This window comes from Syngnathus acus, chromosome 8 (genome assembly GCF_901709675.1).
Source record: "Syngnathus acus chromosome 8, fSynAcu1.2, whole genome shotgun sequence".
NCBI lineage: Eukaryota > Metazoa > Chordata > Actinopteri > Syngnathiformes > Syngnathidae > Syngnathus > Syngnathus acus.
This window is the reverse complement of record NC_051093.1, coordinates 4,941,582-4,998,793: the sequence shown is the minus strand read 5'-3', so window position 1 is coordinate 4,998,793 and position 57,212 is coordinate 4,941,582. Positions and strand designations below refer to the sequence as shown.

The 57,212-nt window shown below is 43.9% G+C and overlaps 5 protein-coding genes and 1 long non-coding RNA gene across 11 annotated transcripts; 4 read left to right on the top strand and 2 right to left on the bottom strand.

The window, feature by feature from the left end:
• Positions 1–647: 647 nt before the first annotated feature.
• Positions 648–5,196, bottom strand: shisa9b (shisa family member 9b). 2 transcript variants are annotated; one of them, XM_037256857.1, is made up of 4 exons: positions 4,415–5,196; positions 4,064–4,170; positions 2,024–2,167; positions 648–1,385 (listed from the first exon to the last, which is right to left on the bottom strand). In XM_037256857.1, the coding sequence occupies exons 1-4, from the start codon at positions 4,918–4,920 to the stop codon at positions 1,006–1,008; spliced, it is 1,137 nt and encodes a 378-aa protein (XP_037112752.1). In that variant the 5' UTR covers positions 4,921–5,196; the 3' UTR covers positions 648–1,005. The 2 variants fall into 2 exon arrangements, with proteins under 2 accessions (XP_037112752.1, XP_037112751.1); XM_037256856.1 differs by having other exon boundaries at positions 648–1,388; positions 4,415–5,194.
• A 3,060-nt stretch (positions 5,197–8,256) lies between these two features.
• On the top strand, positions 8,257–22,474 carry mrtfbb (myocardin related transcription factor Bb). The gene is made up of 11 exons (XM_037256766.1): positions 8,257–8,382; positions 15,570–15,765; positions 18,864–18,919; positions 19,008–19,083; positions 19,153–19,284; positions 19,760–19,980; positions 20,398–20,642; positions 20,917–21,010; positions 21,148–21,741; positions 21,818–21,878; positions 21,956–22,474. Exons 2-11 carry the CDS (start codon positions 15,669–15,671, stop codon positions 22,249–22,251), a joined length of 1,872 nt encoding a protein of 623 aa, XP_037112661.1. The 5' UTR covers positions 8,257–8,382; positions 15,570–15,668; the 3' UTR covers positions 22,252–22,474.
• A 2,995-nt stretch (positions 22,475–25,469) lies between these two features.
• LOC119125917 (metalloproteinase inhibitor 2-like) lies at positions 25,470–28,440 on the top strand. The gene is made up of 5 exons (XM_037256893.1): positions 25,470–25,723; positions 27,147–27,226; positions 27,301–27,394; positions 27,567–27,691; positions 27,843–28,440. The coding sequence occupies exons 1-5, from the start codon at positions 25,606–25,608 to the stop codon at positions 28,038–28,040; spliced, it is 615 nt and encodes a 204-aa protein (XP_037112788.1). The 5' UTR covers positions 25,470–25,605; the 3' UTR covers positions 28,041–28,440.
• A 737-nt stretch (positions 28,441–29,177) lies between these two features.
• Positions 29,178–38,585, top strand: usp36 (ubiquitin specific peptidase 36). 2 transcript variants are annotated; one of them, XM_037256716.1, is made up of 20 exons: positions 29,178–29,280; positions 31,161–31,426; positions 31,500–31,721; positions 31,957–32,067; positions 32,898–33,000; positions 33,080–33,147; positions 33,226–33,296; positions 33,379–33,461; positions 33,542–33,653; positions 33,744–33,884; positions 34,135–34,235; positions 34,305–34,443; positions 34,531–34,899; positions 35,006–35,233; positions 35,669–35,775; positions 35,862–36,449; positions 36,679–36,854; positions 36,933–37,121; positions 37,200–37,315; positions 37,444–38,585. In XM_037256716.1, exons 2-20 carry the CDS (start codon positions 31,174–31,176, stop codon positions 37,579–37,581), a joined length of 3,315 nt encoding a protein of 1,104 aa, XP_037112611.1. In that variant the 5' UTR covers positions 29,178–29,280; positions 31,161–31,173; the 3' UTR covers positions 37,582–38,585. The 2 variants fall into 2 exon arrangements, with proteins under 2 accessions (XP_037112611.1, XP_037112612.1); XM_037256717.1 differs by lacking the exon at positions 29,178–29,280 and having other exon boundaries at positions 31,174–31,426; positions 36,679–36,827.
• On the bottom strand, positions 37,967–42,547 carry LOC119125950. The gene is made up of 2 exons (XR_005098558.1): positions 42,379–42,547; positions 37,967–39,064 (listed from the first exon to the last, which is right to left on the bottom strand). It is a non-coding gene; the product is annotated as an uncharacterized LOC119125950 (long non-coding RNA).
• On the top strand, positions 38,755–56,909 carry cyth1a (cytohesin 1a). 4 transcript variants are annotated; one of them, XM_037256830.1, is made up of 13 exons: positions 38,755–39,017; positions 48,804–48,886; positions 49,874–49,938; positions 50,856–50,922; positions 51,009–51,127; positions 51,722–51,802; positions 51,876–51,988; positions 52,326–52,474; positions 52,552–52,664; positions 55,443–55,521; positions 55,600–55,668; positions 55,764–55,918; positions 56,000–56,896. In XM_037256830.1, exons 1-13 carry the CDS (start codon positions 38,999–39,001, stop codon positions 56,076–56,078), a joined length of 1,191 nt encoding a protein of 396 aa, XP_037112725.1. In that variant the 5' UTR covers positions 38,755–38,998; the 3' UTR covers positions 56,079–56,896. The 4 variants fall into 4 exon arrangements, with proteins under 4 accessions (XP_037112725.1, XP_037112723.1, XP_037112724.1 ...); XM_037256828.1 differs by lacking the exon at positions 38,755–39,017 and adding an exon at positions 41,077–41,285 and having other exon boundaries at positions 52,552–52,663; positions 55,445–55,521; XM_037256829.1 differs by lacking the exon at positions 38,755–39,017 and adding an exon at positions 43,576–43,603 and having other exon boundaries at positions 52,552–52,663; positions 55,445–55,521; positions 56,000–56,909.
• Positions 56,910–57,212: the final 303 nt, after the last annotated feature.

Sequence of the window (57,212 nt, the reverse complement as noted above, 5' to 3'; positions counted from 1 at the left end):
AAGTGAGCGCCAATACATCATTAATCAAGTATTAATTCAATTATGTTTTGCAGAAAACAGATGTTTGGCCGTCTTGAACGTAGACTAACAAATGTGAAATCCGAGTCATGAAACGGCACAGTCTGTTATTAAAAATATTTTAATAGCCACATAAAACAAAATCATGCCATTTCTTGTACTGCTGCAACACAATTAAAAATATTTTCTTTTTATTTGGACAATCCACCAAAAATTCAAATAATTTGGACTGTGTTCCCATTTTTTGTTGTTATTGCAAATTAGTCAACTGCCCTATTACCCAAAAATCATTTTTAAATATTTCAAATAGTCCTCTAATATAATGTTTTGCTCAACTACCAACCTAAAAAGCTTGTTTTGATAAATTTTCCAGTTTGTACCATTAAAGGTCGAGTAGCTAAAATCTCGAATAGTCTCGTAACCATAATAATTTTCTTTATTCTTGTAAAATATCAATCTTGCCTTGATAAAGGCATTCATTAGAACAAGCGAGTACAAATAGTGTATCAAACGTGTAATGTACATTCCTGATATGAAAACAACAATTAACCACAGAATGTAACCATAATATGTACTCACTACATTTAATAACATTGTGACTGGTTGAAATGGAAAATATGACCTCAGTCTTGAAAGAGGCAAACACATTTAATTAAGTGTTAATTTCACAAGTTGAGTACAAAAAAAAACCAAGTGTGCCTTTTAGATACTGTATATGTGCTTATGATGTAATAAACATAACAGTCTGAGCCATTTTTATTTATTTTTGGGAATTTATGAAACGTTACATTTTAGTGGTGGCTTGAGGGTGACCCAGTTTATTTTGGCAGGAATAAGATAAATAAGTAAAATGGTGCGCAGAGTTTCAGTGTGTATGATTTAATTAGGATTTGTGATTTTGGTATTATTGTTCGTTAACACTCATTTGTGTCAAATGATTTTATGTCGAACAGTCCAGTCATATTTTACACAAGCACTCGCTGTTCTTCATACTGTCACCTCCGTCTTGCTGTTGGTGACCAAATAGGGCTGCGGCGGCAAGAAGCGAACGTTCTGAAGTTCCCTCCCGGTGATGCAAAGTTTAGTCGGGCCGTAGCACCGCTTCAGCCCCAGCGTGTCGTTGCTCTCCCAAGGTCTCGGCGTGGCCGGGCTGGAGAAAGAACCGAAGGACAACGACTGGGAGCTGCTGTAGCTTCTCGGGTATTTGTGTTTGCGTCCGCTATGGTTGCTCGACATCTGTCTGGGCGGGCTGTAGGGGTTTCTGGGTTCCGGCTCAGTTTCCACGTGTTCCATTGGAAGGCCGCCCTTCGCTGTTATTCCGCTCAGCACTTGGCGGCGGTTGATGTAGAAGCTGTCGTTCGCTTTTTCTGCTGACATGTCGACAAAAGCAAGAAGCATTAACCAAGGGGTCCTCAAATATTTGGACAAGATGTTTTTCCAGTAGCCTAATCCGGTCCGGGTTTTCTTGATTTCCTCCTGTCCTCAATCTCATTAGCTAAGATCTGCTCTATTTTTGATCGTCCCTAATTATCTGTTTGCTTGAGACGCACTTCCGTGGAGTCGGAGGAGCTTCAGCTGCATGGTCCAAAGCGGTCCCCGAGAGAGATTGTTCAAAAAGGCACGCTGCCGGATGCTTATCGATATTGACGTCTAGTGTCCGACATGTTTTTGAACATCCTTTTTTTAGCGCCACCTGGGAAAGTGCGTCTATTTTTGGGCTCGCTTTAAGGTTTTGGCAATTGTGTCTTGTTTCAACTGCCGGCGTACGTCGGAGCAGTTCCAAAATGATCACTTGAGACGATCGACAAACACATCCTATAAATACATTTTGCTTACTCTCTCTTCGGGCCTTGTTTGCCTTTTGATTCAATGTTAAAGAAGGGAGAGTTCTAGAATCCTAAAAAAAACAACCAAGTGTCAAGAAACTTTGATTGACAATTTTTTTTTGCGATAGTTGTCTGGAACTATTTTAATTAGCGTGAAAAAATGTTGTTTCTATTCTTACCAACAGCCTTGAGGGTGGCATACTTGTTGAGGTCCTTGATTGACGTCTGCGGTACATAAGGGCTGCTGATCTGCTCCAGCAGTGCGTAGGGCTCAGTTAGCAGAGGCGACGCAGGCGTCGTCGTGTTGTTCATCTGGGGGCTGTCTGAAATATAAAAACAAAGATGCAATACTTGTGGTTTAGCGCTCCGTGTACTCGAGGTAACCATTTAATTATATCCCCACCAACAACTGCCAATCTTCTCAGCTAAAACAATCTGTTGTAGTACCAATATTGACCAGTGAGGGGCAGCATGGTGCATGCATATTACCAGAAATACAAAGTAGGTAAGAAAGAAGTTGTAAAGGACGCCAAAAAAGTTAGCTTATCTAGCAACGATGGTTAACTTTTTTTAATAACTTATATTGCAGTGAAGGACTTGTAAGACGTCAGCTCAGCGGAATGACTTTTTCGATATAGTTTGTGGAATACACTTGTGAGCCTTTCTGTCCATGCAGCTGGAGAATCGTGGCTGCTCTCCCAATCCTACACGAGACATCTGCGTAATTAATGGCTGTGCAGCAAATAAACCCTCCGTCGTGGCCTGGCACGACAGCGCTAACAGATGTTCGGAAAGTCGCCATTAGATTAGAGCGGGAAACTTAGAGCAATTATAGGGGCTATTGCGTTTGAATTATCTGGAGAAAAAAATAAATCAAGTCGACATCACTAGTTTCTTAATTCATATAAGGTTCTTTCCCTCATTGTCATCGCCATTTTTAGAGGTTTACCAACTTGAGTCGGCCTTTCCCTTGCTCTTGGATTTCTGTGGAAAAACAGATCATTAATCCAGAATGAGGTTAATGAGGCTCTTATTCCCCACTGGTCAGCAAGAGACTTTATTACTGTGCTAATTAATGCGCAAGAAGTCTCAAATTGCCAACTCCGTCTCGCCTTATGATGCACAAGACGGCAATTCCTCGGTAAAATCAGTTAAGTGTTAACCAATCCAAAAAGGGAGTCCAAGGAAAAACTATTAAATTCCATGTCCTTTTGCTCTTGAGTTTTTATTTCACTAAACTCATTTGTGATCAGCTCAAGGCCTCGAGACTTAGTTCTTTTCTGATCTGTGTGAAGTCAATTCCCTCCAAGCTTTCGAGCTCCAGTACATCTATCTGACCTACAATCCGACATGCCAGAGGCGATGGTGATCAAAGCGCCGACCTGAGGGCAATCCCCGGCCAGGTCGTTGCGGTTTGACACAACACAACATTGCTTTGTCAGGCAAATGTCTCCACTTGTTGACCTGCTTTACTTTCATACAATTAAAGTAAAAGTGGGCCAAAGTCATTTTGTGTCATCTACTGCCATGCACATGATTTGACTCAGGCCTTATTACCCGTTTGAACGGAATCTTTGAAATGTGAGAGACACCGCACCGTTCGATTGTGTGGCATACTCGAGGCTGCCAACGCTACATGGCTGTGGTGGAACCGAAACTGACAGAACCATGAGACAAAAATATCGATTCACCCTTAAGAAACTCGCTAAGACTGTCGTCATGGGAACAACAGCTGTTGTCTGTATAATTAGGCTGCGCTGCTCACCTTAAACGGCTTTTTGGCGACAAACAATCGAAATTGTGGGAAATTTTAGATCGGCTCGTCTAATCTTTATAAATTGTCTCTACAGATTATCCTGAGCAATTGTCCTAAGGTTTAGGTTTAACTAATTTTTACTCTTTGATCTACTCGGAAAAATAGTCAAGAGTTCGAGATAAATTCTCGTGAATGTCAAGAGAAATTCGACTCGTGATGTGAAATGGAATGGCAGTGATTATAAAGCGATCCGAAGTTTGTGCTGTTGCTGTTACTACTCCTTCTTGTTCTATGTCTTTTCCGCAAATCAGATTCCTTGTGGCACCATGCTGCCTCTCACAGGTCAGTATTGGTACTACAACAGACATCTGGGTGCTAAAGATAGGGCAATCAGATTTTTTTAGTAATGAAACATTTATCCAATGTCAAAACTATTTTGAAATTTGTTGACAGTAACACTTACGGAGACTGTTTATTGCAACTCTTGTCTGCATGTTCTCATAGTGCAGCCCCAGGGTCATCTCGTCTGTATGTTCAGAGGCGGGATGACGGGTCACATGTGCCAAAGTTCTGCAAAGACGATATAAATACCCAAATACAAAAAATGCAGGAGTTGTTGAATTTTTAGGCGCAATCATGATTTCAAGATGACTGGAAATTACTTTGCTCTCGACTGTTGTGGCTATAGCGCCACCTGTTGCTTTGGCATGCACTTCCCAGCCTACTACGCTGCAAAATTATTTTTTGGCCATTATGGTAATACTGGAAAAGCAAAGTATAATTTTAAAAGTTGTATAAAAAGTCCTACTGTGACCTGTTTTCTTGGTTCGGTCGCTGTGTCTTCTCCAGCCCGAGCTTGGTGAAGATGCCAATCAGCGCCACGATGGCCACCAGCCCGCAGACGACATACACGATCATGTTGGTCTTGTCCTTGGTTGAGTCCTGCGCCACGTCCACTTTGGACGGCGGCCTGCCTGTCATCATCCACGGCGGCGTGTCGTAGTTCTTACAGGTGGTCTGGTCCAGTCGGGAGCTGCGGAAGGCGCAGCAGAACCTGAAGCCGCACGTGCCGCAACAGTACAGGTAGTTGCCCGTCTGACACACAAACGGCGGGTCCCATTGGCCCATCACGTCGTAGTAGCCGCGACATTTGTCCTCCGTGGGCGGGCTCTCCGTCACGCCGTTCGTCGTGGACTCCGCCGACTCGTTGTATCCGCTCACCAGCACCAACTCGTCCGCCGCGCGCTCCACCTGGCCTTCCACGTGCCGCACGCTCACTTCGGCCAGGACGTAAGCGAGCAGCAGCTCAGCGCCGCGCATCTTGCCTCACTTTGTTTTTCTTTCCCCTCCACGCTCACATCCTCCGCGCTGAGAGCCGTGCGTAAAAGTGCTTTGGGTGCAACTTGCCATGCGCCAAAGCACTACTACCCCTCTATGCGATGCAATCTGGTAGTCCCAGCTCTCGAGTGACAAGACGGGATGAAAAAATGCGCCGTGCTGGAGGTCGTCAGCCTCTTTCAGGCTGCCTCTCTCCAGCACTGAGTGGCAGCAGACAAAACAAGTTGGGTGAGGGAAGACGCAGAAGAGAGAGGTGGTCTCTGTGTGTGCGTGAGAGAGAGAGCGCGAGAGAAACGGAGAGAGAGAGAGCGTGCTTTCAAAATGCTTATTTTAAGGGGCTGGAACAAATTAACAGCATTTCCATTTACAAGATGATTTAAGATATTTTGTTGTGGAATAAATGAAAGTTGTATCTCAAGATATTAGCATTTTTTATACAAACAGCATTCTGTAATGTACATTTCAGACTTCTCGCAAGGGAAAAAGGTGCAATGGAAGGTCACTTCAAATTAGTTAACAAACTAGTAACCATATTGACACCATGTGACATCCTTCAACGGTGATTGTGCTCACGCGCCTTCTGAAAAAGAACCGCAACTAGTCAGCGGTTTATTTTTGGATAACATTTTTTTTTTTCTGATTGGAGAAATTATGCCTGCCATCTGCCACTTGAGAAATGGCTTTTTTGTTTTTTTTGCGTTTTTTGATGTTGAATCATCTTGGCGGTGGGAGGTTACTTTTATTTACAATTGGCCACCGGGGGACTTTTGGCTTGTTTCATCTCGCTACGTCTTCTATAAATAGTTTGACTTCCCGAAGGAGGAAACTTTTTGAGTTGCTTTCAAGTACGAACAGCTCGCTCCCGACTGCAAAATGCCCACCTGGTCAAATAACAGACATCTTAGCCTTGAACTAGCTAGGCCGTGTCAGCGTCGCTCACGCCGGGACGGCTTTGTTACATGAATCAGAAACGTCCTTGCCATATTTACGCCTCAATTACATCCATCAAGATATTTTAATAGTTGATAATGAGGGTGGCATCATGAAGACAACTTTCCAAAACAAATTAGCTGAATTTTGCAAAGCTTCCATCTACAGTCGCTAGCTAACATGCTAACTTAGCTAACAAATCAATAAAAAGGCGGGAACTTAATTCAACTTTTTTTTTTTTAAATATACAATATGATGTCTTAGCTCCTTGTGAATCACTTAGAGATTACAATGTGGTCCAACTAATATCTTAATTTGGGTTACATCACACCCTTTAAAGTGCTTTTTTTTGGGTACAATTTTCTACTAAAATGCAGTGAGAGCATGACAGCTGCGGGAAATGTGCGACAGGCGTTGGCGCGGGATCAGGTGGGTCGACCAGAGTGCTGCAACACGGAGAGAGAGAGCGTAATTAAATGTGTGGGAATTTTCATGTAATGACTTACCATTGAATAAATAACATCTACAGTCCACAACGGTGGAGTAAATGAAGGCCGTATAGACAACGATGAACGTTCAACCTCTGCGTGACACGCTCCGAAAGACTTTGATGCCGTCGACGTGCGGAATATTCATAACTTTCTGTGATCTGAGATGAAGTCTGTTTTCGTTCAAAGCTAATCTAACTCTGCTCATTTGGACCGCTATATTTATCTATTCTTTGAAAGCTTTTAATATCAGCGCAGGGAAAAAGGTTGACAGGAAGCAGGTCTTCAAAAGCGTTAATTTACAGAATAGGGTCATAATGGGCACATCCGCTCTCTAAATAACTGCACGTGTTTTCAGACAGATATATAAAATATCTATTAAACGATGGATGGACTTCCTGTCTGGTTACACCGTTAGCATGCTGACACTTCCCCATTTTAAATGTCACTGTCCATTGCGCCGCATCATCTTCCATTATTTTATCTTCAATGGGTTTCCGGGGCGCTTGTTGGAGAGCTGTTGAGTTAAACAAGCTACTTACTTACATAACATGCTACTTCTTGTTTTTGTTTGCTGTTGATGACTAAAAGAGCTTTTTTTTTTTGCGGGTGTATCAATAATGTCTGGCATTCCTAAATCAACGTATTTGATGCAAGGATAAAGCATACTTTTTTTTGCCACACTGTGCAATACTGAATTCAGTTTTTGTTACCATGACAACTCGGGACAGAGTTAGGGTGTTGTGACAAAGTAAGGTCTACTGAGTGTTCTATTCATCGTTTCTCAACCCTCAGCCCTTCGTCACTAAGCTGCAGTTTCCAGGGCAGGGCGCGACAGATCCAACATACATAGATGCCATTGGTGTTCCTAGAGGAGTACCGGATGCTGGTGAATCAGATAGCAGCTGGTTTTGAATCCGCCCTGTGTTGGTGGTGTACTCTTAACAAAAATGTCGACAGGATCAATTACATCCATTACAACGTGCAGAGGCTTGGAAATTGGACCGAGGCGGGTTTCAAGGCGGTCCACTCCCAACTGGCCGCTACTTCCCTCATGGCTTTCCAGAACCGAATGGCCCTTGACATGCTACTCTCAAAAGAGGGCGGTGTCTGCGCCATGTTTGGTGAGCAATGCTGCACATTTATTCCAAATAATACTGCCGCTGATGGAAGCCTGTCCCAGGCTCTTGAGGGCCTGAGGACCTTGAATGGGAAGATGAAGGAACACAGTGGGGTGAACACGGAGGTTTGGAACAACTGGCTAAATGCGTCCTGTCTGACCCAGCTGACAACTCGGCAAAAAGAAGACATCTACCGAGACAGTTCCTTTTTAACAAAGACCATTTTGAGAAACAACATGCCTCATCGCTGTCTCGCACCCCCGATGAACCTACAAGTGACCATCATGTTTCCTGTTTTTATCACAGACACAAAGAATTGTTGCTGATCACTCAAACTACTCTTCCCACATTTCCATATCAGTATGTAACACCTTGTGATTTTTGTTGGCAATTCCTGAAGCAGATCCATGTGCCAAACGTACGCCTCGTGTCCACATCACAAATATTCAAATATGTGCCAGATGAGCTAATGCTAATTTGGAGAAAAAAAAAAAAGCCTTGATATGAAACTTAAGAAATCACAAAAGTTTTCCTTAGTTGTTCATCTCACATTTTCGAGTCCTAACTGTTTGTATTCAAGTCATTAAAAAGTCAATTTTCCATTATATGGCCCCCTTGGATGACGTCCAAAGATGAGCACAGATAGAAGAAAAGTGCCAGTGGCATAATTTGCGGACAAATGATTGCAAAGCGTTCGCCGGCAACGCTACACGCGCTGACATTTTTCCCTTTTGTCTTCCTCTTCAGCGGGCACGCAATCAAAGAGGCGGTAGAGTGCAGGGGAAACGTCGTCATGGTAACAGAAGAATCAGCCGCGATGACCGCGAGAAGCGAGGCGGGCTTGATCCTCCGTGATCTGCTATCGCAGCTGAGCATCATTACGATGAGACGGACGTCTCGCACAGGTAGGGCCCCGGTGGGCTTTGAAAGGTCACGTGGATTTGCTGGCCAGACATCTTCATAACATCTTTTATTTCACTTCTTAAATTATATAATAATTTTGGACATATTTGTTGGTCGATATTTCAAAACAATAGGCTGCATCCCTAATTAAAAACAAAAAGACAATTTCCTAAAATACCTTTAAATATGTTGAGAGCTTTTCGTCTGGAGGTCACAATGTGAAAAATAAAATTAGCAGTTTTTGTGCCCAAAACATGGCACGTGAGAAATAATGTTAACGTGCCAAAAAAAAAAATCGAAAAAATCTACAGCTTTTTTTAGATACAGAATTTCCAATCAAAAAATCCACAATGTTTATTCTCAAATCCCGAAGTGTAATTATTTTCTTTCTAGTGGCGAGTACAGTGGAAAAGTTCAATGTCACTAGCACCCTACAGAACCCCCCCCCGTGTCAGAGAGCCTCTGCTTATTTCCCGCGGCCGCTTTCATGCCTTCACGAGTCTCCGGTGTCTTGTCAGGCTCATTATGGCGAGAGGAGAGTTCTTTCCCCCTCTCAAGACGTGAGCTTCACAGGCCATAACGAGTCTCCATGTCTGCACTCTGCACTCACACGACTTGTTTTAACCGTGAGTGGGGCCAGCCCAATTTTGTTTCAAAATCGCTGCACAATATAGCAAATCAAGACTAAAATAGCACAACAAAAGGAAGCAGGTAAAGTCATGTCAATGTAGGGTGACTTTGAATGACTTTTTTTGACTTTTTATTTTTCCGATGGGGTCAAAGCTGAAGTTGTGGAGTACCTGACCCCCAACAACCCACCCCCCCCCACACACACACATTTCGGGCAGCTAAATGAGAGCTCGTGGGAAGTCGCAGGTGTTCTCATCATCAGCTCCAAATGGAATCGGAAAACATGCAGATTCATGGGCAGCCTTATAAATACATTTTGAATAAATTAATGATATTTCCAATAGGGAGCTTATGATGACTACACACGCACACACACATATGCAATGGAAATGAAAAACACATTCCATTTCATGAGAGAGCAAAAAAAAATACATCTCACAGTGGCAATGTAACATCAGATAGAACCAAGTTTAAAAAAAAAAAACTACATTTGAACACGGAATTTTTAAAAATGTGTAATAATGACACCTGAGCAACCTTGTACATTAAATATTTTATAAAAGACTCATTTAATCTACAATATGTATTTTGGGGGGTATCAAAATTGAGCATTACTGCCTGTATGGAGGCAGACGTTAGATGAATGCAAATGTTTCTTTATAATTCAATCTAGTATCAACTTTCATGTCCAGGCCTTTTGCACAAGTATAGCATAAATGAATTTCAATGGAGGCGCCCCTTATTCTGGCCTATTGTAATAACGCGCTTAGAGATTTAAGAACATCTTGATAATTTCACATTTGACAATTGCCTGGTAAAATCAAATGATCTCGCTCTGATGGCTTCATGAAAAGATTTTTATTATACGTGGGATGGAGAAAAGGTAATCTAAAAAGACATGGACTCAGATATAATTTTATGACACATATTCCCATAACAAAGGAATAGATAGGCTCGGGTTCTCAAAGTTGTCAATGCAGCCTTCTGTCTTTGGCGCGCCAATGCTGACTAGCAGTTTTACAAATTTTGCTGACTCCTTCCACATGTGTCAAGCATTTCAAACTAAGTGGTCAGCCCTTTTTTTTTTTTTATCACGAGAACTATTTTTTTGGAACCATTTGAATTTGGGAAAGTTAGTGCAGTGGCCCGAAGATGCAAAAACAGTATTTCACAGTAGAGGGCAGCACTAGTCTGTACATTCTCGCATTCTGTTATATTAGGTGAGAGTTTTGAAAAGCAAACTTTGAGCAACTATTTTCTCAGACAACTATTTTATCGCTCCCGGTGGGATGTGTTATATTTTAGCTTGACCACGTCTTTTATTGCCGCCCACAGCTCCCAAAATAAATATTCAGGGTTAGAACTATGTATCCTTTTTTGTTTACATATTGCAAACCACATTAGAAGTTCTTCAGATTCTTCTGTTTGTCTCATATTGGTCATGTTTTTCGTTATTTTGCGGCACAGTGATATATTAGTGTTGTAAACATCATATTGAGCCTTTTTAAAACAATTGGATCCAAAGTAAGCCATCATGTTTTCAGACCTTCAGTGTTTCCAATGGAATAATCGGTTCTGGAGTCAATCTGTATTTTATCGTTATTGAATGAAAGATAGAAACAATGTCTAAGGTCATTAAAACTTTTTTGCTCAGGGAGATACAAACTTTAGGGAGTTTATATTCTCAGCTCCACGATGGATATATTTTCTTAATTGAAGAGAAATATATGGATCGTAGGGGTCCCACGGTCTCCCTAATTCGTATGACATAATCTGTTTGAGTCATCCCAAAGAATCCCGACCAAACTGAAGTCGAATCTTGTTTTGTTTTTTTGTCTATGTGTGGACAGGGAGGGAATGCTCCCATAAGGATAGCTTGTGGCCTTTGCACGCCGTGATGCAAATGCCATGTGGGTGTGGGATCTGGGCTCCACTCACTTTGGGCCTGAGTAAATACTACAGCCATTCCTGGCATGGTTGCGTATGGCGCAGGAAGGAAATGTCTGTAATCGGGGGAACTTTGACGCTTTCCCATAGCTGCTTCAGGGAGTGGGTCGGCAGCAGAGCGATGACAGTCTATTAAAAGTGGCTATGCACGAGCCCTTTCGATATATTTCATTTCTAGTCTGCATCCTCCTGAAAGATGTTCTGTGTCTATGATTCTAAGGAGAAATTTGGAGTGCAACAGATAGTTCCCACATGGGACTTCAAAACATCTCTCCAGGGGTCCTAAATTATATTATTTCCTGCTTTTCAAAGGACCAAATTATCTTTTTCCCCAGCACACAAAACATGCTAAGAATGTGTCAATAGTCAGCAAAGTTTGAATGATTGCATGCTATTTCACAGCTTTTAGTTTAAAATGGAAAAGACATTGGTCTGAGACAAGAACCCTGGGGCTCTCCGTTAAACTTATATCCTATAGTAATTAAAGCTTTTCATTTTTAACATAAAATTTTAAAATGTTTTTTTTTTTTCATCAGCTGTCAGTTTATCTTCAGCGAGACATGATCATTTAGATTTATTTATATTGTGATTATAGCTCACCGGATTAACGTTGTTGAGTTAATGCTGTTTTCCATCGAACGTTAATAACATCTTTTTCCTCTGCCTGAATAGAAATATGGGTTGAGGAAAAAAAAGAGCCCCTAATTATACGCTCCAACAGCTTTTTGCACCATAATTATCTATCCTTTAAGATTTGTGAGCTTGCAAAATATATGTTTCAAATGGACACTTAGGGTGCTGGCCTGGAAACAGTCATTTCTATATATTTTTTTAAACCTCAGAAACTGTAGAACACATTTAATGTCACGTCAGAACCGCTCCTGGCCTTATGTAAACCTTCCCCTTGAGTCAGCAAAAGCACATGCCGGCTATTATAATATCCTTTAACGTCAAGTCTAAAACTGCTTGGTCGTCTAGAAAGTCATCATTGTAGATCCACTACTTGGTTTTTTGCCCGTCGAGTTCTGCCCAGCAACGCGAACAACAGCAGTATTCGTCGCGGCATGCCGGCAAGCACATATGGTTATTTTCATCTGTGTTTGTTTGCGAGCCCACGTTGAGTCAAGGCCACTCGAGGGTTAATTAGGGCTATGGGAAAGCTACAGTCTGTTGAAATCTGGGAATGTTGGGCAAGTGTGAAGTAGTCACCCACTCTTTGGTGTCGCCACAATCGTTTAATTTTTTTTTTTTTAAACCCTGAGCTATCTAATGGCTATTTTTAGCTGTGTGGTTTTTGTTTGCCGATTGCTTGATATTGAATCTAATATATAATAATGTTAAATATTCGTTGTGGCTCATAAAGAAAACTAGCCTCGTGTTGTTGTCATTAGGCAAACTAACAACGAAGAAGTAGAAAAGAAAAAGTTGCCAACCAATCTTGGTTGAATACAACAATTTCCTGTCCTGGCTTTGGTGACACGTGTGTATTTAGTCATGTAACCCCCAAGGGCAACCCTGGCTCTGATTTTTTCCAAAGCTGTGTTTGAACCTGTGGCTCAGGTTATGCTCAAGCTTCTGTCAGTCAAAGCAGCTCTGCGTTGGCACTTGCACATCTGGGAAATGAATTTTTGAAGATGACTTCAAGCACGCTCAATTTGACTTTCATGTCTGGAAGCCTCACTGAAGAAGAGAAAAATGAAGACACTTGGCTTTATGAGAAACTTGTTTTCCTACTCCAAGTTGCTGTTTGTGTTTATACTCCAGAACTGAGCTTTTGGTAAATCTATTTTTTTGACACCCTTCACAACATTTGACAATAGAAAAACAAAGTGTATTTTTTAGTGTGAAGTGATGTTATCTCATTGAAAGTTGTTCGTAGTATTGAGATGAATAGCAGGCAGCTGCGCGGAGTGCCGCTTCAAAAGAACTCTGAAGGGCCCACGGGGATTTTCTTCTGGCTTTCCCACCATTCGCACGGGTTTACATGAGATGCAACGGGAGTTGAGTGCGAAGAAATTGTTACAAATTCTTTCAAACACGTCTCCCCTCGCCTCCTTTGTATACATTTCATATTTTGTCAGTAAGAGTCAATAGAACCTCCAAGGTCCATAATTAAAATAGAAAAAACAAACGACAGACAGAGCTTAACTTTGATCATAATTTATGTGCTCATCCCTGAGAGTTGAAAAAGTTTCTACTCAAGCATTTTTGGTTCCTTATCTCCATCCAGGTGCTTTGTGATGCTTCCAATACCATGATCCAGACTTTTTACTACCTGCATAAAAAAATAAACTGCAAGGAGACATTGTACGTCAGGTTTCATGACCCGTCAATCAGGGAGCCAGAAGTCAAATCTCAGGATCAGCCTCACGAACCTCTTGGACCAGGCCAAAGCTGATGCTCCTGTGAATCTTCCGAACCTTCTCAAGAAGCCACCTTGGAATGAATTCAGTCAAACCGCAGAAGGAATTTGGCAGTCTGGCTTTTATTTTAAATGTGAGCTTAACGTGAGTGCTGCGTAGCCTGACTCTTTGATTACGGTGCACCTGTATGCGATTACCATGTGCCAATCATCGGGCGCCATCGGAAAACCGACAGTAGCGCCGCGAAAGCTTTTTAATGCAGCTTCAAAAAAATATATACAAATACTGCAGTAAATGATTTGCAGACTACACCAGCTGCTTACTGACTAAAAACACGCAGTTGTTGAAAGTTGTTTGGAACAAGGCTGAGGAAAATGGACAGTGAGCCACATGCTGCTTCACCAAAACAATGCTGTTGGTATTGACGACGCCCCACCAAATACATTTTACCGTAAACTAACTCTGACTGTACATCTTAAAAATGAAAGGTCTATTTAAAGACTTTGAGATGATGATGTTAAAGAGTTGAGATGCGTCACGTTAAACTACTTCCTTGACACCGATTACTTCTTCCCTATCAGCCTGGGATTTGGCGCCATCTTGTGGCATCTTAGAGCATATAGCACAGATATTTTGAAGATTTCAGCCAAGAAATACAAATAAAATGTGTGTGGGGAGTGGTTAACTTTACTTTGGTTAGTTTTCTTCCCCCCTATGCACATATTAATATTTCAAGAATATTCATCTTCACAACACTTGGCCGTGCGAGTGGAGCTCAACTTCCCAAATCTGATGTCATGTTTGGAATGGATGAAACAGCAAACTGGTCGAGGCTGTTGTAAATATCTCCGTTTGTTGCGAAACCACAAAATCAGCACCATTGCGCGTCTGTGAGTGTTTTCACTGTATTAAAGTCGCGCTTTAGTCAAAAACATCTGGCTTGGCGTGCTGCAGATGGAGGCAATAATCCGTGTTGTAATCATCAAAAGCTCCACAATGACTTGTCGCAGTTGCAAATTAAAATTCTGTCACGTCACTGATCGCTTTGTTCTCTCCGTTTAGTATTTAGTCAACTGGAAACTTAATTTAAGCCAGTGGTTCAAAGAGAGCAAACGCAAAACAGATTTTTTTTTGGAAGGGGACTTCTACAGGTAAATAATGGCACTCATTGAGTTTTGCTTCCCGTGCTGATTAATAGGACATGTTTTTCCCACATTCCTAATCCCCCCCGCAGAGCTCAGGTTGTTAACCATTATTTCATGTAAAAAGGGACTGCTCATACTTCCGCTAATCCCCGTCGACTTGGACGCATGCCCCCGCTGCGTGACGTGCACGTTTCCTGAAAGCAAACGTCATTTGTTATCAAGTTGGCTCTCAGCGCTGGCCCAGCATGTGGAGGCCTGTTCACACATCGCAGCATCAAATTCAAACTACAATTTAAAAAAAAATAAAAATGTAGCAAGCAGTGAGAAAGTGTCTCTAGAGCCATCACGGTTCCCCTCAAATTAGAGGAACTCACCTCAATTAGTCTTTTTTTTTATTTTTTTATCTCACTTCCTGTTAGCGCTATCATTAGCATACCACCTCCACACTGACCCGTTTGGGTTTACTTCTCTGTTACGACTTGTAATGGCGATAAAAAGCGGAAGGGGGGAAAGAAGTTCATCATAAAACATGCTTAGCGGGCAAATAAATTAATAAAGACAAGTTAGAAGATAAGCTTCCCCGTCCCTGAGGGCTCAGTATGTTTACTCATGTCTTTGTTATTTAGGACTCCATCAAGAGAAAACAAAAGACTTCTCATGAGAAGTGTCCACTATTGCAAAAAGTACAGTGCGAGTGAGTTGAATTCGCTATGTGAATGCAGTCAAAAATGAGCCAAATCAAATAAATAAAATTGAAAAAATATATTTGTAAAGTAAATCTAAAAAAAAGCTCTTTTACGCAATACTTTTGTACTCTTTGTAAATACTCTTAAAAAAATATATATATATATATCCAAAACTAAAAATGCTGCATTTTCAACAACAAAAAATCCAGTAAAACAAAAGTAAAAATGAAATAACTATGATGAAAAATCCAAATGTCTTGCATGCTCCTTGGGAGTGTTTTCATTTTTGTATATTTGACCACGCATCATGTTTATGTCTTAAAGTCTGGCCAAGCAGCCTTGAGAGGGTTAACATGAGCAGCGCCGATCCCTCCTACTGATTTTAACTCACACACACTGTCAACACACACTTTCTCAGCTGAGCCACAGAGGAGGGGGCTCGAAGCCGCCAACCCTAGCTGTCCTTGGCTCGGAGCTGAGTCTGGTCTACCCCGGACAGCTGCCGCCGTGTCGCTCCATGGGACTCCAGAGGTGCCCCCCCAGCACAGCACCCTCCATGATGGCCTGCCTCCATGTGGAGCCCCCCTCCATCTGCACGGGCAAGTTCAAATCAAGTAAGTCCTGCTACTTAGTACTTGTTGATATTTGTGAGGACGATATTGAATGATGGTTCCTTTTGGGGGGGGGGGGCTCAGTAAGACACCAGGAAGTGACAAGGCAACGCTAAAATTCTTGGCATGGTAGACATCACTGTCACTGTTGTGGCAGAAGAAAAGACAAACATCTGAATGTGCGTCAAGAATGTGCGTTTTACCGGATTGTAAGTGTTAGTGGAATTCTGTTTCCACACGGGAGTCGAACCCAGACCTAAAAAAAATTGTATTTCCAAAATGTCGCTGTATTGCTACTCTTTCTATGCATGCTCCCTCTAGTGGTACATGAGAGAATCACTGCCTGAATACAGTTCTGTTGTATTTAACTTGAGTATGATTCTTTTTAAAAAATATATATATATAAATATAATTTATGAGAACTTTACATACAATACAGATTATTTGAATCATTAGGTTAAGGGCTACAGTAGAATTTTATTATTTTCCTCTAAGTGCGGCGTTAACGTTCAAACTGTGAAGAATGTTGTCGTGGCTTACTCGGACAAGAACCTCAGTCTCGTTTTTGACAAACAGTTTGTCTTTCTACGCTTCTGTATTTTTATTTTGGTCATGATGGTGATACTTGGAGGACAAATTATTTTTTGAGGTTGTGCTTGGGAGAGTTGAGTTGTTTTTTTAAGGTGGTACTTGGTGTAAAAGTTTGAGAACCACTGCAGACGTTCAAACCGCTATTGCACCATGCTGGCGGAATTAAATCTAATTGGCCTAAAATGTTCCGCAGTTCAGGCGCCAAAAAAAGCGAAGTCCGACGTCAGATCGATGGATTACTGTTTAAGTGTGCAAAAATGCGTCTGAATTAGCTGCGCACAAACTGACTCGATGATTGAGTAGTCTCCATCTTTGCTTAAAGTGCATCTAAAGCTATCTTTGGATATTTATAACCATTAAAGTCAACATAACTCACCGTCACCCGCCTTCTCAACATCTTTGTCTTGGCATCCACGAAAAACGATTTTTTTTTTTTATTCCTCAAAGAATCAAATCAAATGGGAATCAAAACGGGAGCTTCACCGTGAGATAAGAGATGACGTCGCAAGAGCAACCTCTGCTTTTCCTCTGAAGCGGTTGACATGACGGGGAGGTCAGCCAGGGTTCAACGCAAACTTTCAGGAGCTCCCCAGGGCTCGGATTGTGGTCCCCTTATATTTACGGATAGACACTCATATGTTTTATTGCTTGGAGCATTCTTTCTAGGTCACAGTGACTGTAAACACTTAAAGGACGCATTTCCTTCTGTCTGCACGTCTGGAAGAAAACAGCAACACCTTCAAGTGATCTGCTATGATTCAGAGAGCCTTGTTTGCACCCTTCCCGAGTTGTGTCATTCTACAACCAACGGCGAGTCCCCGCCCCCCCCCTTAAATTGCAGCCGACATGTCACCGTTCCCAGGCCTTGTTCTCACAGCTGCCCGGTTTATTTTTGCTCGCTTGAGTCATAGGGGCCCGTTCAACGCTTTTCCCGGGAGAGCCGTGCAGGTCTGCCTTGTGGGTGTGTGGGGGTGTGTGTGTGTGTGTGGGGGGGAGTATTTACTTCCTGTGAGCCACTCTGCAAATGTCGCGACAATGCAGAGGTGACCATCCACGCATCAACCAGCATCAACAACTCCAACTTCTTTACTTGGGTGCACACTTTACTAAAGTTTTCGTAGTTTTTGATACGACTAAATCCGTTTGTATTTTGGGTTGTCGGCGTCTTAAATCCGGTTCTGTTTTTTTTTTTGTAATTGTAGGCTTTGTTTCTGTCTAATCATTTGACTGTTTCTCCTTTTGAAAAGTAAAAAAAAAAATCTTGCTAATTTTTGCTAGCTTGCGGGCTTCCTTTTTTTCCTGCCGTATCACATGACCAAAATGAGTGGTTTGACATTTAAAACAGATGCAAAGTCAAAGTGTGGGCTCACAAAGGGCGCCATTCAAGCTAGGACCATCACTCGCGCTAACCATGAGACGCACCTCAGTAAATTTGGACAGTCAATCAAGAGCATCCTTATTTTTTCCCTAAAGCAACTTTTATTTGGGCAAAGTCCATAAAGGTTCGCTCGTATGAATTCTGAACATGAAAACTAAAAACCAGGCACGTTGACATCTTGTAATAAGTTTTCCCAGCATCGTGCAAGCTGTTTTTACTGCAAAAATGCCAGACCAAGTTCTTATTTTCATATTTCCTCTTGGCCAGGTGTCCCAATACTTTTGCGTCCACATTTCCTGATGAATCCATTTATCAACTTACGGAGCAGACGTGACTCACGCCGCTCTCCCCGGTGTTCTGTCTGACTGCGGCTTTACTCATTAACGCGCTCATAGTGTAGTTTGGATTCGATTCTATTCACTGTTGACTTTGGCCTTTGAGTCTTGTTCAACGCCATCGCCGTGTGGTTTCTCCCAACTTCCCTTATGGGTGAATACGGGAAGTGAATTTCCCTTCATTAACCTTGGGTGTTTATTACAAAGCATGTACCCGCGTGAAAAACTCTACGGGCGTCTCGTTTCATGAGAAAAAGAATTCAGTTGTCGAAAGTGACGTTTGACTTTGTGAAGTCCGACTCATTTTGCTACGCTGATCACATTTGGTATCGGTGTGAAGTATCGGCACACTTTAATGAAGATGGGTGATGTAATCCCTGGGTTGATCCTTATTTGATCAGACACATTTTAAATTCTGAAAAGAATGCGTAATATGGAATGAGTCTATTTATGTTTTACCACCAATGTCGTCTCTGAGACGAAGAAGTCCAAGTCCCCCCCCCCACATGGAGTGAGCTCCTCCCTGACTCCAACATAGCTTCATGAGTCACAGGCTGGGCCTTTGGGAGGTCACTCACCCCTTTGGACTCAAACAAAACCTCCCCTGGGTCGAGTCTCCATCCAGTAAGCGCCAAAGCATCCTCATGGTGCTGTTGCTATGCGGCCGACTGTTTTGGTTTCCTCCTTTCCTCATGCGTCCATTAAATTGGTCGCAATGAAGGCGACTGTGTGCTCAGCATCTTGAAAAAAAAAAAAATCATTCAACATCACATTTAAAGATTCAATTTTTTTTTCAGCTCTGAAAGCTCCTGCTGCCTTCCACGAGCAGATTCGCAGTCTGAACAGATCGAGGGTAAAAGAATTGGATTCTGTTTAGATGTCACTAATCAGTCTGTTTTGGAATTCATCCAACCTGAATTTTCTTTTTTTTTTCTGAGCAGACGGGGAACTTAGTGAAAGACAAGCTTTGCCGCAGACCTGCTCGCTCCGAGATGGTGCACATGAAAATTCGACAAGGTGCGCAAAGACTCTTCTCTTGGTTCCTTTTCATAAAAGAGACGAACTGACGGCATCTTCCACACGCAGAGAGCGAGGCCGACGCTTCTGTTCAAGCCGCTCGGCTCGAGCTGAAGCGGGCGCTGCTGGCCGACGATATCAAGCAGAAGATCGCCCGCAGGCCGGGACCCATGGAACTGGTGGAGAAGAACGATCATGACGGTAGCTGTTCATATTCATGCATGGGCATCAACAATTTAGGTGGACGTTGGAAAAAAAACAAAAACGTGCTGCTACAAACGTCAACAGGATGTCAGTGTAAAAACAAAAATGATGACTTTTCTTGGCCTGCCGTATAAAATACATTTTTCACACATGATTTTACGGTCTTCCGAGAATACACAATAATCACACAATAAACATTCGTTCTCATTTCTTATCTTTATTGTTATTTTTTTGTTTTACTTTAACCTCAAGGGAGTTTGGACTCTGAGAAAAGCAACCAAAACAAATTCACGTTATTGAAGAGGCAAGCCTGAAGAAATAAGCAGTAAGGCAAAATATGGGTACAACACGAGAAGAAAATCAAATCTGGCATGTTAAAGGAACGCAACACATTTTCACTGAGTCCTGATTGTTATCATTGCAATTACAATGTTTGATTATTATCATAGCAATTACAATGTTTGTCCTCCAGGTGATAGTCCAGACCCGAGCGAGAGAGCAAATGTGTACACTTTGAGTGAGGACAACAGCGAGGCTTTATCGCCGCGCACTCGCGGCCAAACATCTCCGAGCGCCGACTCGGTCTCGCCGACTCGGACCGAGGCCTCGCCATGTAATTCCTCATCTGATTTATCCTCCACCGGCGAGGAACCCGCAGCTACATCTCAGCTAATCGCTGCTGCGCTCACAAAGGTCAGCCTCACCTTTTCACAGACACACACACACACACACACACAACACAAACACACACAATATCAATACAGATCGGGCAGCTTGATGTAAGCGTGGCCAACAGGTTTGCCTCACAGTTTTGAGGTTCTGGCTTCGAGTCCAAAATATCTGCTGCCACAATACAGTAGTAGCTAAAAAAAATAAAAATAAAGCTCAGCAGCACATCAGTGACCTCTGACCTTTAAGTCGTACAGCAGGTCCCGTTTTTCACCGCTCATCTGCCGTTCTCTTCCTGCAGGTGTTAAAACAATGAGGATCTCATTTCCACTTCCTCTTTTTTCATCCAGACATTTTCATCAACTGTTTCCCCAGTGGCGTTCATCCAAATGTCTCATTTCTCATATGCTGTCCTGTGTGTGTGTGTGTTTGACTCCACAGGAGAGCTCGCCAAAACCGCCGGGCGAGAAAAGCCGCGGCAAAAAGAGCCGAGAGGCCAAGCCGAGGATACGCAAGCTCAAGTATCATCAGTACATTCCCCCGGACCACCACAAACACGAGCTTAAGCCATCGCCGGCGGCGCGCGTGGACGCCGCTTATGTGCGCATTCTGCAGCAGCAGCAGCACTTTCTGCAGCTGCAGATCCTTAGCCAGCAGCACTTTGGCCACCAGCAGGTGGTGCTCAAGTATGATCATCATTTTATTAGATTTTGGGTACAGCTACTTCTTAGTTTTTATTTATTTATTTATCTATTTATTTAATTTAATTTTGTGTATATATGTAATCTGGTTTTGTATTTAATTTTATTTATTTATTTATTTTTCTCTGATATGCCGCTTTTCTTTTGTGTTAACAGCTGCCATGTGTCTCAAATAACCGCCCTTGTCTCTCTCCACAGCGGTGAAAATGCAAGAATGAATCTCTCACTCCCTTTTCCCTTTCCGCTCTCGTTCTGACAGTTCTGCAAGCGACTTCCAAACCAGCTGTTCAGCTAAGGTCCCAAACGAAAACTGCAAGCCTTGTCAGTTGCCGAGCAATGTTGATGAAATGAAGGTGCGGTTCTTGTTTTTCTATGAAAATGACGACACACTATGAATTTTATGTATTTGGCGCCATCTACTGGTCTTCCACTGCCATTGCCTCAAGTGCAAAAGTGACCAGTTGTAATGCTGTTCTGTATGCACTTCCAGGTGGCTGAGCTGAAAGTGGAGCTCAAACTTCGCTCGCTTCCCGTCTCTGGCACCAAGATGGATCTGATCGAGCGGCTAAAGTTGTATCACGAACGTGTCGGCGGCGTGGAGACGAAAGCTCCTGAAAGCACCCCGCCGCTCTCCCCCAAAGCATCTGGCGTGGGCCCGGAGGACAACAGTAGGGCGGATGGTCCCGCGGCACTTCCTCCGGGCCAGAGCGGGTCCTTCGAGAAGGACCGGCGTCTCCACGAGAAGGAGCGTCAGATCGAGGAGCTGAAGAGGAGGCTGGAGCGCGAGCAGAAGCTTGTGGAGGAGCTCAAGCTGCAGCTGGAGGTGGAGAAGAGGACTCAGCAGCTGGGAGAGTCCTCGCCGCTTTCCCTCAGTCCTCCGTCTCCCCTCAAGGGGGAACGCGTGCAAGTCAAACAGGAAGTGGACACAGAGACGAAGCTCAAGCATGCAGATCATCTCGGTTGTCTCCAACAGCCTTGTGGCCATCCCGTGGCCTTCCTGCCGCCACTTAAATGTAAGCTCCTCCGAGAGCCTCCTCGCTATGAAGACGCTGTGAAACACACGCGCATGCTGCCGGCTATTCAGGTGACAACCATTCCTCTCACGTTTCCGTCAAATACTGTAAAGCACAATGAAAATGTCATGGCAATGTTTCCTGTAGACTTTGTGTGCAGCAAGCCAGCAGATGGATGACCTGTTTGACATTCTCATTGAAAGCGGAGGTAAGAATGAACATTTTATCATAATAGATCACTTTCCAAAAACGTGTGTGATAGGTCCACACTTTGTGAATGCACAGAGATGTCTCCCTCGCTCAAAACCGACCCTCCGGACGCCAACAAGCGAGTGGCCATCACGCCCAGTGTCACCCTCCTGCCCGTCAACACCGTTCTGTCTCGCCCTCCGCCCCGCGTCCAGGTGGCACACATGCCTGCCAAGGAGGTTCCTTTACCCTTGGTCGCCATGGAGATAGAGCCGGGCGACGGCGTGGACCCGGAGTCCGACCTCCACGGCATGGACTGGTTGGACCTGAGCGTGTCGGCGCCTGAGGGGGTCTTTACTCCAGACTTCCTGGACACTTACCAGTTGCTCTAGGGGACCACAGAAAGTGGATCGCTCGACAGACTAGCAGAGCAATTGTCAAATTTGCCCTTCAGCTATCAGGCGTGACGTTGTCGCCATCTCCTGGTCAGTTACTGAAATGCAGCCAGTGACAACTTTTTTTATGGGAATCCCAATTGGACGAGCTGTTATTTCTAAAATCAAATAAACAAACTTGCAATATGTGTAATATCAAATAAATACTTGGGACAGTGAATTCCTTATTTATTCATAATTCTTCATAAAAATTTGCAAAAGAAGAAACACGGTCTACAAATTAGACAAACTGCAGAAGAAATGAGCTTCAATTAAAGAGCTGTGTGGTTACATAAAACAGGTTTGAGCTTGAAAACCCTTTTTATGGCTGGAGATCTGCCCACAGGTGACGACACCTGATTGTTTTTCTCCATTAAGCTCAATTAAGTACACGTAAGTGCACGTGGTGTGTGGCCAGTAGAGGCCGCTAGAGTGCCATCTCATTACTCACCAAGAAGATGTGAATTAGTTTTTATTTTTGTTATTGCTTTATTTAAATAAATACTGAGCATGGAGGAAAGATTCAATGTATCACATGAGTTATCGGAACTCTCGTCCTCACGAGAAACAGATGTTAACATAAGGTCGCAGAAGCCACACAACAAAAAAAGAAAATTCACAGATAACAATGACTTAAGATCTGGTATTCAGGTTTACAAGTGGAAAATCCCTCGACAAGAGGTTCAAAGAACGAAAGCTTTGGCGGCGGGTTTGATGAAGGATGAGAACAGTTCATGATTCATGCGCGATTATGCTTTCACCACACACCTCACGCCGCAGGAACATGCCTGGGTGTGTCGGTGAAGAGCTTGAGACGTATGTACCCATCTCGCCAAAGGTTAAAGATGACTCCTCCAGTCTCATGGATTAGTGTTGCTGATTCATGCACCATGCACCGATTTTCCCTTCACATGATTGACTTATTTATCTGTGAATAATATCTGACTGTATTCTAATCAATGTGCAATCAGAAATCTTTGCACAATTTATTTTAATCTTATGGAAACAATTCAAATGATGTAGAACAAGAGAAAGGTTACAGGTTCAATACGATGTTAAATGACAGAAATGAGATAAAGAAGTTAGCTGTGACCTTGGCGACCTTAACAAATACAGAATGTCACAATTGACCATTTCCATGGTGGCAAACACAAGCTGCGAAAGAGAGAAAACTCAAATGAAGGAAGTGAATCTTCTTCTTCCCGATTTGTGTCTGGTTGAAACGGTCAAGGGGGCACTGGTTGCGTAAACCGACGTCTCCTGAGGTCACGGTGGACATTTTGCTGACGAACAATACGGAACAATTGCGGCACGATATTTCGAATCATTTTTTTTTTATTCTTGAGGGTTTCCGATGATTCTTTTGAGGTCATGCGACGAATACCCCGAAGCTGAGGGCATGCCGGGAATGGGTCAGACTTTGGTCAATTTAGAGGTTTCTGGTATCCCTCTAATCCCCAAGAAGGTATATTCTTTTTTTTTCATGTGTCATTTCCTCCCATTTTCTTTCAGCAGCCAACATCTGGTACTCGACCGACGAGTCATGGCGTCTTACAAAATCTCGTGCGTATGGGAACATTCCCTTTTTTCCATGGAAGCCCTGCGCCTTCCTTTTGTCGTGTGTCTGCATCAAACGTGATGTCTCCTGTCTCTTCTGTTTTTCAGATTATGCCCTACAACACTGGTAATACTGCGGAAAATAATAAAAGTGTTTAAACCGCTGGGTGGCCAGAAACCCAGTAGGCAGCCAAGTATGATGTCAGGAAGCAAGAAACAGACTCGTCGTCTTATTTATACATAGTCAGCTTTATGTGTCGAATGTTAAAAAGCTACACAACAACCAAAACTCAATGACAATGTTTTTTTTTTATCGATGTGAACACAGAGCAGGTCCTTTCATTCCCTTTAAATGTGGCATACTCACTTCTGAGCACATTTGCGGACAAAGGCAGTGATTTGACGCCTAGTGTTATTCTACTTATGAAAGAATCTGATTAAATTAAGCAAAATTGCTTGAGATGACCTGCGACAGTATTTTCTCAAAAAGCCACTCCGCAGTCAAATTTCCAACAAAAGGCCAATTACCTTGCGTGAATAAGGGAAAAGAACGTGAAGAATTTTGACCATAACACCGCGAGCCCTTCCCAGAAGGTGCTCTGGGTTCAGTTGAATCGCCCCCACATTGAATCTATTCAACTTTACGATGATGTCATCTCAAATCGTCCCCTGTGTTTTGCCGGTGGTGTTTTTAATAACAGAGTCTGACCACATCCATCAAGTCATTAAAGACCACTTGACTCAGCGCTTGTCACAGCCATGTACATATTTCGCCATCGTAGTTTTTACATTGTTGCTGTGATTATTTTTTTTTTTCTTTCAAGGGGCATTCAGTTGATTGTTACCACCATCATTTTTCTGGGCATTGACGTCACATCTGGACATGTAATTATCAATCATCGTCATTTGGTGACGCAAATAGGTTTCTCGCCACTGTTTCTCAAATCCCGTTTTACGATCATTTTTCAGAAGAGCCTATTTACAGGGTGGTGTCAAGGTGTGAATAAAGAAATGTGACAAATTAATGAGAGGATAGGGGGGATAAATTACACCCACTAATAGTCACCGCTGTCCTTTCCAGTGAAGACATGCTCTAAAAAAGTTGTTTTGGAAATGTCCATTACGGTAATGTTGGGACTAACATGTACTCGCAAAGCCAGCATGAGCTGGCCTGCTAACTTTAGCTCATTACTGTAAAGATGCCTCACAGGTTTGTTTTTCAAGGACACAATGAACAAGTCTTTTCCTTTTCCTTGACTAATTTGATTCAATAAAATACTTTTATTGACTTAGGTTTCCCTTTTCTAGTCAAAGTCTAGACGGCCCCCGGGTGTAGGGTGCGGGGTGTCCAAGCATATTTCAGTTGCCCCCACGAGCCCCCCCTAGCTCCGCCAGTGATCTCCTGACCACAGTGGCCACAGTATTCATTATCTAATCAGCACGTTCCGTTTCTTCTTATTCACCAAAGTTATGTTCCTTCACTTTTGTGTTTCCTCAGAAACGTTTTTACGCACGCATACGTGCTCGTATATGCGTGCCTCCTTTATGACATTGTGGAAAAAAGTCACAAACAGTGTATGACGTTATTTGGGGGCGGATTCGACAGCCATAAAAAGACCCTCGAGAACGTGAACTCAAGCAGAACAAGCCCGCCTTGTGCAGCGAACAGACCAGCCATTCAGAAACCGTTCGTGTTTTAACAACTGAAAGCTTTTGCTGTTTTTTTTTTGGTTCGTTTGTTGTGATCGGTCAACGATGATCTGGACGGTGAAGAGCTTCGTGCTGCTGTGCTTGTGGCTGTTACAAGAAGGAGCACATGCCTGCACCTGTGGCGCGGCGCATCCGCAGCAGGCGCTTTGCCATGCAGACGTCGGTAAGTTTTGAACTTTGTTTTAAATGTAGTTTTTTCCATAATGAGTTATATCCTGACGTAATAGGTTTGGGGTAATTGATTGATAAAACTAATGTTTTTCCAGACTTGAAAGCCATTAGCGTAAATGTACATTGATTGGTGACGACACGATGTTTTTTTCAAGACTTTCGCATCATATTAAATGTACGTTGATTGACGACATCTAACATCTAAGTAACTTTTAAGACGTCTCTAAACTTTAAATTAGACATGTACCAATTGTTCCGGACTGCCAAAAGCACTATTGTGTAATCAACGTCAGAAAGACAATTGCAAAATATTTTCTGGCATTTCCAAAGAAAATGCGCAAACCTTAATTGAACATGGCAGAGGTTTCACACATTATTGAAATATAAAATTGATTTTTTTGTCAATATTCTCTCATGTTCGTCAGTTACATTTGTATTTGTTTACACTTTTAGTAGAGTTGATAGCATGATTCTAAGTTTTGTACATCATTGCTATTTCTTAGCCTGGCGTTTTTTAAACTTTTATTTTGAATCATGTTTTGAAATAAACTACTCTGTTGTTTTTTGTACTGCAAAGTATTTAAAAGCCAATAGTTTTGCATGACTTTACATTTTTCCTAAAAGATATCCTGTCAGTCTGAAAGAGCAGTTTCCTTCATTGGGATTATCCTCACCCTTCAAATATTTTACTTAACGCCAGTTGAGCGATGTTTGCGTGCAATTCTGCAAAGTCAGGCGAGCAGGATTACCGCAAATTGTAGCCAGAGCTGTTGGAGACTTTCTCAGCAACATCAGCACTGTTTTCTCCATTTGTCCACTTCTTTTTTTTTTTTTTTTTTTTTTGCAAGTCAGTTTTGCACATCTCCTTAAAAGGAGATACTGTGTTCTGGAGGCAACTATTATAATCCAATCATGATAAGTCAAAGAAAATTATCTTGTTTGCTTTGGCAGCCCCAAATGGATTCCGTGGAAGCATGAGTCACCTGCCTTGGCTCTATGATGATCGAATGATACTTTTCTTTCCTATCAGATGATCAATCACACGTTGAGCTTCTATTTTTGTTTAAGCACTTGGCTGTATTAGAGCTGAAAAGGCACATTTGTATCATCTTAATACTTTTCCACTTGATGTGTTCTATCCCTGCTCTCACATTCAAAGCTCTCAGTCAGGAAGCTGGAAAGTAAGAGTGATTTCCCCATCCCCGTTTTTTTTTTTAACAAACACAGGAAGTTTTTTTTAGGGGATTATCGTGGTTTAATTCTAGTCTTCAAAGTGCTGACTGGCTTCCTTGGTGTGTTTTGGATTCCGGCTGGGTACAGCTGATGAAACAGTCATGCGGTGCTGCCGTCTTGGCCGCAAATCCTCAAAGCTGGATGCCAGTATTTTTATTGTAATGTCATTTCATTTATTTTAGTCATCAAAGCAAAGGTGGTGGGAGTGATGGATGATGGTGACATCTTCACGCCCATTAAGTATAACATCAAACAGACCAAGGTAAAATATTTATTATATTCAAGTATCTGCATGTATGAACACAGTAGATGAATTTACTTTTTTTTTTTAAACAGATGTTCAAGGGCCCTAACAAGAATTTTGATGTGATCTATACCCCTTCATTGTGCGGAGTCACTCTGTCTAAAGGCATCGATTATCTGATCTCAGGTATGTATGTTGTACCCATGGTCCAACTATGGACATAAAAATTTCATTCAGCAATACTTTAAACCTAATTGCCATTCACTGAGAAGTTATTTTTTTCACAAATGTCCGTTATTATTCCCCCCCCCCCCCCCCCCCCCCCCACCATCCTTTCTTGTCCTCTCCACAATTCCAGGCAGAGTGAAGTCCAACCACACGCTGCACGTCAACCTGTGCAACTTCCTCGAGCCGTGGGATAAATTGACCGCTGCGCAAAGGAGTAACCTGGTGCATCGCTACGAAATGGGCTGCGGGTGCAAGGTAGGAATTTTGCATTTACGCTTTAGACTGCTCAGTAGTGGCGCCCTTATGCTAACCAAAACAGCAGCACCTACCGATGAAAGTCAAGTCTTAGTTGTGGAGATGTTGTATAATGAGTGTTAGTGACCTTTGACCTTGGTTGCCCTCGCAGATCACTTACTGCACCTCCGTCCCGTGCGCCATCAGCAGCCCCGCTGAGTGCTTGTGGACAGATTACCTGACGGAGGGTGTAGTCTTCGGCAGCCAGTCCCGGCACTTTGCCTGCGTCAAGAGAAACGACGGCTCTTGCGCCTGGTACCGGGGTGCCGAATACCCCAAAAAGAAATTCATGGATATTGAAGAGCCTTAACTCACATTTAAAATGAAAAATTATTGGAGTGTTTTTTTTTCCCATGGTGATGAGCACTTTCTGTCTTCAAAGCACTTCAGTATAAACTACTGCTTCAGCAGATCTTAAAGCAATCCACATAAGTCAGTATTAAGCTTCACTGCAATGTTATTACTGGTTTTAATATCTGACAAATTATTTTTCTTCCTGGTAGGCCAAATATATTTAAACAATGATGAACTGACTGTGGAAAGAGGGTTGAGCCCTCCTGTGTTTTATATGCTATTTGTAAAATGTTGATTCTGTCAAGAGAACTAGATCTCTCACTCTTTTGCATACAAGTTTGTGAAGCCAATTTCAATGGTGTTTGGAACAGTATTGTACTTTTTTTGACATGTTTAATAAATATTACAGTAATATTTGTAGTGGTTACTTCAAATATGCTGCTCTCTGGTGGTGATTATGGTGAATAACTATATTGTAGGATTATCTTAATACAGCGTTCCTTCAGATGATTAAAATGCTATTTAATACTAAAACTGCTGAGAACGCCACAGACGAGCAAACAGACCATTTACTGTGGCAGTTTTTTATTGCTAAGGAATGCATATTTGTACACAGTGCAGAAACCAAACAATAGTTACATGTTTTTTATCCTCTGCAAAGAATGAAAGTGGTTGAGTGGAATTTTATGATTAAACTTCACTGCTGCCTTGGTAACCAAGTCTCGCACCAGAAATTTTATAATCGCGGTCACGTTGCATATGACGTTTAACAATTAAATTTCACTTCGGAAATTATCCTTTTTGAGTGTTGAAAGTTGATGACGGTCCGAATCTCGTATCTCAAGGTATGTTGATTGGGAGGGTATGTCATCAATGTATATGTACTCTTTATTCCCGTAAAATTTGACCACTACATCTTGTAAGATTTCATTCTTGTTCTGTGGCTCTCAAATGTCGTAACTAAAAAAAAAAAAAAAAGACAGTATTTCAGCTTTCCAGTAGTTGATCATTGAAAATGGTAAACAGCATAGGCCGCGCGTCACGTCGCTTCCTGACAGCGTAGTAACTACCTGGCCGCTGATTGGCTCAACCTTGACACAAAGGCGGGACTTGTTCACCGATAGGTCTTCGCTAGGGGTCCATCAATGTCGTCACCGCCCTCTCATAATGCAGCATGGGCTAAAATACCAGCAGACCGAGAAGCAGCATCTGCCCAACGGACTTCTCCCTTCTCAAAGATTTTGACCGTTACAAAGGTGAGGCCACGAAGAAGGTTTATATATCAAAAACAATTTTTTTTGGCGCCTCGTTTGTGCTTGAGTGATGTCATCGACGTTTTTGGGCGCGGAGACGCTAACCATTGCAGCAAGCGAGTGAGGGCAACGCGAACCCTCCCCGCCACGTTAGGTTAGCCGGCTAGCCTTTAGCCACCGCCGTCCTTTAAAAACACGCTAAATGGCTCAACTCCTCAAAATTAACGACACATAAATCACTCAACACGACTCTTAGGGTTAACATGGACGCAATGGCATCATCTCATCGCCCTTCTGACGCCGTTTAATGTCGACATTGGCTCTTGGTTGGGGTTAGCAACTTAGCATGCTAACCCCACGTTAAGTGGCCCGACACGTCGCGGTCATGAAGTAACAGACACAGCCGAGGTGAAAATGAGTTATGCCTTATAAAATATACGTTTTTAAATGGTGGAATTGATTTTTACTATGTAATTACGACAAACTCGACGATCGAATTTTAGTGTCACATATGGTGCATGAAACTAGTCGATGCCAAATGCCATGTTTCCATGTTGTATGCTGACCCACAAGGGAGAGACATTCACTGGGGAGTCTGTACTTGTGTGGGGAGGAAGTGTTACACGTGTTAGGGTTCAAAGGGATGATTTATATGTAATTTAAGGGTTGAAATGGGAGTAGCTCTCTATGTAAACAGTTTTGTTGTGAACGATAAAGAGGCTTGACTAGTTGTCATTTACAGCATCTCTCAAGTATCCATGACTCCCTTTCATCATTGGATCTGGTCGGCTGCAAACAAGGGGACTAAATGAAATTCTCTAATTAATCAACTTTTATTTTGTTTTGGATTGATGATTAGCAGTTTGTCCAATTAGTGACTCAGTTGCATCGTCATATTTTTTTTTTACACCGGACACTCCTGATGAAATCTACCTATTTCTGCAATGGCGTAGTATTTTGGTGACATAATCAGAAACAATATTAATAAATAAATCAGTTGCTCATATTTACATGCTGCTTTTTAAAATCATGTGCCTTCGTTGCTTGTTTAAAAAGTAGGCCCCAGAGGAATCAGAAAATCACAACATTTGCAACACAGATTGCGCTTTTGTTAAACTCTGATGGCAGCCTTGTTATTGTAAGCTGCAAGGACATGCTTTAAACTGCAGAAACTGTTTATTTTTTATTTTTGCCCAACATCATCTGCAATGTGTAGGTTAGTGATTTATTTTTGCAAGCTTGATTCTAAACATGCCAGATATTTTTCCAATGAAATATCATTTTTAGAAGCAGCAGGCACAATTGATTGGAAATTCTTCCATTCACTGCCTTTGGCAATTTCTTGTTTTCCCTTTTACAGCCCCTTCAATATCCAATTGGTTGCAATTAAAAGGCGACTGTTAAATTGCATAACAACATGGCTGTCGTCTTCACACCCGTGGACTGCGTGTCATCCTATCGAGTCTGCAACGGCTGCACGTGAAGGTCGCGGTGTCCTTGTGCATATGTTCGGGCCTGCTCCCCCCCACCCCATTCTGGTGACATCACCACCCTCTGTGATGTCTTTCTAGGTGTTCGGCAGTGTTTTGGAGCGACGCGGAGAAAGAGGATGTTTACGTTGAGCACAATCGCGCCGAGCTTTCTGATTATTAGCCGACTAGTACACGCTGCTTGTGGTCAAGCACATGCACGCTAAGCTTTTAGTGCGATTACAGTATTTAAAGGGACAGTAGCCTGACTACAACGCACTGATGGGCAGTTAATTTTTGATTAATCCAAACCAATTCCGAATGACTGAACAGTTTGGTGCTGTTGAGGGGAAATATTTTTTTTATTTTGGGGGGGCTCATATTCCACACAATTGACGCCTCCCTTCTTTGCAGTGATGTTCCAACAATGCCGATTGTGGACAAACTCAAGGAGGCGCTAAAGCCCAGTCGAAAGGAGTCAGGCGATGACGGCGACCTGAACAAGCTGCTGGCCTCCTCGGCCAAGAAGGTCCTCTTGCAGAAGATCGAGTTTGAGCCCGCCACCAAGGGTTTCTCCTATCAGCTGGACAGCTTGAAAAACAAGTACGTGATCCTCAATCCCAGGAATGAAAGTTCCCCCGGGCAGAAGGTGGGCGAGTCCGCCCAAATCAAGAGGCAAGGTAACCAAACGGAGCGCTTTGTTTTCGACACGCGCATCTGTGCTGTGTTTTTATTCCAAATGTGATTGTCTAGTTTCAGAGAATACAGTCGGGGGCCAAGGCGATGGCATTGCCGCGCCGCAGAAGATGCTCTTCCCGGCGAACAAGTTGACCCTCAAATGGGAGCGGGTGTACAGGGTGGGGGCCGGCCTCCATAACCTGGGCAACACCTGCTTCCTCAACTCCACCGTGCAGTGTCTCACCTACACGCCGCCGCTCGCCAACTATTTGCTCTCCAAGGAGCACAGCCGCGTCTGTGAGTGTTTCATCCCAAACATAGCCTGGGTTACACAGCTTGCGTTCCCATGACAACCAGAGACGGAGCTAGGGCGTTGTGACTAGAAAAGCGACTTGGAAACTGGCAAACTGGATTTTTGGTGGTAGTTGGTGTCACTAGTATCAAAAACATACAATTGTATAGTTGATTTAGGATACACACACACACACACAAATGTGTCATTACCACAGTGACAAATGTTTGTGTTTTTCAGGCCACCAGTCGGGCTTCTGTATGATCTGCGTCATGCAGAACCACATCATCCAGACATTTGCCAACACGGGCAACGCCATCAAGCCCGTGTCCTTCATCAGAGACCTGAAAAGTGAGACAGCTTTGTATTTGTTTTGCTTGACGCAACTCTGTGACGTCACACTGCGGTACATTCGGCGAGCAGAATGAATGAATGGAGGACGTATGGGGAGATGAGGGGAGAGTTTAGGTGCTGGAGTCCCAAAGGACCCCCCCACTATTCTCCTTCCTGGCGACCCCCCTCCCTACCTGCTTGCTGCTGCAGTCTCCATAACCACCGCCCGTCCGCACCATCTTCCCCTCGAGTGCCCTCTCCGTCTCCTTGTGACTGCAGGCTTGGATGCTTTAGCACCAAAAAAATCCTGACAAAACAACACAATGTCACTAGTATTAAATTATTAGGAAGACAAAAAGGATTTTGAATTTCCATCCACTGGATGTGACTTATTGCTGGGAATACAGCGATGAGAGTATTAAATATCGATCAGCTTCGTATTTTTTTTCCTCCTCCCTCCTGTGCCTCCAGGAAGGCTCGAAGCTTCCTGAGCTACATTAGCGCTAATGCGATCAGCCTGTTAAAACTCACTAAGTGACTGTAAATGTTTCTTTATTTTTTTTATTTTTTTTTTAATTTTTTTTTTTTTAGGGGGAGGTTGCAAAAACATCACGGGTGGTTACTCAGAAAAGGGTGTGCCAAATCTGTTTTGAAGTATCTTGTTGTGACATTCTAAAAAGATTAACGGCGCTCTTTGGGCAGTCATTAACAAGCGGTCATTCTGAACAACGCACTCGATGCCATAATTTTTTTTATTCCGCTTAATGCTATAATGACCACTTGCAGTTGAAAATATGGCATTTCAGTGATTTATGGAAAGTTGATTTGAGCGTGCTGTTTTTGTGCAGAGATCGCCCGACATTTCCGCTTCGGTAGCCAGGAGGATGCGCACGAGTTCTTGCGGTACACCATCGACGCCATGCAGAAAGCCTGTCTCAACGGCTACCCAAAGTATGCACCCCTCCTTCCCCCCCCCCCCCCCCCCCCCCCTGTCCACATCTTTTTTTTAAACAAAGGACAATGTTTTTAGACTCGACAGACAGACACAAGCCACAACACTGGTGCACCAGATTTTCGGAGGTTACCTGCGCTCAAGAGGTATTGACGGAGCAAAATATCACACGGGACAATTAGTTGATTGATCTTTTATTTATTGTTCTTTTATATTCTTTGCAGTAAAATGTTCCATTTGTAAAAGTGTGTCAGACACCTACGACCCTTACCTGGACATTGCTGTGGAGATTCGGGTAAGTTCAAACTAATACACAAAAGAAACAAGAATTAATTCATGCCAGCTTGTAACGTCTTAAATGTCTTTCTATCTTTTAGCAAGCTGTCAACATCGTGCGAGCCTTGGAGCTTTTTGTCAAACCGGATGTTTTGAGTGGCGACAATGCTTACATGTGTGCCAAGTAAGTCCAAGACCTTCTGTGTACTTTGTGGTTTGTTCACATTTACGATGTGTGTGCCCCCCCCCCTTTCCCCCTTGCAGGTGCAAAAAGAAAGTGCCAGCAACAAAGCGCTTCACCGTCCATCGAACGTCAAATGTGCTGACTCTTTCGCTCAAGAGATTTGCCAACTTCAGCGGAGGCAAAATAACAAAGGTCGACAAATAATTTCCCATGATTGAAGGGTTGCATACTTTCTCCTCATACCTCACATATTTTCCTTTCTTTCCTTTTTTTTTTTTAAAGGATGTTGGCTATCCAGAGTTTCTCAACATCCGTCCCTACATGTCTCAGAGCTCAGGCGATCCCGTCATGTATGGCCTCTACGCCGTCCTGGTTCACTCTGGCTACAGCTGCCACGCCGGACACTACTACTGCTACGTTAAGGTGCTACCATTGCATACACAATCTTCATGGGGCAAAAAAAAAAAAAAAACAATAGCCTGAGAGATGCCAGTGTTCATCATGACAAGTTAACAACAGAAAGGTTGCTTTGATGCTGCTGTGCACTGACCCCTAGTGGTGAGTCTTGTGCACGACAGCCCTATGCTCATGTTTACAGTAGCGCTGTGGAATGTTTTGAGTCTATAATAAATCATCCTTACATGCATATTTATTTTGTCTTGTGCTGTTGTAGGCGAGCAACGGACAATGGTACCAAATGAACGACTCCATGGTCCACTCCAGCAACATCAAAGTGGTCTTGAACCAGCAGGCCTACGTGCTTTTTTATCTGAGGTGAAAAGCGGCGCGCTTTTGCGAGCGTCAACACTTTTACTACCACCTTTGTTGTTGTGTTTATTGAAGAATCCCAGAAACAAAGAAGAATGCAGATGGACAGTCGGGCAAACAGGGAATGCTGCATACTGCGAAGAACAGCGCCTCATCAGAGCAAATTAAGAGGCTCAATCTGAATGGACCTCTTTCTTCCCCGCAGATCACAAAGGTAGAAAAAAAAAATGAGGACGGGGTTAATTTGTCTTCTGTGGCTGATGAACACATTTCACTAAATCTGGTTTCCGTGGCCGAACAGAAACTGGAGCCAGCGCAACTGCGTAAGATCCAGTCCATGGATGGCGGTTTGGGCCTACCGGTGGCCAGAAACGGCGTTAGCACTCAGCCGCAGCCCCGCCTCTCCGGCTGGACCTCATCCTCCTCCAACGGCGCCGCCAAGCTGCCTGGCGGGCCCGCGGTTATCGAGGAGCCCTTCAAGAAGCTGAAGAAGCCCTCTCCTCAGAGCCAGTTGCGCTGCAGCACGCCGACGCCGTCCAGCAACGGCAACAACAACGGCGTCTGCAGGACCGATGGAGACAAAAAGCAAGATGGCGGCAGAGGCCTCACTGCGTCTACCTCATTCAAGTCTCTGTCCGACTCCTCCTCTGCCGACACCACAGAGTCAAAGGTAAGTCCGACGTTGCTTTTAAACAGGTACACCAGAGTGGGCAAACTATGTGCCCAAGGGTCACATTTGATTTTTAAAACATTCCTATCATTGTTCTGCAAACCAGGACATGGCAGGTCCTAAGAGTGCGCCAGCGGGAGGCGCTCCCTCCACCCCTCGAAAAGCATCCGGCGCCACAGCATCCCCCGCCAAGAGCGTGGAGCGCTCCCACAGCGCAGAGGAGCAGAAGACGGCCAAAATGAAACCCCCGGCTCTCAACAACATCACAGCGGAAGCCACCGGCAGCACCATGTCCCCGCCTCCCGCCAAGAAGCTGGCGCTGTCGGCCAAGAAGGTGAACCACATTCTCGAACTGTTTCGACTTTCGTTCAAATATTGTTGGAATCCATTGGAACATTCTTAAATACATCTAAACTGTCCTTCAGGGGTAGTAGAAAATGTCACACTCTGATCAATACAATCAATAATGTGTTATTCCTCCTCGTTGAACTCAATTGAATGATGTCACATTAAAGTTTCTTCCCTTGTGAATGTAACGGTCTAATCAACCACACAGTCTACGGTTTGTCTTCTTTTCCTTTTTTTACCTTCTTTTTTTTCTAACCATTTCTATTTGTTCTCTGCCATGCCCCCTCCTCTTTGTTCCTCCATCTTTTCCTCCCATCCCGCCATCCTTTATTTAATTTAATTCTCTCCTCTTTTTTTGTCACATTCATGGCTACTTTTTTCTTTTAGACCACCAAGTTTTTATTTTTGTCGATAACTGCAGGCTCACAGCCGGAGTCCGAGCAGCACTGATTCTCCACGACGACTGTCTGGCGACTCCCTTCATGTAAATCACCATAACCACCTTGCCGCGACGCTTGATACTCACAGGTCGGGAATTGGTTGCTTCTTTTAGTTTATTTGGTGTAGTCCCTATGTTTTTTTTTGTGTACTAAAAGCAATGATTGTATTCCCAGAGCTTCATCCCGTTCCCCCAAAAAACACGCATCACCTTTGAAACGTTCCCCTGTCGTCACGCCGCTCCCACCGCACGCCAGCCCATCTCTGAACGGCTTCCACCTTCCTGCGCAAAAGAGCCCCAAGTCCTCCCACCAGAACCAAGAAGAACCAAACCGCCCCCCGACTCAAAACGTCAACCAAAAGAAAAAGAGGAGAAAGAAGCGGCGCCACTCCGAGGTGGAAGTCAACGCGGAAGCTGTTGCGGAGGTGCCGTCAAACCCCGTCGGTGAAAAGAAGAAGAAAAAGAAGCGAAAAAGAGACCAAGAAGACGGCGAGAAGACAGCGGTGAGAGAAAGTCTCCCGTCCCATCTGGATCCAGCCAAGCCGGAAGAGGAGGATTGGTGCCAGGGCGGCATGTGGAGTCTCTCCAGTCGTCAAGAAGCTGAGGAGCCAAAAGAGAAGCGAGACTCCGCCGCAGAAACGGCGTGTCAGACCAACGGGAAAGACCATGAGGTGGACTGCGTGCTGTTAAAGAAGAAGAAAAAGAAGAGGAAGAAAAAGAAAATTCTGCTGGAGGCTCCGCAGCACACAAATTCATCAGAAAGGTGAGAAGAGTTATCAAGTCTTAATCGACTTGAGCCGTTTTTAACTTTTCTCTTTTGGAACAGTTTTGTGGCAAAGCATCAGATTTTCTCAAAAATTTCAGTGGGACATTTTCTCGCAAACTTTATAGACTTTCTGAATAAGCAATTTGGTCTTTTATCAAAGCTAAATTGAAAAGGTGAATTTCTTTGAAAAACTAATTTCTCCGTAATATCGCTCATTTAACTGCAGCCGTTCCAAGGCCAATCCGAACAATGAAAAGGTCCTCAGTACAAAAGTCAAAAAGAAGAAAAGGAAGCTGAAAGAAGTGAGTCAACCTTGCCCGGAGGCGCAAAATGGAGACGCTGCGGAGCCCCCGCCCAAAAAGAATGCGACGGCAGGTGAAAAGACGCGCAAGCTCAGCACAGGTATGCGCAACCACAAAAACACAAACGTAAACAAAAATGACATGATTAGTTATTGCGTCACATTTGTGTCATTTGAAGCCACAGTGCTGGTTTGGGACAGCCAGGTGAAAGACGGCTATAAGTGGCGGCCGCCGGCGAGTGGCGTGTCGGGAGAAAGCCCGGCCCGCACCGTCGCCAGTGCCGGCGTGTCCTGGGATGGCAAAAGGAGCAGCGACGTAGTGGAGGAGCTGATGCGGAACGCCTCGGACAAAGCCTACGGCGCTTGCGGTGAGAGAGTTGCTGTAGAAACCAGAGCGGAACTATTTGGAAAAATAGTCATAATTTTTTTTTTTTGGTCCGCTTTAGTCCTCAGTTGGGACGGCGAGGTTTCCGCTATCAGTCGAGACGCCATCCAAGATGCTCGCCTGGCCAAGAGCGACACGGTGATCGACGAGTGGGATGAAGACTTTGACACTGGCAAGGTGAGACGAGCGTCTTTTTAAAAATCATCATATGCCTTGCTGCCATTAGGAATAAATTCATTTCAAATATTTAGATTTCATGGATGTGGAAAAGCTTTTAAAAGGAGTCTTGTGCTGGCTTTCACCAGGTGAAAAAGACAAAAAGCTGGAAGAGAGAAAAGTGGCGAGGCGGTGGCGGCGGCAGCATCTTCCAGCAGATCCAGGACCGCCGCAACAAGTGGTCCGTGAAGCCCGGCGGGAGGCGAGCCTTCCCTGGATGTCGCTGACAACTTTTGGACTGGAAATGGAGACATCAAAAGAAAAAAAATCCCCCCCCCCCTTTTTTTTTTGTTCTCAATTCTGAATAATGAGCCAATTACCAAAAATAATACTGGACCTCCATTTTGTATCATCAGCCTCAGTTTTTTTTCCCTGGGCCATTGGATCTCTTTCTATGAAATAGAATTAAGTTAATTTCTCCATATATTTTAGTTTTCCGAATGTTCTGATTTTATACCTTTTATCAGCAGGTGTGTTATGTTGCTGTGTTGAGTGGCTAGTTTTTCCCCCACTGTATTTATTTTATTTTTTTAATTCATTTCCACAATTTATGGAGCACCAAAATGACTGGACGACATGTGTAGGCCATAATGTCATATTTTCTTCTCATGGTTTTTTATTATACACAATTTGATATTCAATCTAATGATAAAATTCACTGTTGCGCTCAAGAGTATTTGCAATGGCGGCGAGGGGGCGTTTCTCAACTCACAGTTTAACATTGCGTTTGATCTTCCCCTCATGTCAGTTGAAGTAATTTATTCATATACCTCTATGCAATTGTTTTCGTCGCTCCCGGTCACCTCCACAAAATGGGCGGAGACTCAGGAAGCCATCACATATGTACTGTATTCCATCGCCATATGACCCAACTGTTTTGTATATGTGGTGGGGGAAGTTGGACGTCATCTTGCGCCAGACCATTAACTTAAGACACGCACTGTACAAATACCACAAAAGATTAGTTTACAACAAATGGTTCGGGGTCACGACCCCTCCCTCCTGCACCAACGTCATGACACAAAATGCATTGTATACAGTCCTCCCATGCTGTAAAGATTTGCCCCTTCTTTCCAGTCTAGAGATTCTGCCTTGAATTTGCCATATATAGTTATAAATATATTGAGAAGACATCTTTAATCGAGCAGTCGGTGGGTGTTTTACCTGCACACTCGTTTTGTCAAGGCCGCCGAAATGAACCTTCCACACTTGCGTTTGCACCACGTTTGAAGAAAACAAAAAGAAAAGGTGCAATAAAGTTATGACTTTTTTTGTCAAGCTGTTCTGTGTTTGATATTACCCGCTGATTTTACAAAGGTGAAGTTGAAGGGTGACGTCACGGTCTGTGTGGGCGGGGCATGGGTGTGTATTGACCGGTGGCGTCAGAAGTACAGCGACACTCGTTTGACAACACGTACACTAATCGTTAGTTTGTGTTTTTGTCAGTTCTAAGTTCAAAGTGGCGAGGTACGGGCTCCGTAAAGTGCATACGAGCGAGGGGGAAAGCGGAGAAGGATTTGAAATAAAGAGAGAGAACCGAACAAGAAGGTTTCCGGCTTGCTGCGGGCGGTTCGGTGACAGCCTCGCTCCCGCCTCCCTCCCACGGGCACTGAGACTTCTTCACGCCGCCAGAGAAGCACCAGGATGGAGGGAGACACTCCAGGTTTGTCCCAAACAATTCTTCCTTCTTCATATCGACCATTTGACTTGCTATATATGTAAAAAGAAAAAAAATGTTATGGGATGTAGATTATGAAGCGTCACACTGCAGATAAGACGGCACGCTGCTGCTGTATTCGTCAGTTCGTGTAATCAAAGATGGAAATGATAAGACGATTGATTGGAATGAATGAGGTTGGTGAGGCAATGACAGAGAGATTTTTTCTATCAATTATGCATCACTTTAGTATTCTGCGCTTGCAGTGGAATCTCAAAATAGAGCAGCACTAAGCACTGCCCTCATTGCAACGTTTCCTACAAAAAGAATGACTATATGTTCAATGAATGGTTACGTATGGCGCATTTGTGTTTTATTTTTAAAATAGTTTGAGACGTTAAAATTTTTGTTTGCACATTTTTGTGGTTTTTTTATATTTAAGGTAATATTTGAAAACAAATTAATGCAATTACCTCATTTAGTGCTAGCTATTTTTAGACCATCCTTTATCCTAACAACAAAATTGAGAAAAAATGAGTAATTGTGATTAAATATCTGGAGTCTTAAAAGAATAAAATATGTCTTTGGAATTGAGAATTTTTTAAAGAATATACTTTTTATATTTATGTTATGGTTTGTATATTATTTTTATTAAATGTACTGATATATTTAAAATTAGTCGGTTATAATTTTTTCCATTAAAAAAAATAATTTTCTTATGTAACTATAGATACTACATTTTTTGCTCCGTATTTTTTATATCATCCGACTGCACAAAGACAAAACTTTGGTCAGCAATTTTTTTAACATGCCACAACAGACGGTCAGCGATGATGATAACCATGATGTAAATAGCCTGACAGTAATGGTTTTTCTTTTTCTTTGGCTTTTTGTCTGTACTGCCACCAACCCAGATGTGTTCGGAGGCAGCTTGTTGTGGTCATTCTGGTGAGCCCTCCCACCACTATGATTGACACATGTGCAAGGCGTGCACACACATCTTGTCATGAACAAAGCAGAATGAAAATAAAGGAGCTGTCAAATTCACAGCTAAGCAGCCGAATCACAGGGGACCCATGCTGGGGACATTAATAATAAAAAAAAAACAAAGTACGACACAGAAACGAACATCAAAAAGCAAGTGTCTCATTAAAATGCACCGATTGTGACCAAGGAAAGTTTCTACTCTGACAGTTTGAAGCTATGATCTATATTTAGTGTCCATTCACTGGGGAGGATGCTAACGTTAGCGATTTTATGTTGGCACGGTGAAGGTAGTGGCTGAGAGAGCTGTCTCGCTGTACTGAAGTTCTGAGTTCAAATCTCATTTGCATGCTTTAACTTTTTACCTCCAGTTTTGTTTTTCCAACTTTGAGCTTTCCCGTCAGTTCAGTTCAAATTGAGAGTACACTAAAAAGTAGAGAGTGCTGACTCCACTGTGCCGATGCACCACTGCGGCATTTTTTGCTTGAGGATGACTGACGTCGCGGTTCACAAGCGGGTCAACTCTTGACTCTTGATGTCACATGAGACCATGTGGGGAAAAAAACCTTATCATGCCATGTTATGGCTACCATTTCTGTTTCAGTTCAGCCAAGTAATAGCAAACCTCTCCTAAAGAAGGCCCAAGAATTGGTTGTATTAAAAACTGTTGAGCGATGGATGACACTGTTATTAACCGCCATAAAAATATACAAATTGAATCCGTTCAGAGAATAAACTAAACTCGTAACTCAAATCAGGATATGTGAATTTGTGTAATCGCAAACCTTTCCTAAAAGAGCTGCACATTTTGTTATTGGTTACTTTTAAATCGCTTGAGCAATGGCTCCCCTATTAACTGCTTTAAAAATAACAATAATAACTGGGCAATAAGGAACAATTTTCATATGGAAAGTGCATTTACCTTTTCAATGTGTCATCTAGCATTTTATTAGGGCGTGAGAGGGGAATAAGGGGCTTTTGGAGAGAAAACTGAGAAACCGACACAAAAAGAGGAACCGGGTGAAAGCGGAAGCAGTTGCCGCCTCTGACAACAAGCCGCGTCTTTAAACAGGCGCGTCTAGATGGAGCGAATCCACCGTCATCTGGATTAGCTCAAGAACCTCTCCGTGGAATAACTATAGCATCTTTGAGTCTTGCTAAAAGTGTTCTATCAATTTGATTTTTGACTGTTATTAATATTATTAGACATGGGGACAGTAAACAAACTTTGTGGATCCAGCCTTCATTTATTCTTGTGTCCAACCGTGGATGTGGTCCAGCAAGTTGCAGGTAACCTTTTAAATGAAATGTTTTTTTTGTTGCCAAGCTTGGGCTAAGTTCTAATATTTGTTACATGTAATTGTTTGAATTTATTCCCGCTGCGGCCGTTTAGTGGCTGTGAGCAGTGTAGTGGAATACAAAAATGTATGATTGGAAAATCTTCGCAAATTTGTGACATCACTGAGACACATTGCAACATTATTGCGGAAAAGGTCTGGTATTTGGTAACAAAAAGTGGTTGGACTGAGTAAACAATATTTTGACCCAAATTAGAATTACTGTACAAGCTTGACTCTCTCTTCATTCACATATTTAAAAAATAGATTTATATTTTTGGGTGCCCAGCAGCATTTTTGGAAGGCAAGTCAGTGTTGTTGGCATGACTCGACGGGTTGCGGCGAATCAGCTGCTGACGGAGTGCGACACAAACGGAAGTGTCGCTGATTTCCAAACGTCTGAATCAGCACCGCGCTTGTGCGAATGTGTGAATGTATATCGTGTGTGTGTAAAGAGATGACGTGGATGCTCAATGGGGAAGTTGTTTCTTGTGGTGTGGTAATGCGGGTACAGCACAATCTCGCTAGCCATTGTCACGCAACCTCAAGTAACCTCTGAAGGCCTCACTCATGTTTAATTTTGACCGACTTGTGTTGCCATCTAATAATGATCCGTTACGGTTGGACGACAATTCTTCAGCTCCTCTATGGCATTTTGCATTGTGTGTTAGCATTAAGCTAACCCCAAGTTGTGTGCTTGTAATATAACAACTGTAACTGACACCAGGCTCACCAACTGGTCAGGACTTGGGTGAAAAGGCGCCTGTAGTTCACAGGAATGACCAACAGGGGTCACTGTTTGCACATTTTCTGTGCATTGATCACATTTCTTTACATGAGTGAAGTCAACATGAGAAGCCTCTGTGACTTGTCCCATTTTTTGCAACAGTTGTAACATTGTAAAGTTTTCACCTCAACAGTAGCTGCATTGTTGCGCGACGCTTAATCACAAGTGAGGCATTCACACATAACGCAAAGTCATGCAAAACGAACTGTGGTCTTGATCTTTGAGAGGAACAATGTGTTTTTTGATGAGTGGCTATTACCTGACACCGCTGCGCGGAATCCGCACATGGAGCGCGTGAGAGCCGGGGGTTGTTTTCACAGGCTGTCACAGGGCAGCATTCCTGCACCTCCAACTGTCTTCTGCCTTCGTGAGCAAGCAGCAACAGGCTCCGTCCTTTTCACTGGAAGTACAAAAAAAAAATAAAAAATTAATTATGCATATATTAGGGGGAAACTAACTTTTGGGGGTAACATATTCACTGAAAATCGCGGGTCTTCACGGTATTTATGCTCGAATACTGAAAGTATTACTTTGGCGCCATCTAGTAGAATCACGGTCTTCTTGTTAGGTTTAAAAAATGTTTTTGGTATGCGTTAGAGATGCTTTGTTTTGTTGGAGGTCTTTAAACGCACCTAGTGCCGTTCTACATTTTGTGGCATATACTTTCAGTTACAAGTTCTTTGAAATTATTATGCTGATTTTTGTAATTCGTGGCAGGGCTTGGTCACTATGTGGGTTTTCTCGGAATAAACTTAAAGCTTAAAAAAAAAAAAAAGTGGCAGATAAAGTGGTGAAAACTGCTGAATGTGTCAATCAAGCTACCCGCCCCCACACGGTCCAGCTGTCCCGCCTCTCCCCACCCCCTGAGCTGTGTGCGTGCCTGGGCCAGTGCACAAAACAGGGTGGAGAGGTGGGCCCCTGAACGCGTCATCAGGCCCTTTTCCTGCCCCTTTCGCCCAACACAATGACACCCGCATTGTCATATTTTTCTTCAAAATAAGACTGTATACTGTCACAAAAACACGTGACTGTGTTTTTAACTAGACGTATTGCACTCTATGTAACTTCTACTAGCGTTGTACAAACCCCAATTTGTATTTCATGTTTATTCCCTTTGTACACACTTGACCAAAACGACTTGGTGATTTATTTTGGAAATATGGAGCGGAACTGGCTTGTAGTTTTGGCTGTTTTGTTAGACTGACGCACCCCCTCCCTCCACACACGCACACACAGTAGACAGGACAAGGGTGGACTTTTGACTGAAACTTCCAGTAGATTTAACTGCTCCCTTTAACTGTCTACTGCCTAACTCTCCCGAGATAATATTTAAAGTTGTTAGTTGAAAACACAGAGTAATAAGCCGAATAAATTAACTTTGGACGCTTGGAAAGGCTCGTCGAACTTTCGTGTCGGACTCGAAAGCAGCACGCAGACAAGAAGACAGACAGAGAACATGGTGTTAAAGTCCGAAGACGGCGTAGGTGAGTCAAACTCTTTTGACTTGTCATATTTATATAAATATAATGGAAGTAATATTCACGTAATACCATATTAACTCAAGAGTCAGCTCCGGAAGTCGTTATTAGCATTTATTTCCGGCTTTTAAAAGTTGTATTTTCTTCTACAGGTATATAGGATGTTTATTTTCATCACTACGTAGTCTTATATTGCGGTTCTGTGTACTTTTTGTGGAATTTGAAAATACTCAGGGGACTATAATGCACTTATGCTTCACATTCCAAGATTCTGGGTTCGAATCTGGAACCCGTGAGGTGTTTGTATTGTTCTCCTCCTGCTTTGTGTGTGTTCTTTGGTTACTCCAGCATCCTCCCACATTCCAAAACCATTCATATCAAGTTCATCAAGTATTTTTTATTGTCCGTGTGAGTGTGAGTGGATGTTATATAAATGCTGTGATTGGCTTGCGACCAGTCCAGGGTGTCCCTGGGCTGGGACAGGTTCCAGATCAACCTAATCAGGAAGATGTCTGGACTACAAAATGGATGGATGTTCACTGTTTTCACAACTGTTGTACGGCCCTCATAAGCCCTGAAATGGCCCCTGGAGGGTTTGTTTATGTCAATAAATGGGGGAGTTTTTAGACGGGTGATTTGACATTTGACATCTGACACCGCTTTCAGTCATCAAACTGAAAATGAAGTTATAATGAACTCAAAATATGTTTCAGTTGAAGTATTTTTTTAGAAACACAGAGAAAAGTACCTTGTTCTGTTTGCCAAGGGAACTAATCAAAGATTCATGATCGCTTTCTATTCCTGTAGCTAACATTCAAAGAACACAAATACAATTGCTGTACATAGAATAAAGTGAATAATCAATAACTTTATTATTTTTTTTAATTTGTGCTCTCAAGCTACTTTCTCTAGCGTCACCATGAACTCTGTAGGCCTACGTCGATCCAACATCGTCATAAAATAGCTGTTAAAGTGACGCGTGTCATCGAAATAGATCACATCGCATGAACACAGTTGACCAAAGATGTTGAATCATAATAATTTCAATTGGAATGACAATTGGTGGTGTGGGTTAAATGTCATATTTAGCGCACACTTTGCAGCAACAGGTGTGAAGCACGACCACACACACACCCTTACATGTTCTCACGTTACCCCTCTTGAATGTTTTATAATCCCAACAAAGTGTGCTAGCAACAAGCCCAACAATGCGCTTCAGTTGCAGGCGGCGTTAATTAGCCCACGCCAACTGCGCGAACGCTAATCGTATTAGCCTCGGTCTCGCAGACTGATCCTGTTATGTGCTGCCGCAATGAGACGGCCACACAGCTGCTTTGTTGTCCATGTGTCTGTGCCGCATGTTGGCGGGTGGGCCCGTCGAGTTAAAAGTAGTCGTGATGAACGGCTGCACCGCAAGTCGCCGGTGGTTTGATTTACCCGCGCCACAATCTTTACGTCTCGCCACGATCTTGTTTTATTTTCTCATGTTTTTGCGTTGGTGCACGCCCTTTTTCCACTCAACTCAGCACTTTTAACTAAAGTGCAGTCAGAAAATTGTGTTTTTACATTGGTCTTGTGTTACTAAACTACAACCATTTGTGCGGGGAAGAATGCCAAATCATTACAAAATGGGAATCCCCAAGGTTTTGCAGTTTCAGACAGTTTCTATCCCCGAAATAGAAATAATATGTTCCAGGGTTAGAAATGTGAATTAAGTTAACGTTGAGAAGTCTCAGCCACTTTAATTTTTTGAGGCACGTGTGCAGCAGGTACTAACATGCCTTGCAGCTGCGTTGTCCTCACCGCAAAATGGCGGCTCTGGTCTGCAGGTACACCTTGCGGGTATCACACAAAGAAGTGAAACTATAAATATGACGTGCTTTGTTTGTTGTATGTAAATACAGAAAGCAAACACCCAAGAGAGAGAAAAGAAAGCCTTCCCAAAGGACAGGCGTGTTCCACTTGTGTGTGTGTGTGAGAACCAACAAACAGGAAGCTCCGGCATTTGAAACTACGCCACACGGGAAGTGGCAACTTTCTGTCTTTGCTACAAACTCGCGAACGTGATTTTTAAAGCAGAAAACCCCCCAAGAATGTACTTTCACAACAGTACACATACACAGTACTTTGGTAAAAGTACACATAAGTACCGATTCAACTCCTGTATTTAAAAAAAAATAAAAGTTTCAATTTGTATTGAAATACCAATGCCTAACAGATGTATTTGTATTTTGTTACTTCCCACCGTCGCACTAGAAATATTCACACGGGCTTTTCTGGATGTGTTGCCCTTTCCGAGAGGATGTTGATAATTGGTCGTCCACGATAAGAATCGAGGCTAGTGGCCGCCGGAGCACAAAGGCTCGCATTGTGCGGGTCCAAACGGCACTTCCGCTTCCAGGGGTGTCCGCACCAGCCTGTGCAAACAACGAAATGATTAAGAGAAAGCAACGTCTTTTTAGCGTCCACCACGATGGATTACGCGCGTGTGATGATTCGAGTGCAGCCGTGGGATGTTTGTGTTTTCTCCGTTTGTTTTGATTCTGAAGCTGGGGCGCCTCGCTGTACATTCCCTTCGACATTCCTTCACAGCGGCCTCGTTGTGCTAGTTGAACCAACATTTTTTGCAGACATGAGGTCGCAAGCACATGTCATGAACACACATAACGCAACACTCCATCATCTTACTTAAGGTCCCGGTATGTGTCACTAAGCTAGCACTCTATCCCGTGTCGAGTAATGATTGTCCTAAGCATAGATGCGCATTGTCGAGTGAGCCAGGCGTTAATCGGTATGACTCGTCAGGAGTGAGAGTGTCCCGCCGTGACGGGCTGACTCATGTCTGCTTGTGTTGGAGCTCCTGGCTTCTCCGCAGATAACTTCATACTCACAAATAGTCTTTTTGTGTTTTGTTAGCGTAGCATAATTCCCCGGCGCCTGTATGGCGCAATAGATCAGTTCTATTCTGGCCTGGCAGTTAACCCAAAATGTCGAAAAATATGACGTAAGTATTGCTGCTTGCGGCTCTTCAAATGATATCAAGTAAAGAACATCTGCGATGTGTCTTGCCTTGTTTGTTTTCGCCTCGTCTGTCCTCCCTATATTGTTTTTTTATGAGAGGAGGAGGAGGAGGCAGAGTAAGGAATGGCCACAGGGTGGAGCCTCCACATTTAAAGCTTGCAAAGGCAAAATAGAGAAATGGGATGGAGACGGGGGAGGAGGGAGGCTTCTTCCCACGTGTCTCGAGCTGGAAGCCGGCAGGGAGCTGCTCACTCCGCCGTGCAGCTGGAAAACACTGCGTAGCATCTATTTTTGCCTCATGAGGATGGACGCCTTGCTCGAAGGGAACTGAGCAAATGATAATTTTTTTTTAAAACAAATCCAGTGTCCTCTGGGAAGTCTTGGACTAGATAAGAAACCCAAAAAACTGGGCAGCCTGGCGTTTTTGTCATTCAGGTGAGTGGTCGGCGGTTTGGGAATCAGTCTTGTTATGGTGAACTCGTTAAGATTGATCTGTCAAAGTGCAGAAGTTTAATTCGTGTCATTCAATTCTGATGTTTTCGTGAGACCAAGACTAAGAATCTGTCCCTTCATTTGCACCTAGTTGCGGAATTCTTCTGATCCCACTTTAACTCACCCTGGGATCATTCCACCGACTCAGTTTCTATCCCACGCCGTCACGACTGCACAACGTTCCTTCTATTTAGGACATCTCCTCCCACAGTCCAGGTCGGACGCTTTGGGGATTTACGATTCATAACCGGTGGTCTCTTCTCATGTGTGCGGCAATAAAGAGTCAGGAGGTCAATGGTGAGCAAGTTTATTTGGGATGCTGCCCATTTGAGTGACTTTTGAAACCCCCGCTGGTCTTTGTTCCAGGTTGTTTGGTTTTAGGTCCGAATAGCGTGTGTGGTCTTCACAGCAATCCCAGAGGGACTTGTTGTAATGACGTTTAGTCTGCTTATGAATCTTACATCACCTTTTGCCTAATGGACGATGGTGTTTGCGGGCGTCCATAGGTTAGTGATTGATTGTCCACGTGCTTGCGACTTGCGCCGAATGCATTATGACATGGACCGCTTCGAGTTGGTGCCAGCACTCTTATTAGTTTCGGTTTGGGGTTGATTGATTGGAGCCTTGAGGAGCAAGATATCTTCACGTAAGGATGGCCCAACATCCGTTTCCCTCGTTAAGCCTAATGAAGCGTGTCTTCGGATGAGATGGATTCTGTTGCTTGAAATAGAAACGTTAGTCATGTTGCGGTGGGAGGACATAAAAAAGTGCTTCAGGTCAATCCAGGTTTTTCAAGGGTGTGTTCAGACTTGACAGTCCTGGGGTTGGTTCAGTCCAATTCTGGTTTTGTGATAGTGTCTACGCAGACTCGCAGAAACCAAGATCAAGAGAGCTTATGTAAAGGTCGACTCTTATGCATTAGTTCCCCACCTTCCCCACTTGCCCTTCTCGCTTACGCCCTTTCTCGTTTTTCTTCCTTTCCGATGACTGCTTCTTTTCATCGGGTCGGGCCATGCCAGACGTTGGCTGACTAACAGCCAAGTAGTGACTCTTAGACTAGAAGGGAAACAAGTAGCTCTCGGCATTTAATTTGAGTGGATGGTTTCCTGCCTGTGGTGCTGCTTATGTTCTTGGAAATGACAGGCGCTTGCTAGCAACCCGGATGAGGCCTCTTTTTGTCCTGGTCCGTTCTGGACCTTGTTGAGAGCGTTTTTTTCCGCAAATACTCAACATCAATTAATTCGCTGCCAATGACGATTATAGACGTCAAAAATTCATTTTAACCGGACTGGCAGTGAATCAGTTAATGACAAAGCTGGTTAGCTTGTGATGCTATAGGTTAATGGCAGCCAATCATCAGTCAACCTTTTGACAGTATATTGGAATTTAAAGCACCCTGCTAATTAAATGTTAAGTGTAGCGCTTCTCTCTCTCGACATTAGCATTATGTTGCTAATTATTCACAGCCATCCACCAAGTCAGCATGGGCCATGCACCGCGCTAGCCTTTGAACCCTACCACTGATGTCATGAGGTTGAGGAAAGTTTAACCCTGGAGTTGATTGATGCCTGTTGTTGGCCGGTATATGTGGTAGAAGATTTGGTCTGAAGTTCGACCAATCGCGATAATGCTCGATGTCATCCCCGATGTTGTTTTTGGTGCCTTGTGTGCTAATCTCCCCCTTTTTTCCTAGTGCCGGACGATCTTACTCCGGAGGAGCAGCAGGAGCTGGAGAACATCCGCCGGCGCAAGCTGGAGCTGCTGGAGGACATTCAGGTACTGTCAAGAATGCAGTTTTTCTTTTACAGGCTTCTCAATTGAAAGAAAAACCAAAAATTGTCATAAACTGTTGCCTCTGTGGCTGAGTATTTATATTTGGACCTGCAAAACAACGTCAAAATATTTGCTTGAACTCCTTCACCACGCCTTCGTGCTCCCACCACTTTGTCTACAAATTCCCCCGCCACACATTTTAACCCAAGTGGAATGTCGGGAATTTCCTACCCAGATCTCATTTCCCCCAGAAAAACATTTGGGCTATCTCCATTTCAAATGGTCGCCATCTACTGAGTGACGTGAAGGGTAGTTTTAAACGCATCATGTGAAGCATTCAGATGAAATATGGGTGATTAGACAATTGACACACAAGGGTGACAGATTGTCACGCCCGACGTCCAGATGTCCCCGCGAGAGAGTCGGCTTCCAACTGTCCTTGCAGACAAACGCCGCAGGTTGACACCCGCACTTTAATGAGCCTTGACTGGCATCGCCGCCCAAAAACACGCCCTCTTCTCCATATTTGGTCGTAGCGCCCCCCTCCCGGGCCCCTCGCTGACTCCCACGCCCTCCTCCGCCGGCCGTGCGGGTCAAGGCCTCTTGTGTGCGCCCGGCCATTGTTTGCGGAGGCGAGCATTCGAGGAATGCGTTGGGATTGCGCAGATCTCGACGACACAGATGTTGCCTTTGTGGTGCGGCCCGGAATAAATCGTTATGCACGGGACGTGGATATGAATCCGGCCTTTATCACTCAATACGGGACATTGACATAATAAAACTGGAGGCTAATGGGACTGTTAGCATAAATAACATGACATAAATGGGGTTTTGTCTCTGAAGGCTACATTTACACTTGGACGTGAACCCAACAAACTTTTTATTTTTATTTAAAATGAGACTGCCCCCAAATTCATATTCTCTGATATATAATGACTTGACCATAAATTGGAAATAATTAACAAGTGAACTCTGTTTTGTTTTCCACAGCGGCTAAAGGATGAGATAGCAGAGGTCACCAACGAGATTGAGAACCTGGGTTCCACCGAGGAGAGGTAAGATGGATGGACCTTTTACAGGTTTTGAGATAGAACCCAGAGATGCCTTCATTTACAGCCTGTGAAAAAAAACATTCCCGTCACGCCCCCCCCCTCCCCCTCCCCGACGGCAAACACACCTCGCCTGTCGCCCAAATCGACTCGTTTGCCTTCTATTTACTTAGCAAATGAAAGCGTCAATTATTGATTGTCGATGGTGATCTCGTCACACCGAATACTCCTCCCACATTGGCCGTGCTTTTAAGGCATTTTAAATGTTTTATCCGGCGCACACCCCACATGACGGCAGGCCTCATTGAATAATGCAGCGGGCCGAGGCAGACAATACGCGGTCCCGAGGGAAAGGGGGCGCCGGGGTCGACTACTTTGGTCAGAGAGATCCCATCAACGGCAGATAAATCATGGCGCACTTTGGCGTTCCTCCCAAACCCATTAAGGCTCCTCGATGCCATCGCGGCGACACCGCACCATCACGTTTGTCTGTTGTCTGCTGCCGTTTGACTTAAAGGAGCTCAGCAGCAGACAAAAGCCAAAGGAATCTCACCAGGGGTTGGGGGAGAAGGTCGCCGTGGCGACAGAAGTACCTTGAGAACTCCACCCTGAACAGTTCCAGGCTTGAGAATGAAATTCTTCCCACAATCAGGATTAGTCACGGCAGCCAGGGTCGACGTGAATAGTTGGCGGGAAATATCATTTGCTAATGCGATTTATGAGTCACGTTGGCTAAGATGACTCGTCTGTTTGATAAATGAATCAGGGAAGTGTCTTACAGCTGATAATTGGGAAAAATGCTTGGGTCAGACAGCACGCGAGCCTTGTGGTTTGGACGTCTGGCCCGTAGCTTCAAGGTTCGGGGTTTGAGTCGATCTTCATAGTCCTACCTTCATAAATATCTCATTTATCTGACCTTCCAGGAAAATCATGCAGAGGAACAAACAGGTGGCCATGGGCCGTAAGAAATTCAACATGGACCCTAAAAAGGTAGGCCGGTGATTAGCATGAAACCTCACGTGTGTGAAAGAGGATTTTGTTTTTGACCTCCCGCATGTCCTTTGTCACTCTTCCAGGGAATTCAGTTCCTCATTGAGAACGACCTCCTGAAGAACACGAGCGATGACATCGCTCAGTTCCTCTGCAAGGGGGAAGGTTTGAACAAAACTGCCATTGGGGATTACCTCGGGGAAAGGTGAGGACCTTAGCAAGTGCATAGTTTCCACCGTGCTCACTTTCCACCAAAATACTTTTCTGTTCCCGCATTTGGAACACGTCTGCTCCTCACTCGTCTCCATCTGCTTTCAATTGTCTTAGTCACTCTTAAGTGATGCGCTCAAGACATCATTTAAGGGAAATTAAAGCTCGGACTCCACAGCCCGGCGTTGCTTTACGAGTACATGAAAATGATGCGGGGCTCGTTTTCGGAATGCGAGGATTAGGGGTCAGACAGTCGCGTATTAAGGGCGGGGTCCGGGAACGGCTGTTTGCGCTCTGCACGCTTCAAGGCAATTGCCGGTCCGCTGGGAGTGATGCGGCGTGAGGCTCCCGGGGGAAGATCATCTACTCTGAAGGGCGTACGGGTCACGGGATGATGTCATCATCCAGATGAGATGTTAAACGAATTAGCAAAGGGGCGAGCCTTCCGATGGGAGCACAATCCCTTTACGACCAAAACATCTTCAGTCACACTTTAAAGGCTTCAACAATCAAACCGAGACATTTTGTTCAAAATAGGATGTTCCTCTTTTATTATCTTCTCAAACGTATTTCCTTGTTTGCCTCGTAGAGATGATTTCAACATCCAGGTCCTTCACGCTTTTGTTGAACTTCATGAATTCACAGACCTCAACCTGGTTCAGGCCCTGCGGTAAGACGACACACAATTGCTACATACCCCAAAAAACAAAACCGTGCCCTAACGCCGACCTTTGCCCTCACAGACAGTTCCTGTGGAGCTTTCGGTTACCGGGAGAAGCCCAGAAGATCGACCGCATGATGGAGGCCTTCGCTCAGCGCTACTGCCAATGCAACCCAGGCGTTTTCCAATCCACAGGTGCCAGCTAAGAACCTTTTCAATTTAGCTCCCACATAATCATGATTGAGTGCTTGATATTTCAGTCGAGGACGGCCTAATGGCGTGCCGAGCTACTTTACTTTCTTCCGCAGACAGAAAGTCTGCCCAGCTTGTCTTTTAGTCCGCCTTTTGGGAATAATGCGCATAGATGAGCGGCTTTATCATGGATGTAGATGGACGTGCATAATGCATGTGGGGCCGCACAACACATCAAGTGCTGCTTTGTCAGCTGCATGAATAGAAAAGTGGCCGCGCTAAGCTAACTTTCAGACTGCGGAATGCCCATCAGGTCTTGAGTGTGCCGCGTGTGTTCCAGACACCTGCTACATCCTGTCCTTCGCCATCATCATGCTCAACACTAGCCTCCACAACCCCAACGTGAAGGACAAGCCCACCGTCGAGCGCTTCATCTCCATGAACCGGGGCATCAACGAAGGCGGAGACCTACCCGAAGACCTGCTCAGGGCGAGTTTGGCTTCAAGGCCGCTCTCGGTCCCATTCCGAGGCGCTGCGTATTAACCGCGTCTTTTCTCCCAACGCAGAATCTCTACGAGAGCATCAAGAATGAGCCTTTTAAAATCCCAGAGGACGACGGCAACGACCTCACACACACCTTCTTCAACCCGGACCGAGAAGGCTGGCTGCTTAAACTGGGTGAGTGACGATCACTTGATAGCCTTAAAAGACAAATATCATCATACAATAGGCTTTGTTGTCGGGCAGGTAGCAGCACATACATCAAGTGGGTTAAAAATGAGGTCGCCAACCTGTGAATGTGTGTGTGTGTGTTTGTGAAACACACTTGATGCAGCCGCCATGTTCTCATGAATTATGAATGAGGCCTTGAGATCAGACCACCATATGTGAAGACTTATAAATGTTTCAAGATGGATGCCTACATTCACATAAGCACGGGAAAGGAAGTCAATCAAGTGTGCGTCTGAACGTGAACATATTTTTCGTGCGCTTCATTTTTCGCACCATTAAAACAGTGAGCAGGTGTCCTTATGGAAGATTTAACTATATAATTACCATGTTTCCAAGACGACACCGTTTTAAATCAACATTCACACGTCTCCTGTAGGTTTATATTCGAGATGTACATATAAAAGAGACTTTTGGGCTGCCTTATTGCATTCCAGATGTTCCACAGGTCAACTGATGGTAGCTGAAAATCAAAGCGCTTGGATTCCTCAACACTCCCCTCCTTCTGTTTCCTCCTCCTTGTTCCGATTCACGCTGATTTGTGAAAAGTCAATCGTGCTAATCACTGTGAATCTGGACAACTGGCTGGCGTCAGACGTCTTCCGCTAAAAAAGCAAAAAAAAAATCAAGGTGGAGGATAAAATAAATGAGTCAAAATGGAGCCAAGGCTTTTCGGTGTGCACAGCTCCACCATGTGGCGAATAGAAGTAGAACAACAGCCTGAAAGCCAAATGAACGTCACTGTGGTGCAATGATTCCTACTCATTTATTTAATTTGATGATTTATTTTGTTTCCTTTTCCCTCTTCGTTTGTTTGTTCCCATGATTTTGGCTGTTGTCTTTCCTACCTCAGGAGGTATGTACACCTGTTCTTCCCAAACCAACCAAACAAAAACAAAAGACCTGCTCCATCTCTCTCTCAGCTCTCCGGTGCTTTTGGTGGTGCGCCATTATTGCTTTTTGTTCTCCTCCGACATCCAGCTGGGTTTTTTATTTTCCATGTCTGTGGATATTTCTGTTTGTCCCTTCCATCGACGCATTTCCAACTTCAGATGTTTGTCTGTTCAGTCGACTCACCGCGCTGGCGGTTTTTTGATTTTTGTGTCCTGTCATTTTATCTCTGTGGGTGGTTGGCTGCCACCCTCGCGGGCTCCGCTCGCTTTCTGACCGCTCCCACCGAGGTCTTCTGATGGTCACTATCTTTTTCATGTGGCTTTTGGTCTCGTCGTCCTAAAGCTGCATTATACCCTTTCCTCCATCCAGTCGAGCAGCCACATCAAGATTTTACTCTGTGTGTATGGAAAGGGAATACTGCAGCTTTCCAACTTTGTGGCTCTTCTCTTTGCTATTCGATGGATCGGATGGGTGCGTGCTACGTGGCTGGAGAAAGCGGTGCGGCCAGCAGTGTTTTGATTGGATACCACCGACCGAATCCAAGTGGTCACAGAATCGTAATCCTTAAAAGCTGCCAGCATCCCGCCGTGCCTCCACTTGAGCATGCACCCGCTCAACCCTCCCTTAGCAACAATGTGCCGGGACCGCTACCCAGCTATTCTTGCATCGGAGGAGTTCGCTCTCTTCTTAGTCGGAGTGCGAGGAAAGCCCCCACCCCCCTTGATCATTTTATGGTGTTTGACCATAGCTTGAATGGCTGCATATGATGATGAAAGGGTGTGCGGTGCCTACGGGCCGTGACTTGAACTCCGTCTTTCCTATCACAGTAGATGTACGTCAACTAACATGGTGGTGGGCTCACGTAGTCTAGACTTGTAGCTAACTGAGACCCCCAACAGGAAATTCGAAGCTTTAGAGTAGCAGAATGTCGCTGCAGGCTCGCGACCCTCATTGGCATCCTGTTTGGGGGGGAGGGGGTGGGGGCATCTGCTTATGCAGATCAGGTTTCCCCGCACAGGAAACTGGCCTGCTGTGTTTAAGGTGAGAGGTCAGGTAGGGTCAGCGATGCCGGAGTTAATGAAAAGTCCCACCGGGCGTGAAAGGGGGTGTGGCCTTGTAAAGAAAGATCAGATGATGAAAAAAGTGTTTTTTTTTTACTCATACATTTTGGGGACGGGTTGTTTTCACTCCAATTTCACTTGATATCAATTGTAATATAATAATAACGGTTACAGATAGTATTCTAAAAATAAAGGCGTTCCCTAAATAGATGTCACCTCTATTTTCCTGGCAGGAAATGAATTTTCATATTCTGGTTACGCCTGATTTTGCAGTCCAGTTTCACGTAATGTTGCCGTATTCTCGTTTCATTGATCTAAAATAAAGTCCCCCACCCTTCTGGATGTTCCAGTAATGTGTGGTTCAAACTCTATTTATGGGGCGGGTGATGTCAGTTGTAGTATAAAAATAAAAGCGTCCTATCAAACACCTGCGTGTGTGTGCGGGAATGCAGTATTGGTATGCAAGTGGAGTAGCGGCGTCCTTTACGAGGTGTGTGTTTATCGGGCCAGATGAGGCCAGCAGCCAGTTTTCAATGACCTCATCAAAGCAGCACTTGAGTTTCTTTCTACCTATGGTGGCGGTGGTGGTGGCGGTGTGGTGAGTGCATGACGGGACCCGGCGCACCATTTTGTGCGCGGGCGACTCGTCGGGAGCTTCCATCTGTCTGCCTGCTCACGTCTGTCCGCCTGCGTGTTGCTAGACTCGGCGCTTTGCCTCCTGCGCTTTCTCCTCCTTCCCACCGAGCCCATCTGATGGTTTTGATTTGCCACGCAGGAGGCCGAGTTAAGACCTGGAAGCGACGATGGTTCATCTTAACCGACAACTGCCTCTACTACTTTGAATACACGACGGTGAGCACCACGTTACCTTAGTGCCGCTCTGACGCCGGGCGTCTCACTGAACTTGTTGTGTCTTCTTCACGTGCGCAGGACAAAGAGCCACGAGGGATCATCCCATTGGAGAACCTCAGCATCAGGGAAGTGGAGGACAAGAAGCCTGTAAGCACACTGCACTCTTGTGTCTCATGTTGGCACTACACACAAAAGTTTTAAAATATTCCCCTCCATGACGGTGGTCTTTCTTTCCGCCACAGAACTGCTTTGAGCTTTTCATTCCCGACAACAAGGACCAAGTGATCAAGGCGTGCAAGACGGAGGCCGACGGTCGCGTGGTGGAGGGCAACCATACCTTCTACCGCATCTCCGCCCCCACCACCGAGGAGAAGGACGAATGGATGAACAGCATCAAGTACGTGTGACTAAGGGCTCCTCTTCTAAAAAAAATATTTTTCCAGAGGCCACCTTAAACAAATACTTGAAATGTCCGCAGGGCCGCCATCAGCAGGGACCCCTTTTACGAGATGTTGGCCGCCAGAAAGAAGAAGGTGTCGTCCATGAAGAGACACTGAGGAGCCCCGCCCCACGCTCACCATGTTGCACTTGACGGAGCAGATGGGGGTTCTCCTTGCTTTTTTTGGACTCAGCCGGTCAGGAAAGCAGGAAGTGCGCCGGATGCTCAGGATGGAGTCAAGCCAAGTCGCCCATCGCTTCCTGAAAAACAAAACACTCTGTAAAGCAGCCCCCCCCCCAACACGCACTCCACCCGGCACATCGAACTCAGCAGGTCTGAACGCGCGGCAACAAAATAGTCCTCATAAGAAAAGAACTTTTCCAAAAGGCTTTAAACATGTTTGGATATGACTTTTTACAGCTTTACTCCCTTTTTTTGCTTTTGTATGCAAATGTTGGGAAATGCCAACAATTGGGTGACTTTATAGATACGTTTCCTCCCATATTTGGTATTGTCAAGAGAAATGCTGCTGGTTAGCGATAGCAAATCAGTCTGAAGAGTAATAACTAGACAATAGTACACGTTTATGCACAAGTTCCATACAGAAGCTTTAGAAGACCACCGGTAGAAGTTCAACTGTGGCTCGTCTCAGGTTATCAAACCAAAACAGGTTTTTTTTTGCGATTAGGAGTACCTGATGTTTCTTACGCTTCCGCTATTTTCAGTGCACTAACATGTAGAGAATTGAAAGAAAACAATCATATTGCTAGTCAGTATTGGTTTATTTATCAACCTTGTTGTACATACTTAAATGTATAGTATTTGTTTTTCAAGATTTGTTTCACTATTAGTCGTGCCATCTTTTATTTTTTAAACCTTGTTAAGAAAAATTCTCTTGTCATTTAATCGAGTTAAAATAAAGTAAAATAAAAAATCTGTCAAGAAAAAGTATAGTTGTGTGTTATGGACGGCAGGGGGCGTTATGAGACTAAGTGCAGCCTGAGGAAAGGCTTCATAAAATCTTTTACAATCAATCCTTAATGTTCTACGGCCCACTGGCTGGTTGCTTGTTCAATGATACAAAAGCCCGATTTTCTTCCAGCTAATTTTCTGCATATGAATTAAACATCTGCATGTTTTTCTAGCCTGAAGCAATTCCACAGCTTCACGTGTGCGTGTGTGTCCGATCTCAGCATATATGCAGCGGAAATACGTACATTATGCCTGGAAATGTGATCTTACTTTCGTGAAT

Excerpts from the sequence above, each read along its gene's own strand:
- shisa9b (XM_037256856.1), bottom strand. The coding sequence starts at position 4,920 with ATGCGCGGCGCTGAGCTGCTGCTCGCTTACGTCCTGGCCGAAGTGAGC. Across the intron at positions 4,171-4,414 it reads CGACCGAACCAAGAAAACAG|AACTTTGGCACATGTGACCC; the intron begins GTCACAGTAGGA and ends TCGTCTTTGCAG. Across the intron at positions 1,389-2,023 it reads TGCCACCCTCAAGGCTGTTG|CAGAAAAAGCGAACGACAGC; the intron begins GTAAGAATAGAA and ends TCGACATGTCAG.
- mrtfbb (XM_037256766.1), top strand. The coding sequence starts at position 15,669 with ATGGGACTCCAGAGGTGCCCCCCCAGCACAGCACCCTCCATGATGGCC. Across the intron at positions 19,285-19,759 it reads GGAGAAGAACGATCATGACG|GTGATAGTCCAGACCCGAGC; the intron begins GTAGCTGTTCAT and ends TTTGTCCTCCAG. Across the intron at positions 21,742-21,817 it reads GCATGCTGCCGGCTATTCAG|ACTTTGTGTGCAGCAAGCCA; the intron begins GTGACAACCATT and ends TGTTTCCTGTAG.
- LOC119125917 (XM_037256893.1), top strand. The coding sequence starts at position 25,606 with ATGATCTGGACGGTGAAGAGCTTCGTGCTGCTGTGCTTGTGGCTGTTA. Across the intron at positions 27,227-27,300 it reads ATAACATCAAACAGACCAAG|ATGTTCAAGGGCCCTAACAA; the intron begins GTAAAATATTTA and ends TTTTTTAAACAG. Across the intron at positions 27,692-27,842 it reads AAATGGGCTGCGGGTGCAAG|ATCACTTACTGCACCTCCGT; the intron begins GTAGGAATTTTG and ends TTGCCCTCGCAG.
- usp36 (XM_037256716.1), top strand. The coding sequence starts at position 31,174 with ATGCCGATTGTGGACAAACTCAAGGAGGCGCTAAAGCCCAGTCGAAAG. Across the intron at positions 33,654-33,743 it reads GCGGAGGCAAAATAACAAAG|GATGTTGGCTATCCAGAGTT; the intron begins GTCGACAAATAA and ends TTTTTTTTAAAG. Across the intron at positions 37,316-37,443 it reads AAGACTTTGACACTGGCAAG|GTGAAAAAGACAAAAAGCTG; the intron begins GTGAGACGAGCG and ends GGCTTTCACCAG.
- cyth1a (XM_037256828.1), top strand. The coding sequence starts at position 41,204 with ATGGGGACAGTAAACAAACTTTGTGGATCCAGCCTTCATTTATTCTTG. Across the intron at positions 50,923-51,008 it reads TCAACATGGACCCTAAAAAG|GGAATTCAGTTCCTCATTGA; the intron begins GTAGGCCGGTGA and ends TCACTCTTCCAG. Across the intron at positions 52,664-55,444 it reads AGGCTGGCTGCTTAAACTGG|GAGGCCGAGTTAAGACCTGG; the intron begins GTGAGTGACGAT and ends TTTGCCACGCAG.